This window comes from Eubalaena glacialis, chromosome 4 (genome assembly GCF_028564815.1).
Source record: "Eubalaena glacialis isolate mEubGla1 chromosome 4, mEubGla1.1.hap2.+ XY, whole genome shotgun sequence".
Classification (NCBI taxonomy): Eukaryota; Metazoa; Chordata; class Mammalia; order Artiodactyla; family Balaenidae; genus Eubalaena; species Eubalaena glacialis.
The window spans coordinates 112,867,779-112,927,081 of record NC_083719.1 but is presented as its reverse complement, the minus strand read 5'-3'; the positions used below and the strand labels follow the sequence as shown (position 1 = coordinate 112,927,081).

Genomic DNA, 59,303 nt, shown 5'->3' with positions numbered 1-59,303 from the left:
TTTGCCTCTGTAATACTGTCTTATTTCAATCCATAACAACTCAAACATAATTGGCAGCAAAGGAAAAAAGGTATCCAATCATATGTAGATATATTTTGATTTGAAAAATACAGTATTTCAGAGTTGCATGTTTGCTGTGTTCCTTTATTTGCTATAGTTTGTTGAGATCACAGTGAGAACATATAATCATCACATTAGTCCACAAACCTAATAGGAAAGGAAAGTATTACACATTTTCAGGTGTTCTGCATTATTGTAACTTTCCTTAGAAATTACTAAGTATCTTCATTCGTTCATTTATTCACTTGCTGTTGTATATGCAAGAGGAATTCATAATATGATAATGCAGATTCTGTTCTGTCTTCTACCATGTTTTGAAGGAAGTTTGCTTTCATTGGACTCTCATCCCTTAGGGATAAAAGACAAATATTCACATACGTTAGACAAAATGTAATAGTAACATAAACAGTGGATTTGTCACAAAGCTTTTGACACACATTTTGTTAATAACTGGATATAAAGCATAACTTAGTACTATTTATTAAAAAAATTTTTTTTTCCTATATTCTTCTAAAGAGTTTGCGGGAATTCCCTGGCGGCCCAGTGGGTAGGACTTTGCACTTTCACTGCCGGGGCCCGGGTTCCAACCCTGGTCGGGGAACTAACATCCTGTAAGCTGCTCGGTGTGGCCAAATCAATCAATCAATCAATCAATCAATCAATCAAGAGTTTGCTTAAGCAAAAGGTCACACATATTTGAGTCACAAGGACTCAAAACAGATCCTTGCAAGGCCAAATTGTTTCACTATCAGTAAATGACAAATTCAACTTACCTTATTACATAAAGTATTGGGTAAAATGGTCTCTGTTCTCTAAGCCAAGAGATGAAAGCTATTGTTCTGGCAGATTCTGGTGTATCAAGTTCTGGAAGGTCTGTCTATTAAACAAAAACCAGCAACATCCAACTTATTCTAATCATCTACAGTGTTTTTCAAACTTCATCTTGTATATGAATCACCTGGGGATCTTGCTGAACCGCAGACATTGATTTAGGAGGTCTGGGGAGGAGCCTGAGATTCTGTATACCACAGTTTTCTAGTAAGGGGTTGGAAACTTCTTAAAGGGACAGATAATAAATATTTTAGGTTTGCAGGTCATTTGGTCTCTGTTGCAATTCTCAACTCTGCCACTGTTCCACTGAAGTAGCCACAGACTATACATTATAACATCTAGAATTAACTGATCCATTCAGGCAGTTATTACAAATATAACCATTTCTTATCTCCTTATTACCTAAAATGCCTAGTCATCCAGACCAGCCATTAAGCTTATCCTAGATAGAATCCTGACATATATGTCTTTTAAATATATAAATCTCCTAATGACTTTTATAAATGAAGTTAAACCCATAAATATGAAAAGATGCTGACAAAACATATTCCAAAGCTGGTGACAAACTGAGAGTTGAAACTGAAAAATGTGATGTGAAATAAGACCATGTTATAATTAATTCTAACTTTAAAATTCACAGCTATCCAAATGGTACATAGTTTCACACAGGCTTTCTCATGTGTTATTTCAAATACTCCTCCATAAGCAATAGCATTCTTATTTTACAAACGAGGCTTGACCAGGTTTGACAAACCTGGTCAAGTCAAGGTTAGTGACTTGACCAAGGTCACAGAGCTAGTGACAGAGAGTCCACTATTACACTGTCCAATAATCAATATAAATCCAACTGACACTGGTCACAAGTCATTTGCTTGTGTGGAAATTAGCTTAGTTCTTACTCCAAAGCAGTGGTTAAAAGGACCCTGCCAAAGAACAATGAAATCACTTGCAAAAGCACAAAACACAGAAACAAAAGAGCCCTAACACTAATGCCAACAGCAGCAAACTTTTTTGGCCATTAACTAAATTCCTTACTTTCTCCCTAAAATAGTACACACACATAAGAATAAGTCAGTCAAAGATGCAAAATAACCTAAAGAATGCCTTTAAAATATAGCTATGATTTCAAAATAGGATGTTCATGTTTTGCCACATTTGAAATGCCTTTAAGCCTACTACAATCACTATAATTACATAATCTTACCATAGTCTGTGGAATTAATGCATAGTTTTCAACTCCTAGAACTTGACTGAGAAAATTCTGTCCACAATTTCTTCCAACCCAAAGCATTAGTACCTAGGGACGGGAAGAAAACTATTTTGAGATGTAGTTTAACAGTGAGCTGTTGACTTACCTTTAACCACTGACTATGTTTCAAAAGATCAGAAAGATGAGTATGTTTACTGAGATTGTACAGCCTTCAACTGAAGTAATGATAACTACTATTTACCATGATGAGACATTTTATGCTTGGCATGAAAGGAGACTATGGAGGGAGAAGTGGCTAATACAAAAATATACAGATTAAATAGCATATAATCTGTTAAGGAAGAGAAATATTAAGCGGAATGAAGGTAACAGTATGCAGAGAGAAGAATCCAGCGCAGTCAAGACTACTCACAGAGCCTGCATCCATGAGGAACGCTCCATCCCTGCTCAGCTTCTCCACTGACAGCTGAAGAATAGGTGGCTGAGGTATAGTGCGATCATTGATGTTGACTGCGCCCTAAAGAATTAAGCAAAAGATTAAAGCTTTTAATCATGTACCACAATGTTCATTGCAGCAGTATTTACAATAGCCAGGACATGGAAGCAACCTAAGTGTCCATCAACAGATGAATGGATAAAGATGTGGCACATATATACAACGGAATATTACTCAGCCATAAAAAGAAACAAAATTGAGTTATTTGTAGTGAGGTGGAGGGACATAGAGTCTGTCATACAGAGTGAAGTAAGTCAGAAAGAGAAAAACAAATACCGTATGCTAACACATATATATGGAATCTAAAAAAAAAAAAAGGTTCTGAAGAACCTAGGGACAGGATAGGAATAAAGACGCAGACGTAGAGAATGGACTTGAGGACACGGGGAGGGGGAAGGGTAAGCTGGGACGAAGTGAGAGAGTGGCATTGACATATATACACTACCAAATGTAAAACAGATAGCTAGTGGGAAGCAGCCGCATAGCACAGGGAGATCAGCTCAGTGCTTTGTGACCACCTAGAGGGGTGGGATAGGGAGGGTGGGAGTGAGATGCAAGAGGGAGGGGATATGGGGATATATGTATACATATAGCTGATTCACTTTGTTATACAGCAGAAACTAACACAACATTGTAAAGCAATTATACTCCAATAAAGATGTTAAAAATAAATACATAAATAAATAAAGTAAAAAAAAGATTAAAGCTTTTAGATACAGGTAATAGGGAGCCACAATTGAACAAACAAAAATTGTAATGAGTGTTACCTCTGAGACTTTGGAACTTATTTAGGTAAATCACAATTATTCATATTTAAATATAAAGAAGAGGAAGAAATACGTATCACTTATCTAAACAAAGTCACCATGAATCCCAATAAAGCCAAAATAATTTCTGATCTTAATTATTATTTTAAAAACTAATACAATAAATGCAATCAATATTCACGTATCCTGAATGGATAAATGACATTAGTGAGATCCAAATAAAGTCTGGAATTTAGTTAATAATAACAGATGATTGCATGGCTTAGATCAATGTACACATCCTGAGGGAAGAGTAAGTCTAATGCAAATGAGTTTTTAATAGTTCTCTCCAATTTAATATTTATTAAGGCCAGAAATGGAAGGTTTTCATTTATAATTGAGTATAGTACTGCCATCTTAAAACACACACACACAAACACACACCTTTAAATATTTATAACGATTCATTTTTGACCAAAAGTTGATTTAAGTACTAAAACTTGGTACTTAATTAACCTTATCTAAAGGAGAAAGTAAATAAAATACTGACCTGTCAAGGGGTACTACCTTGATAAGGCTTTAGCTCTACCAGGAACTATTAATCACAGCACCTTAAGACCTCTGGCCTTAGGGTGTGTGGGCAGCAAGAGAGACTATAACTTAAATACAGCCATTCAGAAATTAATGTGAACTAAGAAAAGAGAGCCTTGTCCTTCTCTGGTGATAAAGATGGGAAGCTGTCAGTGGCTCTGTTTTCTAGTCTTGTAGAAAAGGCTAATCTGAAAGAACAAGGCAATGCAAGAGAGTCTATGAATCTGAGCTAGACCTGAGTTTAGTTATACCCTAGCCTTTCGTGTGGTTTGTGTTTGAGTGACACATCAGTCCCCTTTCCTTCCTAAGCTTACTTGCAAAAAAGAGAGTCCTGATAAATACACCACCGAAAGTCCTAGTAGTGCTTGTCTTTGAATGTATATGAGTGATTTATTTTTCTTCTTTCTAGTGGTTTCCGTATTATACACATCTAATATATTGCATTTGTATTTTTATGTTAATTTGCCTTTTTTTTAATGTGAGAAAAAGATAGGTCCAGTTAGTTGAACTTGTCAAACACAGGATTAATCTTGAGTTATTATTTTTGTAATACAAACTAATAATGTCATCAACAGTTTTCATTTGCTAAAAAGTTACCTCAAATTTCACAGGCAATTTCTCCTTTATTATGCAAGGTATCCTAAAATCTTTAAACTCCGAAAAGGTTTTAACCAAAATATTACTTCCAACATATATATCCTAATTTGATCACAATGTAGGAAGAAAGGTTATGATTTAACATTTTCATGCTTGTAGCTTTAACTCAGGTTAATTTCCTATCAAGGGAAAATAATGTTACAACTTAGATAAATATTTTCTCTTTAATTCAGGAACACCATTACACTAAACATTGACCTGAGGTATTTAAGTTAAGTGTAATTTTACTCTAGGGATACTCCTTTCAGATCAATTTGCTTAAATAAATAAATCATAGGTTGCTCTGGTCAATCTGACAATCTCTTCATTTACTTAGATCTGCTCTAAAGATTTGTCTTAAATAAACAGTAAAGTTTATTATTTTAATAACTTAAATAAAGGTACTATTTTCAGGAGCTTCCCCAAACCAAAATTTCTTTATATAGGAATAAAATGAAAAGCTTTAACAAAGAAAACACCTTTCTTCATTTCTGCAGTGGATTCAATAAAATTAGGCTTATAAACCTTCAAGTAAAAGCAACTAAAAAATGAATCAATCTTACCTCATCTGAGAGATTGTCAACTCTATACAAACTGGGATGAGTTGTGAGCATAAGGTAAACCAAAGGCTGATTTTTCACTTGACACATAGCAAAAATGCGTTCATCTAGACATGCATTTGTCCCAGTCTGAAATGATTTCTATAACAAAAAAATACACCCCCATTAAAAAAAAGGTATTTAACAAATATATAAAAAATTTTGCAAATACCAGTTGTTAAAAGAATATCTTCAGACAGAATTAACAAATTTACCGTTAATTATTCTTTCAAAAATATATCTTGGGACTTCACTGGTGGCACAGTGGTTAAGAATCCGCCTGCCAATGCAGGGTACACGGGTTCAATCCCTGGTCCGGGAAGATCCCACATGCCGCAGAGCAACTAAGCCCACAGCTACTGAGCCTGCACTCTAGAGCCCGCAAGCCACAACTACTGAAGCCCGCACGCCTAGAGCCTGTGCTCCACAACGAGAAGCCACCACATGAGAAGCACGTGCACCGCAACGAAGAGTAGCCCCTGCTCACCACAACTAGAGAAAGCCCGCGTGCAGCAACGAAGACTCAACGCAGCCAAAAAAAAAAAAAAATACATATATATATATATATATATATATATATCTTAATAAGTCACACACATCTATTAAACTGTGGCTATATCCTCACCTGAAAGTCTTGACAAATTATCTAACCATGGCAAAGTCATTTAATCTCTCCAGCATTTGTTTCCTAATCAATGAAATCGATCTAAACACTCTATCTACCATATAGCAATAGTGATGTAAAAATCTAAATAACATCACAAGAAGGATAAAGTTATATTGCAGATGACAAAATAAAGACACGTATGAAATATAAAGGACCAAAGATCTAAGTTTCTGTAAAAGCTGGGTGATGATTAATGGTGGTTAACTATCCTTGTTTCTCCCACAGTTAGAGAAATTAAATAATGTAACAAAGCTCACAAATCAATCAGGAAAATTAATAATTTGAAGACAACTGCTTAGCAGAATACAGATAATAAGTAATTGTGAGTTTCAACTGGAATATTAGCTCCATGAAGAATAATGAAGTTCTGAGGTAAGGTTTTAGCCATTTCTATTGATGGAAAGGAATAGAAAGAGGCAGAGAGATGACAGCAATGAAAGTATGCCTTAAAACAAATGCACTGGGACTTCCCTGGTGGTCCAGTGACTAAGACTCTGTGCTCCCTATGCAGGGGGCCTGGGTTCAATCCCTGGTCAGGGAACTAGATCCTGCATTCCACAACTAAGGATCCCGCATGCCGCAACGAAGATCTTGCATGCCGCAATGAAGACCCAGTGCAGCCAAATAAATAAATAAATATTTTTTATAAAACAAATAAAAAAAACCAAATGCACTGACTATAAATAAGCAAGAAGAGAAAAGGTTCTTAAAGAAAGAGTACTATGGGAAATGAAAGAAGTTCCATTTATTCATTGAAAAAATATCTACTGAGGGCCTACTATGTACTAAGAACTGTTCTAGATGCAGGGACAAAGTGGTAGACAAACAAGTTAAAAATCCTTGTCCTTGTGGACAAAAATCCTAGTAAGGGAGAAGTAAATAATAAACAAGCAAAATATGTGGTATTTCAGTGAAGTGCTATGGAGAAAAACAAAGGAGGAAAGAGAGATAAAGAATGTCAGGGTGAGATGGGATGAGAGTACTGCATATTAAATGGGGAGATGAGAGGAGGCAGGCCTCAGTGAAGGACAGCATTTAATGAAAGACCTGAAGAGGGAAGAGCTCAGATTCTTAAATGTTAAAATTTAAGTATTTATGTAACCTCTGTGCATTTACATTATATCAGAAGTGGAAATACATAATTTGAGTTAAAGAAACTAGAAGTAGATTCAAAAGCTATTTCTATCAATGTGTAACAGGTTGCCCTTCTTGCCTGGAAGAGACAACATACACTTGACAGGCCAATGCTGGAGTTCAGAAAGTATACAAATTGACAAGAGCAGTCCTTAATTCATCCTGGAATCTGGGATGGTTCCCCAGGTGATCTGTTAACATGAGCTTTTTAATAAACTTTTATAAGGGAAAGTTATACTAAGTCTACAAGTTTAGACATTTTTTTATTAACTGAAGTATAGTTAATTTACAATGTGTTAGTTTCAAGTGTGCAGCAAAGTGATTCCGTTTCCTCTTTTTCAGATTCTTTTCCAGTATAGGTTACTTTTTTATATATATAAATTTATTTTTGGCTGCATTGGGTCTTCGTTGCTGTGCGCAGGCTTTCTCTAGTTGCGGTGAGTGGGGGCTACTCTTCGTTGTGGTGCACGGGCTTCTCATTGCGGTGGCTTCTCTTGTTGTGGAGCACGGGCTCTAGGCGCAGGCTCAGTAGTTGTGGTGCACAGGCTTAGTTGCTCCGCGGCATGTGGGATCTTCCTGAACCAGGGCTGGAACCCATGTCCCCTGCATTGGCAGGCAGATTCTTAACCACTGCGCCACCAGGGAAGCCCCGTATAGGTTATTATAAGATATTAAGTATAGTTCCCTGTGCTATACGGTAGGTCCTTGTTATTTACCTATCTTATATATAGTAGTGTGTATGTTAATCCCCAACTCCTAATTATCTCCCCCGCAATCCCCGCTATCCCCTTCGGTAACCATGTTTGTTTTCTAAGGACATTATATTTTGGACATTGGAAAAATAAGCCTCCTCCACCAGGCTAGAGTTTCCTTTTTTTCTCTTTTCAGGAGCCAGGGGTATGGGCAAAAGGTAGGCAGGGGAGACAAATAAATAATAATATAAAAAATAAAAAAATAAATAATAAATATTTTTTTTTAAAGTCCTCTATAAATAAATATATGCACAAAGAGCTACCGGGTCACAGAAGGAAAGGCAACTGCCAGAGAGACAACATTTGAGCTCAAAGACAAGGATAGGAAAGCATAATGCAGATCATGGAAATAGGTACACATGTATGAGAAGGCATTTGTAAGATTAAGGAATGAAATGTGGGACTTCCCTGGTGGCGCAGTGGTTAAAGAACCTGCCGGCCAATGCAGGGGACACAGGTTTGAGCCCTGGTCCAGGAAGATCCCACATGCTGCAGAGCAACTAAGCCTGTGTGCCACAACTACTGAGCCCGTGCGCCCAGAGCCTGTGCTCAACAAGAGAAGCCACTGCAATGAGAAGCCCGTGCACCGCAATGAAGAGTAGCCCCCGCTCGCTGCAACTAGAGAAAGCCTGTGCGCAGCAACGAAGACCCAACGCAGCCTAAATAAATAAATAGTAATTGCATTACAAAAAAAAAGAAATGAAATATGGCTGAAATATTGTAGGGAGCAGGAAAGCATCATAAGAAGAGTCTCGTGTGTGACTTGTTGCTCTAGCAGTAAAATATACAGTTCCTGTTTTGAAAAACTGGAAAACTGATCATTTGCATCTTTGATAACATCAGTGAATACTTCATCAGTGAGCTTCTCTTACAAAGAAAGCACATACTTTAAATCAGTATTTTGTAAATTTTTTTGGTTACAAATCCTTTAAGATACAATAGGAGTTAAGGTCCCTGTCCTCAGAAAACTTAACTGATGTAAAGTTATATATACAATGTTTAGTGGTTCACAGGACAAAAACTTTGGCTGTTGACATTTTCACTGTGTTAGTTTCTGATTCTGATTCTTTTACCTGTTTAAGGAGCGCCAACACAAACAGTGGGAAAAGCCGCAAAGAAAAAGGAACCATAAGTCCATGCTGCTGGTTACTTAGGACTGAAGAACGATAAGCTGAAAGAGAGTCTATGACAGCATTCACTAGGGCGTCCCGAGCATCACTCAGACTGGCAGTCACAGACCTGTCAACAGCTAACAGAGGTTGAGGTAGGGACAAAAGAGAAAAAAGATAGAAGTTTAGCTACCCCACTGTTAAGGAAAGAAAAGTTTTTTTTAATTATACAAATTCTCTCTCAAGTTATTACATACACAAGGAACCAAACATAGCAGTTAAAAGCACATACTTTGCAAAATCAAACCAACCTGTGTTGAAATGTTGTTCTGCTATTTCCTAGCAGTATGAATATTTGGCAAGTAATTTAACCTTCATGAGCCTCAGTATCCTTACCTGTAAAATGGGAAAACTGTATTTCGCCAAATCTAAGATGTTATTAATTGTAACCCACCACTTTATTTTATGTATCATTGAGAAAGAAAAAACTCTGCAATTAAACACACATGCTTTCTTAACACAGAGAATTTTTATTTCATATTTATTGAAAGAACTCTTGGCTATTTAGATGATCTTCATCATCTGTCATGCCACTATTTTATGCTTTTCTTTATACTCAAAAAATTTCTTCAATACTAAAAACACTATAATTGTTTTGAAGACTTCTCAAACTACTACTAAACTCAATTCATGTGCTATCAAAAATACACTCAATGAAGTGATGTTATTAACTGCTATGACCAAATTTGTACATAAGCAAGAAAGAATGAAGACTACTGTTACCTGATCAACAGTAACTCTAAGACTCTATCAACTGAAGACATCCTGATTTTAAAGATTTTGACAAAATGTGAAAAAAAGTGCCTATTGGGATCAACCAAATTTAATAACAGAACTAATATTTGTTGTGAAGATTTTTTTAAAATCCACAAATACTGCCTGATATATAGTTGTTGCTGAAAATAATAATAATCACACTGTTACCAAAACATACCAGTTCAACGAAATATAAAGGCAATGACCCTCAAATTTCTTAGGTCACAGTTTTTAACTTTTGACAACACATGAGACTAAAGTGAGGTTAGATTCTTTACCATGTTCCATTAAAGAAAAATTTTCCCAATAGGAAATTCAAGAAAATAGGTAATTATTCCTATTACAGGCAGATTTGAGTTTGAAGCAAATGGACCCACTGGTAGTCATCCCTGAAGGAGAAAGGGAGCAAGAAACAAAATGATGTTAAGCTCTATGTATTTGAAAAAAGGATCCAAAAAAAAAAAAAAATCCAAGAAAGCAACTCTATCTGAGATGGAAGACATTAAGGAAAACATGGTTATTTAAGTCCATAGCAGGCAGATTGTGAGGCAGAAAACAGTTTAGTGGTTGCCTAAGGCCAGTGAGGGAAGAAGAAGGGAGTGAGCAGTAAGTGTTAATGGACATGAGGTTCTTTTGGGGGTGACGGAAATGTTCTAAAACTGGACTGAGGTGATGGCCACACAAATCTGTATATATTTACTCAAAACAATGGAATTGTATACTTAAATGGGTTAAGTGATTGTTATATCACTTGTATCTCAATAAACTGAAACTACATTTCAATAAAGCTGTTTAAATTAAAAAAAAAAAAAAAAAGATCTGGTTATCTGCAGCAGATCCATTTACTTAGCAGGCATACACCGGATCCAAAATATTGAAATCGTAAAGCTAATTATTTAAAGGAAAACAAAACTATATGGATATTTCAAATGTTACTACTTGCAATATATTTGCAATAGGTGATAACAATTCTTACCCATATTGGCCAATAACCCTGAAATTGCTTGAACATCAGCTCCAAGAAAGACTTCATTTAGAGTTGAAACTACTGGCAAACACAAAGTATGAACACGAATTCTTCTTTCACCTATGGACAAAACACACAAATGATAGTGAGGGACAGCACTATAAAAAAAGTTTGTATTAAAGTTACTCGGAAAAATCAGTTCTTTTCAATTTGGAACCAAACAGGGTTATATATAGTAAGCAGGGACAGTATCAAAACTTTAATTCGTGAAAACTCTAAAGCATTATTTCTTTTATTTTTTTTACTACAAAATTATTTTTCTTCAAGGTATTACTGAAAAGACCACAGGGATCATATCCAAATGATGGTAACATGCTAGCTTCTTAAAAATTTCTTTTCTGAATTTTTTGGTTACTTTATCCTTTTTCGTAAAAACAATTTTGGGAAAATACACATACTGTAAAACAACACTACTCCAAGATGTGTTCTAGAGTTTGTTTTGATATTTAAAGTCCAGAGAAATTTTATGTTTCTTTTTAATCACAGGAAAAAAATTTAAAAGAAATAGACTAAAGCCGCTCAGCACAGCCAAATTATAAACAAACAGACAAACAAATAAAGCTTTCATTAAAAAAAAAAAAAGGAAGAAATCAACTAAAAGTCACAATACTTCCTCTTTGGTAACTACCCACAACAATAAAAATCAATAAATACAAGAAACAAAAATGAAAATCTTTTGAGAGCCATAAAATATCAAATATCATGTCAATCTTTAAAAAATTTCTAATGAGCAAGACCTTGAACAACAAAGAAAAAGAACAAGTAAAAAAACTAGAGAGGATACCCACACTACAACCTGCAGGGACACATGAAGACTAATGAAATTGTATCTAGGAGGAGCTCATACAAATTATTTTTAAAGAGAAGAAGTGATATCTACAAAAAAGGGTAACATTGTTTAGTGCTTCCAGTCTAGATAAAAACATTGATAACTAAAAGAAATAAGATACAATATTTAGCCTATCATATTGGCAACAACAACTATTACACACATAGATACAGACACACACAGATACACGCACACAAAATCAGAGGCTGAAATGAAAAGGGCACTGGATGGGACTACAAATTGGTAAAATATTTCTGAAAAGCAATCTGGCAATACCAAGATTTTTCTAAACAGTTGATCTCTATACTTTCTATTTCCAATCCTAGAAATCCATCTTAGGGAAATTTTCAGAAATGACAAAGATTTGTGGACATGGATAGATATTATAATCACATTTTCCATAAAAACAAAACATTAGAAATAAACTAAATTTCAAATAGTAAATATATAAAAAGATATCCAATGTTAGTTATTTGGGAAACATGAAATAAAACTAAAAGTGATATCATTATACTTTAGTAAAATGGCAAAACAGACAAACAAAACAAACAGAAAACCTCAAACCAAACACAACAAACAAAAACTAAACACTGATAACAGCAAATGCTGGTGAGGATGCAGAGCAGCTGGAACTCTCATACACTGCTGGTGAGAATGCAAAATGGTACAGCCACTTAGGAAACAGTTTGGCAACTTCCTAAAAAGTTAAACATAAGCTCACCATACAACCTAGCCATCTGTCGAAAACACTGAAAAAGTATTAACCGAAGTGAAATCACAATTTATGCTCACACAAAAATCCACATGCAAATGTTTATAGGGGCTGTATTTGAAACTGCCAAAAACTGGAAACAACCCAAATGTACCTCAACTGGAAAGTGAATAAACAAACTGGGTACAATGGAATACTACTTAGGAATAAAAAATAACAACTACTGCTGGATGTAACAATATGGATGAATCTCAAATGCACTATGCTAAGTGAAAGAGCCAGATACAAAAGGCTACCTACTGTATGATTCTATTCACAAGACAGTCTTACAAAGGCAAAACTACAGGGTCAGAAAACAGATCAACGGTTGCTAGGGGCTGGGGATGGGAGAGAAATGACTACAAAAACACGAGGAGATTTGAGGGGTAATGGAACAGATTGTGATACCTAAATTGTGGTGGTGGTGGTCACACACACATTTGTCAAAACTTGTGGAACTATATATTAAAATGGTAGATTTTACCATAGGTCAATTATATATTAGTTTTTTTTTAATGTTAAGAAAAATCAATGAGCAGAAAAAGGATTGGGATGTTCTTCTGTCAAATAAAAAATGATACCTAGAGATAGAAATCCATCTTACTTTTACATTTATGGTATGCAGTATTACAATCATAGTACAAAAACTGGACCTCTCTCATACTAAAGGTTTTCATTAAAATATCTGTATTATACACTTTTTATAGATTTTGGTGGGGCTGTGAAGGTCAGTAGACATAGCACAGAAACACTTCCAAAACCTTTTTTAAGGAGACAAAACAGAATAGGGTGAGAGCTGTGAATCTTTAAAATAATAAAAATAAATTTAACCAGCCTTCACATCATCTTTAGGACAAAACACATTATAAATTAATTAGTACTAAACAAATTATACCCTTAAAAATTGTTTATCTTTCATTTGAGCTCCTTCAAAACTTAACTCAAACGTCACCCTCTGTGAGATCTTTCCTGGCAACCCTATCTTAAAAAACCATCCCCTCAGCACTTCTTAAACCCTTCACCTGTTTTCTGTTTCTCCTTAACTGATATTACTATGTAACATACTACTATTTTACTTATGTATCCTCTTTATTGTTTGTCTCCCCTACTAGAATAAGCACTATGAGAAAAAGGTTTTTAATTCAGTTTTATTGACTGTTGTATTACCAGAACATATTTCAGACACTAACTAGACTCTCAAGGAGTTTATCACAAGCCATAGACTACATGGCCAAATCAAAAATCTTACCTTTGCTATATCATTATGCTTATAGTTAACAATACGGTATTTTAGACTTAAATTTTGTTAAGAGGATAGATCTCATGTTATGTGTTTTTGCCACAGTAAAACAAACAAAAAAACTTACCTTTGCTGGATGTATACAAGAGTGCTGACTGAAAGGAAACCAACTGAGTGTCAGTAAGACTCTCTTCCACCGACATCTGTACTGCATACCCAGCATCTGGGTTTACATTGGGTAAAGACAGTAAGTCTGTGGACCGAACAAAGAAGTTCCCATGGAAAGTATGAATGGAGAGACCTAGAAAAGAAAAATATATCAAAATGATTTATATATACCTACATATAGATAGTTACATTTTATCCTTGTCACTTATCAGAATAGCACAGAGTAAATTAAAAAGTTTAGATGTGATATTGTGGTTTATAAGAAATATATACTTGGTCTTCACCAGTTTCTGGCACAGAGCTCCTAAAACCCTTAGAATTCCCTAAGTGCTGAGAGTCATAAAGGTATCTTTTGCTATGTTAACAAAGTGGCTTTTGGAAAGCACTTAGGTAACCTAAGGATGGGGGTTGGTTGTCAGAGGATTCAACCATATGATAAGAGGGTTAGATCTTCCAGTTCAACCCCACCACCACTACCTCCAGGGAGGGAGAGGCGCTAGAGGTTGAATCAATCACCAAATGTCAGTGATTTATCAGTCATGACTATGTAATAAAGCCTCCATAAAAACCCAAAAGGATGGGGTCCTTTAGAGAGCTCTGGGATTGTGAATACATGGAGATTTGGGGAGAGTGAAGCTCTCAAAGAGAGCAAGGAATCTCCAGAAGCTCCATGCCCTTTCCCTTTCCCTATATCTTGCTCTATGCATCTTTTCTATTTTGCTGTTCTTGAGTTATATCCTTTTAAAATAAACCAGTAATCTAGTAATTAAAATGTTTCTCTGAGTTCTATAAGCCACTCTAGCCAATAATTTCAACCAAAGGAGGGATTCGTTGGAACATCCAATCTATAGCCAGTTGGTCAGAAGCACAGGTAACAAACTGGACTTGCAACTGGCTTCTGAAATGGGGTGGTGGCGGGGGAAGGATGGGAGACGGTCTTGTGAGACTGAACCCGTAACCTGTGGGATCTGATGCTAGCTCTACATAGACGATGTCAGAACTGAGTTAACTGCTTGGTAGTGTGGAGAAAAACAACCCACACATTGTAACTGGAAGCAGAATCATATAAGTCGTTAGTGAGAGTGGGGAAGGAATAAAAGATCTCTTCTTAAATGAATTCAAATTTTCAAAAAACTTTTTTCGATAATAATTTGGCAATATCTACCAAAATTCTAAATGGGTACTTACTTCGACTCCAGTAATTCCATAACTAAGAATTTATCCTAGAATATCTTCGTAAAATATCCTCATAACAGTGTTTCTACTAACAAATCTCACAACTGGTATTTGCTCACACTGACAACTCAAAAAAAAAAAAAAAAAGAATTTATTCTATAGATACAATTAAGTGCCAAATTTATATGTGCAAAAAAAAATTAAGCATAACAAAAAAAATCAGAAATATCTTCAATGACAACCAGTAGGAAAATAACTAAATTGTGATGTTTACATTCTACTGAATACTGGGTAGAAGTTAAAAAGCATGAGACAGATCTACATAAACTAATATTATTAGATCTTCAAGACTTGCTGAAAACATGTACAATGTTATTTATGCTACTACACTGTACTATATATTTTCCATGGAGAGGTACATATGTATGTAAATGTACAGAAAAACTTAGCATTACCGCAATGTGGTTATAGTGACTACATAAGGACGGAGTGAAAGTGAAATAACACACACAAGCTTATGCAAGAGGACTTTAGCTTTATCAATAATGTTTTCATTTTTTACAATAACAGGTATATATTTTGCTTGTGAAATAAAAACCAACTTTACAACAGTAATCAGGAAAAAAAGGAGGATGTAGTTCTGTACATACGAAAACAAAGTATGTACAGAAAAAGAAGCCAGATGTGATCCTCGCTGCTTTTATTTGAAGGCAAAAATATATTCCCATGCTTATATATGCATGGGAAAACTTTTTCAAGGGCATATGAGAAACTTTGAGGTAGACTATACTGGCTTAAGTTTAATTTCTCATTTTATATCTTTTTGTACTGTACCTTTTTTTTTTTTGTAGCTTTACCAAGAGCATATTATTTCATGTAATATGAATTTAATGTAATTTATCATTAAAAGAGAGAGAAACCTAAGCAAATTAACCACAAAGATTTAGTAAATTAAGCACTCTAGAAAGAGGGCATAGGTTGGTTTCTATGTCCAAGCTCTTTATGCAAAGTTAGGTACATATAAAATAGCTTTTGTCCTGCCAAATAGAAAAAGTCTTAAAAGCACTTTTAGGATGTACATTCCCCTTAATTTAGAGCCAATATCTGCAGAAATAATCATTTCTGAGGTCCATCAATCTTGAATGAATGGGATACAACAAATGGACCCTTTAAAACATAAATACTAAAAAACTATTAGAATTAACAAGCAAGTTCAACAAGGTTGCTGGATACAAAATCAGTATACAAAGAATTAATTATATTTATAGGAGAAAGAAATTTTAAAAATAATTCTATTTACAATATAATGGAAAAAAATATTTAGGAATAAATTTAACAAAAGAAATGTAAAACTTACATTCTGAAAACTGCAAAATATTGTTGAAAAAATTAAAGAAGAGACATACCATGTTTTTGGATGGGAAGACTTATTATTGTTAAGATGCCAATATTCCCCAAATTTACCTATTAAATATAATTCCTATCCAATACCAGCTGGCTTCTTTGCAGAAATTGACAAGATGAAATTAAAATTAATACGGAAATGGAAGGGACGCAGAATATCATAACAATCTTGGTAAGGATGAGAAAAGTTGGGAGGACTCATACTTCCTAATTTCAAACTTATTACAAAGTCACAACAGTCAAGAAAGTTTGGTACTGGCATAAGATAGACATAGATTAAAAGAATAAAATTCAGAATCCAGAAACAAACCCTCACACTTATGATCAACTAATTTTCAACAAGCGGCCATGGACACCAAGACAATTCAACAGGGAGAGAATAGTCTTTTTAACAAAAGGTGCTGGGACAAATGCATATCCAGATGCAAAAGAATGAAGTCAAACACCTTCCTCATCAAATACAAAAATTAACTAAAAATAAATCGAAGACTTAAATATAAGAATTATAACTATAAAAGTCTTAGAAGACAACATATGTATAAATATTCATGACCTTGGATTAAGCAGTGGTTTAATGCTACAATAAGATACCAAAAACACAAACAGAAGAAGTTGATAAATGGGACATCACCAAAATTAAAAACAATTGTGCCTTAAAGGGTACCATTAAGAAAGTGAAAAAGGCAACCCACAAAATGGAGAAAGAATTTTGCAAATCATATATTTGATAGAGGCCTTGTATCTAAAAATATATAAAGAACACTTAAAACTCAATAATAGGGCTTCCCTGGTGGCGCAGTGGTTGAGAATCTGCCTGCCAATGCAGGGGAAACGGGTTCGAGCCCTGGTCTGGGAAGATCCCACATGCCGCAGAGCAACTGGGCCCGTGAGCCACAACTACTGAGCCTGCGCGTCTGGAGCCTGTGCTCCGCAACAAGAGAGGCCGCGACAGTGAGAGGCCTGCGCACCGTGATGAAGAGTGGCCCCCGCTCGCCGCGACTAGAGAAAGCCCTCGCACAGAAACGAAGACCCAACATAGACAAAAATAAATTAATTAATTAATTAGTTTAATAAATAAATAAATAAATTTATTTTAAAAAAAAACTCAATAATAAAAAGACAAACAAACCAAGTTTTTAAATGGAAAAAGGATCTGAACAGACATTTCTCCAAAGAAGATAAATAAAACCAATAAGCACAAGAAAAGATGTTCAACCTCATTCATGAATAGGGTAATACAAATCAAAACCTCAACAAGATACCACATCACACCCACTAAGATGGCTAAAAAAAAAAAAACAGGACAATAACAAGTATTGAAAAGGATGTGAAGAAATCAGTACTTTCACTGTTAGTGGGAATGTAAAATGGTGCAACTTCTAGAAAACAGTCTGGCTGTTCCTCAAAAAGCTAAACATAGTTACCATATGACTCAAGTATATATCTTAGGTATAGACCTGAAAGAAATGAAAACAGGTCCAAAACCCTCTACACAAATGTTCATAGCAAGGGACATCCCTGGCGGTCCAGTGGTTAGGGCTCCGCGCTTCCACTGCAGGGGGTGTGGGTTCGACCCCTGCTTGGGGAACTAAGCTCCCACATGCTACACAGCGTGGCCAAAATTTAAAAAAAAAAGGTCATAGCAATACTATTCATAATATCCAAAAAGTGTAAACAACCCAAATATTCATCAACTGATAAAAGGATAAACAAAATGAGGTATCTATACAATGGAATACTATGAGAAATAAAAACAAACGAAATATTTTTTTAAGGGGGGGGGTAATGAAATACTGATATATGCTACAACATGGATGAACCTTGAAAACATTAAAGTGTAAGAAGCCAGTTACAGAGGACCTCATATTTTATGACTCCATTAATATGAAATACCCAGAACAGGCGAGTCCAGAGACAGAAAGCAGACTGGCAGTCGCCTAGGTAGGGGAATGAAAAGTGACTCCTAATCAGTACAGGGTAGCTTTTGGGAATGATGAAAGTGTTCTAAAATTGATCGTGGTAATATCGTGGTGAATATTTAAAACCACTGAATTGTACATTTCAAATGGGTAAATTGTATGATATGTAAATTTTATCTCAATAAAGCTTCTATTAAAAAAAAGGAAACAGAATGCTATTGTGGAAACTGATCGGTTATGGGTGACACCAATATCTGTGCGCTGTTTGGAGACGTGGCAACCTCTTAAGTGTTTATCTGATACTTCATTTGACACGTCATCTGATCAACAGATTTTAACATCTATCCAGTGGACAGGTTTGTGGATCCTTATCTTTTGATACCTATTTTTTGCTACATATTTCACATAATCTTTCCACTGTAAAAAATTATTGCTTCACACCCTTTTACAGAGCAGTAATATTTTAAAATCTGAATAAAGGAGTAGAAACAGGTTGATAATGTGGAGAAATGAAATATCAAGAATTATAATTTCCCACTTTCATAAGAAAATAGTTGTCACATTTAGCAACCACAAAACATTTATCCTGAAAAACATATTGAACATACGCATTCTGAAACTGTGAGACTATTTCCAAAGCAACAGTGTGGCAAGGTATTAGTAGCAGGTGCAGAATGAGAAGAACACAAACTAAAAGATACCCTACTTCTGGAGATGGATGGTGGTGATGGCTGCACAACAATGAGAATGTACTTAATGCCACTCAAATGTATACTTAAAAATGGTAAAATGGTAAAATTTTTTTTTAATTTTTAATTTTTTGGCTGCACTGTGCAGCATGTGGGATCTTAGTTCCTCGACCACGGATTGAACCTGCGCCCCCTGCATCGGAAGCATGGAGTCTTAACCACTGGACCACCAGGGAAGTCCCGTAAAATGGTAAATTTTATGTTATGTCTGTTTTACCACAATTTTTAAAAATAGTTGTAAAAAAAAAAGATCTTCCACTACTACTGTTCAATAAGTGGAATAAAAATCCATCAGTAATATGTTTTATTTTCTTTGGGGATGAGATATTTTTTCACTGAGATACAATTCACATACAAAAAACCCCACACTTTTCAAGTGTACAATTCAGTGGTTTTTAGTATATTCAAAATAGTCCCTAGGGCTTCCCAGGTGGCGCAGTGGTTAAGAATCCGACAGCCAACGCAGGGGACGCAGGTTTGAGCCCTGGTCCGGGAAGATCCCACATGCCGTGGAGCAACTAAGCCCATGTGCCACAGCTACTGAGCCTGTGCTCTAGAGCCTGCAAGCCACAACTACTGAAGCCCGCACACCTAGAGCCCGCGCTCCGCAACAAGAGCAGCCACCGCAATGAGAAGCCCACTCGCTGCAACTAGAGAAAGCCCGCTTGCAGCAACGAAGACCCAACACAGCCAAAATAAATAAATTATAAATAAATAAAATAATAAATTTTAAAAAATAGCAATTCCTATAAAAAAAAAATAGTGCTTAGTTTTTCAATATGTATCTTCTCTATTCTTAATTGCATAGTCCATCAAAGTAAGTACAATACCTTAGAAGAACGAATCTTATGAGACAAGACTAGGTAAAAATATGTGTATATTTATTCATATCAAAAGCAACATTTACGCCTTTGTAAGTGTAAAAAAAAAAAGTGCCCCCACCTTTGGTACACCGAATCCTCATGACTGCCTCGAAGCCAATCTTCCGAGTGAGGTATCTCTGTAGTTCCTTCTGTAATTTCTGCACTTGCACTGGGTTGTGCTGATGGTGGTAAGAGGGATAATAATAGACACTACCTGCTGAATACCGAGAAATACAACCTGGAAGAGAAGGCATACTCCTTTTAAATTCTGCTATTAACTACTATTACTACACCAGAGTAACTACAAGCATTTGAATCAATCTTTCCTTAGTCTCCTAAGATATTGGCAAAAAAGAATTATTTCATCCCTTTAAATAGTAATATAGAAATTTCTCTATTATAAATATTCAGAGTAGACTATAAAGTTTATTATAAACTAAACTAACTTCGCAAGGGAATAAGAATTCTTTCACTTTGTCCTCTCTTTAACATATCATCGTAAAAATACCATTTTGACATTCACATGAGAAAAATAATCACTAGGAAGAACTTACCCAGAGAAGCCAAATCAGAATACTGTCCACTGAGAAGGAATAAGTCAACAGCTACCTGCTGACCAGAACAATCCAAGGCTAATTTCTTATAGAAGTCAGTTGATGGTGTCAAGTGAATTTCCTATTCATAATTACGAAGAGAAAAAATTTTAAATCATTAAATTGTCATAAAATTTATACACCTATCCATATATACCAAGGGTTAACAATTATCCTTGGGCATTCTACAAAATCCTTTTGTGATATTTCCTCTTTTTTCAGTATGAAACATGTCCTGCTTAAGAATTTACTATTTTGTTTTACTTTTAAAAAGAAATACATCTATTATACCAATTTTGATAATCTATTAAATGATTATTATTCTGGAAGCTTCTAAATTCATATGTAATACTTTTCATCTATCATAAGAGATGGGTACTATCGATATTTTCATTTTATAACTATAAGGAAAAAGAGGGGCAAAGAAATTATGCAACTATCCAAGCTCACACATCTAAAAAGCAGTGAGACTTAGGCAGACTTATTCCAAGACTGACACCCTAATCACTACAGTGTATGGCCACACTATCATAATCTTTTGAGAAATACACATCTCAGACTAAGTTTACACACACAAGGTGCTCAAAAGCAATCCATGGCAGTCAATATACCAAACCATGACTACTTTTTATTCATCATCCAGGTTCTACTTTGTCCCTGGCAAGCATATTCTCTTAGTCTGCCTGACTTTCTCATCAAAGGCAGGTGGCATTGTTATGGCCTGCTAAAGATCTATACATAAGGTATGGGTGAATCAGATAGAAAATAATGTAATAAAATAGAAATGTCTACATAAAAGAGGAGAAACGCTTTATCCATTTCCTTATATTCCCTCTTTTTCACAACTGAAAAATAAATTTGAAATAAGCTCTGTACTCAAAGGGACAAAGCACCAGCATAAATCTTATCATGCACTTGATGACTTTCTAACCTTAGCAGACGACCTTTGGTTGGGTTCCTCTCGTGGTTTCAGGGCTCCCACTCCAAGAGTTGGGAGTTGTGTTTGAAAAACAGACATTCGACCACCAGTTGGGGACATCAGCTTAAAGGCAGCCTGAAGGGCTGGACCCAAGGCACTCTGGGTCTCCAGGGTCTTGGTGAACATTTGCGGCAAAGTTTTCAGTAAATCTTGGACGAGCTTGTGAAATAAAGCAAGAAAACTCAAGAGTGTTACAATAAAAAAATTTTTTTTCACATTAAGTCACTGACTCATACAATAGACAAGACATTGAGTCATGATGATGGTCAGAGAATCTACAGACAGTACAGTAAACAATGAAGTTGGTCAAATGACAAGAAAGCCATTTTAAGTCAACATTATAAATTGGCAAGCAAGACAAATCAAAATTGGGGCCTTACAGTTCTTGCACATGCAGTAGTCCAGCAAGACTATAAGTCCAAATGTATCCAAAAGAACCATCACAGTTTAGAGATTTTACATATTTAAATGCCATGAAATATGGCCTTCTCAATCACCTCTATACACTTTATTCTTTTCAGTTCCAAAGTGCGTTTAACTCTTCCCTATTGCAAAATCTAAGATAGCCAGTAAATTTGCCAACTAGTAATATTACTACAAAAGAAAAACAAAACAAAAAACAACTACCTATTCATGTTAGGTTGTACAAATAAAGAGAGTTAATGGGAAAAAAATACTTCACACTATGGCGAAGTCACCGTTGCCAACAGCTGAGACCATAGACTTGCTAGTTAAAATGTTACCCCTACGGCATATATGCATGTACAGGGTAGACAACATCCCCCCTTCAGACACATTCTGTTCACCTCTCACTGTATTATGTCATGGCAATTTCCAGGCAGGTAATAAGAGTTTCTTCTGAACTGACCCCAATGACACTCTGTGAATCAGAAAAGCAAAGGGCACTGAAAGCAGCCTAAAGTGCTTCTATGTAGTGACCAGAAGCTTATCTCAGCAACCCTCCCAATTTCCCAAATGGCTGGCAAGGCAGGTTTCCTTCAGGTTTCTCTCATTTATGGAATAGGCTTATCTTCTACCCTACTACAAATGGATACATTAAACTTAAAAGCAATCAGTTCAAGGGCAAAATCAAAAGCTGTTCATCTGATGAATTTTAACTAACTGCAAATATAAAATGCTATACATCTTAGAAATGTCACAGAGAGAAGCAAAATTCTACTTAAAGTTCATTTTAAAAATATATTCCTTCAACATTTCAATTAAACATGTCAGATAGGAAAGTGTCCCTTACCTCTTTACTTTCATTTAAATTTACTAATAAGTTCTCTGGCATAGGTATAAAAACATCTGAAAGAACAAATAAATATTTTTCTTAAACAAAACTTAATTGTTAAAGATGTTCCAAATACATAACAGTGATATAATTAACCACCCCCATACTTAGAGAAGAGCCACCTCCTCCATTTGTACAGCAATGTCTACGTATGTTCAGAGTCACCAAAAGAGCATTGATTTAGGCTTTTACTGCAGCTTATCTATTACCATGTAAAAGGTAAATAGCCTCCCAAATAGAAAATACTGACCCACAAGCACTCAGTAAGGGTTTGTACAAGTACTCTGCTTCTTAGGTTAAAGACAATTTAGAATGCTGCTTTAGAATTCTTGCTTAGCCCCAGAAGCCAGCCAAAGAAACACTTTGGCATTAAAAAAAAAAGTTGACTAAGATGACACACAAGAATTCCGTGTCTTGACATGGAAGTAATACAGCCCACCAACAGCTCTGTCATTCATAAAGCACATACTTTCTCATAAAGAAGGCCCCCATTCTACTTATGGGACTACAAAGTCAAGTGAATCAGGAGGTATGCTAAATGGCCACATCAGAAGAGCTTCTCAGGATTCAAATTTGTTCTTTCTTAGGAATTAAATATCCTTTCTTAGAAGGAAGCAAACTGTGAAGGAAATGTGGGTGGTGATGCAGGATTATGAGGGGTCTCACTTTCTACATTTTTGTACTGTTTATTTTTTATTAAAAAATTACAAAAATAAGGCTCATCATAATGCTCATGAAAAATAACACCAACAAATAATTTGAAAAATTAAATATTTACTTTAACTATCATATAAAAAATGTACTATTGTTTAGATTTCTTCCTTTTTCTTTAAAATTAAACAGATTTTAATAAAAGTTTTACGATATAATTCACATACCATAAAATTTACCCTTGCAGAAGATACAATTCAGTGATTTTTTAATATATGCACAGAGTTGTACAGCTAACACCACTATCTAGTTCTAGATCCTTTTCATCATCCCAAAAGGGAACCCCACACCAATTACCAGTCATTCCTCAATTCCCCGTCAACTCCCACAGCTCTAGGCAGCCACTTTGTCTCTGGATTGGCCTATTCTCGACATTTCATATTAATGGAGTCACACTATGAGGTCCTTTGTGACTGGCTTCTTACACTTAGCTTCATGTGTTCAAGGTTCATCCATGTTGTAGCATTTATCAGTACTTTATTCTTTTTTATTGCTGAGTAACAAAACATTACATTGTATGTATATTCTACATTTTGTTTATGTTGGGTTGTTTCCACTTCTTGGCTGAGTTGCTACCAACATTCATGTACACATTTTTGTGTGGACACGTTCTGTATTGTTTTATTTTTAATAATTCATATTTAGCAATTTTTAAAAATTGAAATGTAGTTGCTTTTACAGTATAGACATGTTTTTAATTTTCTTGAGCATATACCTATTAAGTAAAATTGCTGGTTATATGGTAACTCTATGTTTAACTTCCAGAGGAACTGACAAAATGATTTCCCTAATGGCGGCACCATTTTCCATTCCTACTACTAGTTAATGAGGGTTCCGATTTCTCCACATCCTTGCAAATACTTGTTACTGTCCTTTAAAAAAATTTTTGCTATGTGACATCCAGCAAGGGATATTCCATTTATCAGCTCATGTATAAAATTGAGAGGCTGGACCATATCAGTAAATTCACAACTTGGCCCATCATCAGAATCACCTGGTCAGTGATTTTATCTTATGCCAAATAAGTACCTGGGTAAATAGATAAGGGAAATGAATGACTGACTTGGCTGCTCTGTTGTGAGACCTGGAACAACCAAGACAGAAGGGGGTTCTATTCAACTACTTCATTTTAAAGTTGTATAGTCAATTCCCCTAATTCATAGATTTTATAGTTGCAAACTTGCCTACTTATTAAAATTTATTTGTAACCCCAAAACCAATACTCATGAACCTTCCCAGCTATTCAGATATGCTCAGAGCAGCAAAAAATTTTGGTTTTGAGAATTTTTTTTAACTGGTGTGATGTGGCATTTCACTGTGGTTTTCATCTGCATTTCCCTGATAACTCATGATATGGAGCATCTTTTCAAGGGATTATAAGCCAACTGCATATACAGAATACTGAGTATGGTGTATTGAATAGAGACATGTCTATTCAAATCCTTTGCCCACTTTTTAATTAGGTTGTCTTTTTAATAAGTTGTAGAAGTATTTTACATAATCTAGATATATATTTTGATCAGATACGTAACTTGCAAATATTTTCTCTCACTCTCATTCTTCACTTTCATGATGGCATCCTTTGAAACACAAAAGGTTTTAATCTTTTTTAATTTTTAAAAATTTTAATTTTTTTTAGTTTATTGAAGTATAGTTGATTTACAATGTTGTGCTAATTTCTGCTGTACAGCAAAGTGATTCAGTTATACATATACATATTCTTTTCCATATTCTTTTCCATTATGGTTTATCACAGGATATTGAATATAGTTCCCTGTGCTATACTGCAGGACCTTGCTGTTTATCCAAAAGTTTTTAATTGTTAGGAAGCCCAACTTATCTGTTTTTTCTTTTGGTGTTTGTGCTTTTGATGTTATATCTAAGAAATCACTGCCTAATTCAAGGTCACGAAGACTTACTTTTATGTTTTCTTTTAACAGTTTTATAGTTTTAGTCTCATACTCAGATCTATGATCCATTTGGAGTTAATTTTTTAAACTGTGGTAAAATATACATAATATACAAAATGTATCAGCTTAATCTTTTTTTTTTTTTTAGAAGATACTTTAAAATATTTTTTTATTTTTTTATTTTTTATTTATCTATGGCTGTATTGGGTCTTCGTTTCTGTGCAAGGGCTTTCTCCAGTTGTGGCAAGTGGGGGCCACTCTTCATCGCGGTGCGCGGGCCTCTCATTATCGCGGCCTCTCTTGTTGTGGAGCACAGACTCCAGACGTGCAGGCTCAGTAATTGTGGCTCACGGGCCTAGTTGCTCCGCGGCATGTGGGATCTTCCCAGACCAGGGCTCGAACCCGTTTCCCCTGCATTGGCAGGCAGATTCTCAACCCCTGCGCCACCAGGGAAGCTCCACCTTAATCATTTTTAAGTGTACAATTCAGTAGTATTAAGTACATTCACAGTGTTGTGTAACCATCATCATTATGTGTTTTCAGAACCTTTTCATCATCCTAAACAGTACCCATTAAATAATTTCTCCCTTCCCCCAAGCTCCTGGTAATCTATAATCTACTTTCTAACCTATATCTCTATGAATTCACCCATTCCCGGTACCTCATATACGCGGAACCATATAATCTTTGTCCTTTTGCATCTGGTTTATTTCACTTAGTATTGATATAATGTTTTCAAGGTTCATTCATGTTGTAGCATGCATCAGAATTTCATTCTTAGGGATGAATAATATTCCATTATATGTATATACCACATTATTTAACCAATCATCTCTTGATGGATACTTAGGTTGTTTCCAACTTTTGGCTATTGTGAATAATGTTGCTATGAACATTGGTGTATGAGTATTTGTTTGAGTTTCTGCCTTCAACTCTTTTAGGTATATACTGGGAAGCAGAATTGGTAGATCATAATGGTAATTCTATGTCTAACTTTTTGAGGAACTGCCAAATTGTTTTCCATAATACTGCACCATTCTACATTCCCACCAGCAATATACGACAGTTCCAATGTTCCCACATCCTTGCCAGCCCTTGTTATTTTCCATTTTTAAAAAAATAATAACCATTCTAATGGATGTGAAGTGGTATCTCATTGTGTTTTGATTTGCATTTCTCTAGTGACTAATGATGTTGAGCATTTTTTCATGTGTTTATTGGCCATTTGTACATCTTTGGAGAATTGTCTATTCAAGTCCTTCGTCCATTTTTGAATTGTGTTTTTTTGTTGTTGTTGCTGAGTTGAGAAGCTCTTTATATTAATCCTTCATCATATGTGTGATTTGCATATGCATATATTTTCTCCCATTCTGTGACTTCTTTTTACTCTCTTGACAGTTTTCTTTCATGTACAAAAGTATTTTAACAGTGATAACATCCAATTTATTTATTTTTTCTTTTGTTGCTTCTGCTTTTAGTGTCATATCCAAGAAATCACTGCCAAACCCAATGTCATTAAGATTTTCCCCTATGTTTCCTTCTAAGAGTTTTACAGTTTTAGTTCTTAAGTTTAGGTCTTTGATCCACTGAGTTAATTTTTTTTATATGGTTTATGGTAAGGGTCTAACTTCATTCTTTTGCATGTTTGGTTTTCCCAGAACCATTTGTTGAAAAGACTGTCTTTTCCCCATTGAATGGTCTTGGCGTCCTTATCAAAAATCAACTGAACATATATGTGAGGGCTTATTTCTGGGCTCTCTAGTCTGTTCAATTAATCTAGGTCTATCCTCAAATACTTCTTGAATGAGCTTTAACATTAACTTGTCTTTTGTTGACTTGTTCAGAACTCACTTTACCTCCATAATTCTGTTTCCTCTTATATAAAATGAGAGATTTGACTGAGGGACTCTTACAATTCTAAAAATCTTATGATTTTATACTCAAGGTTTTCCTCAGTATAGTAGAATCATACCATATGCTGCTAGTTTGTTGAACAGTCATGAAATATTTCTAAAACTAAAAACTCCTCAGGCAGTTCAATAATTTTAAGTATATAATATATACCTTCAATATCTGAAACTATTAGCATCTGAGGTTGAGATAGACCTTCTTGAAGGCTGTAGAAGTGGATTGTACTATCAAATGTTATGAAGCCAATTTTTGTCCTAGTGTTGCCAGGAAGCCTAAAAACAAATTCAGAAGAGTATTTTATAGTTTTCCCATATACATATATACCTAAAATATCTGCAAAGAGTTAAATACAAATATCTACTTCTGTGTTATGAAAACTGCCCCAACATAAATGTTTTTAACCCGTGCAATGTTTAATCACCATGAAAACATACACTACTCAAAAGAAAACACTATATATAAGTCAAACAATCAACAAAACCCAGCAATAATACAGCAATCCAAAACTCATTACACCTATATAAAGTTATATCAATCACTTAGGAAATGATATATAAAAAATACTGGAAAGTATATACAAAAGTTTGAGGATGATTTTAATTTATAAAATATACTTCAAAAAAATTACCATACACCAACTGTAAAATGTAATATAAATTTATGAACTGCATATCTTTAAAACAAAAATTGCCCAAACCTCTTTTTATATTGTTTAATGCATTCATTTAAGAAGATCAACAAAAAGATTTGTTTTTGAAGAACTTAAATATGTAGACCATAGTTTCATAAGGGGAAAGACAAACTAGTTTTCATTTTTGTTGTTCATGCTTGGGTGAGTCAGTGAACTCTCTCATCAACAGACAATCCCCATACATAACCTACAACATTAAAAATACAAATACTGATAAGAACAAGAATGCTTTTCGCCAAGGTGAGGGAGTTAGTCCACTTCTGATGAGATTTGGTCCTACACATTCTTCCTTACACACAAGAGCACAATAGTATTTCATTACACTGAAAGGTCACACTAGCTTTTACGTGTTACACTAAGTATCTAAGAACCACTTAAAGTACAGTTATTTTAAGAGGCTTAAGAGATATGACCAGCAAATGCAATGTGTAGATACTGTTTAGATTCTTATTTCAACAAACCCACAGTAAAAAGACATTCTGGAGACAACCAGGAACAAAAATTGAACTGGGTATTATATCACATTATGGAATTATTGCTAATTTTGTTTGATGTGATTCTCATATTTTAGTTAGGGTTAAAAATAATTCCAAGTATTTCTAGGTAAATCATATACTGACTGAGATTTGTATTAAAATACTCTAGGGAAAAAAGGGGGAAGGGCAGGGTTAGATGAGGCAAGAACAGCTGAATGCTAAAAATATTGAAGTTGAAGGATGGGTACCTGGAACTTCATTACATTCTTTCTATTTACTACATATTTGAAATTTTTCCATAATAAAAAGTTAAAATAAATAAATCTTTCTCAGAGAAAGTGAGGCCTAAAGTTATCTACTGATTTAAGTGGACTTTTAGAACATAATTACATAACTTTTAAAATATAGTTTGAAACTACTTATTCATTTTACAAACACCATTAGTTTATAATTTAACCTGAATTAAGATACTTACAAATCCAGATTGTCTAACAAACTCTGGCAAACTGAATTCAAGTATCCAGTTTCAACTGCATTGTGAGACACATCAAATACAAAAAGGTACACTGGAGGTTGAGGTGGTCGTAACTGAAGGAGAAAAAGGATCTCATTAAATACAATTAACGGAATTAAATTTAAACTTACCATTTGTCGTGTCTATATATAGCAAAACAATAAAATAAGCATTATTTACAGATTAAGTGGAGACCACAATAAATAATAATACATTAAGAAAATAATATAGAAAGAAGTTTTTTTCAGATGCATACTGAGAAAAAGGACAATGAGGATATGATTATCATAGGTCAGAAGAGTATCTTTTCTAGGACAGGAAGAGGAAGAAATGTGATCAGAAAGGCATTTATGAGTATCGGCAATGTTCAATTTCTTGACCTGTGTGGTGCAACAGTGGTGCTATGATTATTTGGTAACCTATATATTTATGTTTCATAGGCTTTTCCATATGTACATTATATTTCACAATTTAGGGAAATGTACAACACTGAAAATGACAAATCAAGTTAGCCTGAGCTGGTTATTTAACCAACACATTTCAGCCAAGTTCCAGAAAAATGTACAAGTATATTTTAAACTTCCAAGTTCAAAGATTTGTTTTCAATTCAATAAAAAGCCGGGGGGGGGGGGTGGGGAGGCAGGTACAAATTGGGAGATTGGGATTGACATATATACACTACTGTGCATAAAATAGATAACTAATGAGCACCTACTGTTTAGCACAGGGAACCCTACTCAGTGATCTGTGGTGACCTAAATGGGAAGGAAATCTAAAAAAGAGGGGATATACGTATACGTATAACTGATTCACTTTGCTGTACAGCAGAAACTAACACAACATTGTAAAGCAACTATATTCCAATAAAAATTAATTAAAAAAAAAAAAAGCTCAAGGTCATGAAAGACAAGGAAAAGCTAAGGAACTGCCACAGATGGGAGGAGACTAAAGGAAAAGAAACTAAATGCAATGTGGATTGAATCCTGGGACAGGGAAAGGACGTTAAGTGGAAAAACTAGTGAAATCCAAGTAAAGTCCGTAGTTTCATTCATAGTGTTGTGCTAGTGTTAATTTAAGCTTGATGATTGTCCTAGAGCTATGTAAAATGTTTACATTAGGGGTAGCTGGGTGAACTCTTTGTGCTATTTTTGCCACCCTTCTATAAGTCTAAAATTATCTCAAAATAAAAAGTATTTTGTTTTCAATAAAAATAATAGTAAAATAAAAAGCACCAAATAACCACAATCAGAACTCCACGTGTAATATACTAACTTTTATATTTTTTTGCACATATCACTTGCAAAATCCATAGAATCTGTTGCCCAAGAGGTAAGTCAGGAAGGAAGAAAACCTCTTGCTATAGGCAAATTTTCAAATTTAAAGGAAGCCATTTTTACAAAACCTGGGAGTTAAAGAAACCCAGGAAGGCCAATTCAAAACAACAAATGCTTCTGATTTTTTGGTTTTAATTCAACAGAGGGACAGCTACACTACAGAAAGCGATCACCAGCCATTTAAGTGTCACAAAAATGTTTTCTACACTGAAATTTCTATGTGATGAAAAGAGACTGAATCTTCGTAATATCTATACTAAAATGGCCCCAATTGACCAGATAGAGACTATCCCACAAAAATATACTAAAATAAAATATTAAAAGTTGGTATTAAATCTTATCTTCATATTCCCTTTCCTTAGAGGCAATTTTTACATGGGGAAAGAGAAATCAAGTCAAAAGTCCTAAATTTTTATGAGACCTCTAGCACCTGCTAAAGAAGATCTGGAAAGTCACCTAACTAAATTTGTTTCACATCCGTAAAACAGGATTAACAGCTTAATTAAGAGTTATTTGTGATGACCAAAAATATATAAGTGCTTTATAAAATGCATAGTGCTAGTTAAACATTAGGCATAATTACTATCTTTTCAAATGCAAGACCTCAGATATTCACACAAGTGTATAAAAGTAGTTGCAAAGAGGATGTGCATCACATCATTATTTTTAACAGAAAAAAACTGGAAGTGACCTAAAAGTAAGTATGATCCCAATATTATATTGCAAGTTTCTGGATGGATGCCCAAGAAACGTAAGTGGAACTTTACATACACTTTTACTTTTCAAACTTACCCTTATATACAAATTAACTACTTTTATAATGAACAAGGATAACTTTTATAAATTAAAAATATAAAATTTTGGTTAAAGGACTTTATATTTTATTTAAAACCAGGTATAATGAAATATTTGTGCTATATAAAAAATGAAAGTTTACCATGTATTCTGAAGGAGCCATAAACTCAATAGTAGCATTTTGAACTTCAGGTCTTCTGTGAGGTTCTCCGTAGACTCTGGTCAAAGGGTTGTACATGAATTCTTCAGGAACTATGTGAGTTAACAATATATAATGTTAAAACTGAAAGGATTAAGTTTAATATAGCTTGCATTTGGCTGTTTTCTTAATTTAGGAATTTATAAATAATTCAATATAGACTAAATATTAAAGGCTAAATACACTTTGTTTTTGAGTCCCATTCAATTCCCCTCCACACTGAATGGCACTAAGTATGTTTTGCTTTTACAACCACAAGCACTATGATTTTTCTTTCCCTATCTTCTAATACCCTTTTTTCTCTTAATTCTTGGAAAGCTGCTTTCCTAAAGTAGTTTGAAAGGATGATAAAAATTCATTAAATGCCAATTATTTTCTTAAATGCAAGACTAAACTTTGTCTTAAATTTCACAGTGGTACATGGATAATAACATTTGACATATGAAATGTACAGACTCTGGTTGCCCCTAGGAAGCTACGGTAAAATACTTCAAAGGTTAAAGCCTAAGGGTATGGTGAGTTTCAATAGTTATAAGACCTCTATGGAATATCAGTTGCCTACTGCCTATAAAACACTAGTGCTCAAAGAGTATTTTCTAAATTAACACATTTTTGACCAGAGACATATTATGGCCACAGGCGTTAGCTTCTGCAAAAATCTCCCCGTCAATAATGTGTTAATTATCATTGCATCTGTCTTCCCAGTAACTGTTTAAAAATTAAAATTCCTATATATGCTAAAGGGTAAGCCATAGTTCATGAAATGGTCTGGGCTGCACACAAAAGTGACTTCAATCCTTATTATAATTTAATTTCATATATTGAAGCATATATACATAAGATTTTAAAGGTGTACTAAACACTATAAATACATATATTTTCTGCATTGTTACAGAGTAAAAAGAATGCTCTTTTTCTACCCTCACTTCTTCTACTCTAAAAACACAAACAATAAAAATGGTTTTAAAAAATCAAGTTCCTCTATTTCCCAATGCTTAATGAAATTTCCTTCTAAACAGAGACCAAATTTTCAATGTGGGTAACGGCATGCCCTTTTTTTCTTCTCTAATCCTAACAGAATGTTGTTGGTTAGATGATATTCCTCAAATATATATTGTGAAACAGTTACTGAAGAAGATCTCCTCCTCATCAGTTACTAAAAAAACTACATTCAACTAACCTTCTAGCACTGCCCACCTCCCTTCATACAGCAGTGAATGAAGCTAATGGCAGCTACTCTGCGGACTTATTTTCTTTCACCCTAGAGAAAAGGCATGGGACAATTTCTAAATAAAAATATTTCTTAAATTACAGGCTTAAATAATACCATGAAATATGCCATTTATTATATACCCAATAGAATAGATGTAAAAAAGTGGTATCAAAGTAGTATTATCACATTTTTTGCTTAAGAAGTATATAATTATTTATATGTAAGTATAAATGCCTAGAAAAAAGTTAAAAGAAGTTATATCTGAGTGAAAGGATTACGGGTAAATAAGACCAGGTTTTGTTTTGTTTTTTAACTTCACATTTGTGTTATCTGACTTCCCTACAATGCATGTAGAAATGTTTAAACGTTTAAAAAAAAAAAAACATACCATCATTGACTCGGTAACATAAGTTACATTTCCATCTCCTTTGATCAAGAAAGCTGACAAAAGGGTTGATGTATGTCCTGCATGAACGGCATCTCACAATTGTACTAGAGGTAACCACAGGCAATTGCTGAAAAAAAAGGACTAATTTATTAAAGGCAATGATGATCATGTCTAAAGGTCAAGCAATTAATCCATACCTTCCAAATAATTGTTGGGATATTATAAGTTTAGAGAAAAAACTAAGGTAAAAAAATGTGTCCAAGCTGCCAAACAAAAAATTATGTAATGAAATGTATTGGTTTTTAAACCCTAGTGATTTTCCCCAGGACCATTCTCATTAAATTTTGCCTTTTAAAAGGTATTTATTTTCTCATTAAAAGTTTACATTGCAAAACCAACATAGTAAATTTACAACATATCTGTGAGATGAATGGTGAAGGAAGGATCAATATTCTAAAAAAATGACTAATTAAATCATTAGGAAGTTTCTTCATGTTATATTAACAGGCTACTAAGTTCTCATAAAAGAATTGTCACAAAGTAAGGTATGGTTAAATTATATTTAAATATTTTATTGGACTTTGCAATTATGCTCCTATTTAAAGTTTATCCTACGTTTTAAAAGATCTAAAGTTAAAGTTAAAAATCAGTAAAGGCAATACAATCCTATTACCAAAAGGAGGTTTGTTATGGGAAAGTCACTTCACTTATGGACTGATTCTCTCAAACCGTATGTGGTCACATGTCAAGGTCCCAGAGCCTTAGGACAAAAGTAGAAGGGCGTCTTTTCTTTTCTCCTTCTTCTTTTTGGAAACAGCTTCTTAAAGCAACAGATTTTACTCCAAGAATGGAAGAACTGGGAGAATGGGTAAAGTATTTTAATGGGTAAACAATTTACAACTTGTTAAAATAGTATGGTTCATTTATTTATTTTCTTCAGTACCTCTATTCTATTCAGTACCTCCTGAATTTTTCAACAATATGTTCATTTTATCTCTTTGTGAAAGTGTTTGATAATAATATTTTTGGTTGAAATACAAATAATCGGCCAATGGTCAAATTCCTAAAGATAGCTCAAACAAATTCTTGCACTATTATAAAAAATTCCTTACCACCAAGACAATTTTCCACAAGACATTTACTTTCGCTAGTAAAACATACCACTAGGTCTTTAAAAGGATGAAGCAGCAGTCCCAAAGGAAGTTTGGCTTTATTCAGTAAGGCCTGAGTCTGAGGAATGCTAGTCAGTGTGCATCGAAATAACCTATATCAACGTAAAAATCATGTGTCAGTTGTTACTATGACTATTTTTGGACAAAAATAAAAAGACTTATTAAAAGGTACACATTTTAACATTGGATCAGATTACAAATGAAGTATTTCAATAGGCCCTCACAAATTTTATCCTTGTTAAATATTTAAATCCTATTCAGAAAGAAAGGGTAGACGGTTATAATTCCATTTTATATAACTAAAATATATTTTCTTCTCAGCTTGTGCAAAGACAGTCTAGACTATCAAAGAACTTATTTTTCTTTATATAAATCTAGATTGCACTGGAATTTCAAGGTGATGACCCAAATTTGCATATGCAAAGTTAAGTGTATTACTGGGACTTCTCTGGTGGTCCAGTGGTAAAGAGTCTGCCTTACAATGCAGGGGACACGGGTTCAATCCCTGGTCAGGGAACTAAGATCCAACACGCCTCAGGGCAACTAAGCCTGCGTGCCACAACTACTGAGCTCATGCACGCCTGAACTAGAGCCTGCGTGCCACAACTACAGAGCCCATGCACCCTGGAGCCTGCGTGCCACTAGAGAAGAGAAAACCCACTCGCCACAACTAGAGAAGCCCGTGCACCACAAGGAAGAGCCCACGCACTGAAATGAAGGATCCTGCATGCCTCAAGGAAGATTCTGAGTACTGCAACTAAGACCCGATGCAGCCAAAAATAAATTAAATAAATAAATAATAAATCTTAAAAAAAAAAAAAGTTAAGTGTATTACTGAAAAGCTCAGTTTTGCTGAAGGTTTTAAAAAGACTATTTAAAAATAACAAAATTGGGCTTCCCTGGTGGCGCAGTGGTTAAGAATCCGCCTGGGGCTTCCCTGGTGGCGCAGTGGTTGAGAGTCTGCCTGCCAATGCAGGGGACACGGGTTCGAGCCCTGGTCTGGGAAGATCCCACGTGCCGCAGAGCAACTAGGCCCGCAAGCCACAATTACTGAGCCTGCGCGTCTGGAGCCTGTGCTCTGCAACAAGAGAGGCCGCGATAGTGAGAGGCCCGCGCACCGCGATGAAGAGTGGCCCCCGCTTGCCGCAACTAGAGAAAGCCCTCGCACAGAAACGAAGACCCAATACAGCCATAAATAAATAAATAAATACTTAAAAAAAAAAAAAAAGTAAAAGTCTATTAATTAAAAAAAAAAAAAAAAAAAAAGAATCCGCCTGCCAATGCAGGGGACATGGGTTTGAGCCCTCGTCTGGGAAGATCCCACATGCCGTGGAGCAACTAAGCCCCTGTGCTACAACTACTGAGCCTGTGCTCTAGAGCCGCGAGCCACAACTACTGAGCCCCCATGCCACAACTACTGAGCCCGTGTGCCACAACTACTGAAGCCCGCGCACCTAGAGCCTGTGCTCTGCGACAAGAGAAGCCACTGCAGTGAGAAGCCCGTACACCACAACGAAGAGTAGCCCCCGCTCACCACAACTAGAGAAAGCCCACGTGCAGCAAAGAAGATCCAACGCAGCCAAAAATAAAAATTAATTAATTAATTAATTTAAAAAAAAAAATTCAGGGACTTCCCTGGTGGTCCAGTGGTTAAGAATCCGCCTTCCAATGCAGGGGACGATGGTTTGATCCCTGGTTGGGCAACTAAGATCCCACATACTGCAGGGCAACCAAGCCCATGCGCTCTGGAGCCCACACACCATAACCAGAGAGCCCACGCACTCTGGAGCCCGAGCGCTGCAACTACTGAGCCCACACGCTCTGGAGCCTGTGCACAACAACTAGAGAAGAGCCCACACACCACAACAAAGATCCCACATGCTGCAACTAAGACCCAATGCAGCCAAATAAATAATAAATTTTTAAAATAAATAAAAAATAAAAATAACAAAATTCAATTTATCAGAAAGTCTTCATATACACTTAAACTCACAATCAATTTTAAGAGAGAAAAGAATATTATAATTATGTTGGTTATGAAAAACAATTTAAAATGAGAGCAAATAAAGGATTATATAGAATCAAGTCTCTGTCCTTTGGACTTTGAAAATATAATGTAATCACCATAATGATAATGAATATCATAGTCCCATTAGAGCTGATAAGAGTAGCTATCAGATCAGGGGTTACAACTCTATTTCTTGACTTAGAACATTTCAAATATCAAGTAAGCAACTAACAAAGTGCTGTTTTCTGCATGCAGAACTACTTTCATAAATTAGTACATTTGTATAGCTTGTTCGTAACACATAAAGCTCAAAAAAAATCTGGAAGAATTTTAGAACAAGTAAAATGTCATATTTAATAAGAAGCACTGTTTGAAGCCTTACTCTGGGTTACAGTTGAGTTTCTGGATATCTTCATGCAAATTTGGAACGGGAGGCTGCAAAGGTGTCAATGGAAGCATGTTTCTTTCTTGAAGTAGATTGATAACCCTTAGCCCCTCTGGATGTAGACTTAATCCACTCATGCTTGCAGGTAAATGATTAGCACCTAAGGGAGTCTAAAGATACATAATTTCAAAGTAAGTAGCCTTTATAATGTCTTCAGTTGAAAAGAGAAGAGTATAAGGACTTGGTTACTTAATTTCTCTCTCAATAACAACACTGTAATCTAGATTTCCTGGTCAATTTTTTGGTTCTGGAGATATGTAACCTGACAAAGGCCTTATGAAATATTCATTACCATTCTAACTGGTTAAAAATGTTCATTATACCTTCCTAAAATTTTTCCATGTGAATACAGTTTAAACTGAAGTGGAATACAGGTAAAAACACAAAAACAAAAAGTATACCTGAGTAAATGCCTGTGGACCACTTGGATAATTCAAGGAAGAGGGTGGCATTCCTGTTGTACTAGGTGGTATTGTGTTCTGATAACCAGGTGGTAAGGAGGGATATGAATATCCAACACTTCGGCTCATTGTAGGATTCTTATTAGTAAGCTGTGGTGTTGCTAGAAACAAGGTAACTTTTAAGTTCTATTTTACACTCCAGAGTACTTTAAATCAACACACAGATCCATTAAATTATAGAAATTATAACTCCAAAATCCTTTGGGTAATTTAATACTTTCAGTCATCAATTTTGTAAAATAAAACAAATAAACACTAGTAACAAAGTAAGAGCGATGATTAAAATCTAGCTAAAGTGGACTATAGCTGTAAACACACAAAAATAAGTTTAGTATAATTAATTTACTCTCATATCTCATATCATGTACTAAGCTTTGTATTCAGACTAAAATTTAAGTCAAAACAACTTTAATTAAAACATACTAAATGTTCAACTGGATAAGTAAATTTAAATAGATTTAACTGACAAAAATACTCTTCGGTCATAACATAATAATAATAAAGCCCATAATCCCAATCCTAAAGGGGAAAAAAAACCTAACAAAAAATCTAAACGCATGGAGATAAAAAATGCTAACAGTAGGTATCATTGTGTGACATAATTATGAAGTTTTCTTCTTTGTTTCCTACGAGGAACACATATTAAAAAAAACAAAAAAACTTTCATAGCATCTCACCCAAGAAGCCACCGCCTTCAATTTCATCATAACTATTGTGAACCACCATAGATCCATTATTGGTATTTGGTATAATACCTAAGGAGGAAGTTTATTAACAATATTTAAATTAGAACCATTATTATAATTTTTGCAAGATTTGAGCTAATGTCTAAAATTTATGATAACTTTCCAAATGACAAATAGTTTAAAACCACAGCCCAGGAAATGTGAAATGTTGAAGTAAAATTTTCAAACAATGTAAGATTTTAAATATACAAAATATATAAAAGTTTCAAATAACTTTATAAGCTTCCAAAAAGAATGGTACTTTGTGTAGTTTATAAAATTATATACTATCTGAAAGATTTTACCAGTTGTGAGAGCAGCATTAAAAACTTCTAAGGAGCGGTACGCACTAAAATAAGTCACCAAAATCAATACTATTTAAGGATGAAATAAATTTATGAGGATAAAAACCTTTTTTTAAAAATATGTAAGTAAGTCAGAAAGAAAAACAAATATCGTATATTAACGCATATATGTGGAACCTAGAAAAATGGTACAGATGAACCGGTTTGCAGGGCAGAAATTGAGACACACATGTAGAGAACAAACGTATGGACACCAAGGGGGGAAAGTGGCGGGGGTGGGGTGGGGTGGGGGTGGTGGGATGAATTGGGAGATTGGGACTGACATGTATACACTGATGTGTATAAAATGGATGACTAATCAGAACCTGCTGTATAAAAAAATAAATAAAACAAAATTCAAAAAAAATAGAATACAAGAAAATAAATTAAAAAAATAAAAATATGGAACAGAGTAGAATCCAGAGTTAACTTTAAGGTGATATATATTAATTAGAACAATTGCTTTGGTCTAGCAAACAACCACTAAAATGAATAATAAAAATTTATCATTAGGTACCTCTGCTATTTATTAGCTCTAATTTGGGTACAGAAGAAACTAAAATCAATGAATAGCATCAACCTCTAGCACCTAAGTATAAAGGTGCTAACTTTTAACAGTTTTAACACCAAATAGATAAGTTTAATAGTTTCAATAAAGTTAGTAACTCCTTTCCAATTCTCAAGACCACCAGGTCTTTAGCCATGACTTGATACAGAAAACCTTAGTAAAACTGTTTTGTAGAAACAAACAAAAACATTGAGCATATTTTTAGTTGGTTAAAAGTTTAAATACTTATTGTAGCTTGATATTCAAAATTACCACATGGCAACCAGTAGGTCATGGCTTTATCATTTTGTTACTCATTGTTAACACCATTCTTTTCAAATTATACACAGGTCAGTTTTTTCCCTACTAACAATACTAAAAAAAGGAAATGGTAGAAGAAAATACAAAAATGATAATATTGATTATATTGAGTAGTAGGATACGGGCAGTGGTTTTCTCCCCTCCTCTTCTGTTTTCCTATTTCCAATCTTGTTGCAATGGTTATATTACGGCTAAAATCAAATTTCTTACTTTATAAAATATTTTGTTTAAATTAATAAACTTATATGTTAAAGTTACCTCTGAAGACAATGCTTTAAAACTATAAAACATCAAAATGTTTGTATATTTGACTTTTTATTTAGGCTCATAAATATTTGTTACATTTACAGTAAGGGTGGCAAGCAAAATACTGCTTCCATAAAAAAGGGCCAATGTATTAAAAGGATAGTTCTAACATCATGTCCAGAAAAGCAAAAGTTCCTCTCTCGCCTCCCTCTCCCAAAAGACATGTAACTTTATAGCCATGATTTTTAAAATCTGCACAGCAACAAAAAAAGTCAACAGTGATCCCAAAAGCTATTCCACAGCCCAGAATAGGGCAGTGGAATACCGAGAAACTTTTTAAAACTCTAAATTCCTGAGGGGCATCCCTAACCAAAAAAACTAGATTTTCTGTTAGAATATGACTTGAATGCACGGAATTCAGATAATATTCATCTTTCCACCCTGAGTCAAAACTTTAGGACGTGACTTGGTTTTTGTCTTGCTTACCTTCTTGGTTGCTAGCTGAATTAAAGGTGGGCTGGGGCACAGCTCTATGTGTTGATTTCTGAGGCGTAAGGGCCCTCACTGGAGGTGGTCCTCCAGTTGGAGGGGGCCCAAGAGGAGCTCCTGGTTGAAAAGTGGTAGGCAGAGGTGGATTCACTAAGGGGGGTGCAGATCCTATGGAAACAGTGGTTTTTCACATGTCACTTAAGAACTTAAGAAAAAAGCCAAAACGGCCTTTTACCGAATCTAAGTAACTTCCAAATCTATATTTCAACTACAAACCAAAAATTACTAGAAATAAGTTAACTTCCCAGATGAATGACTTTCTAATTTATATGCATACTTTACGCATTTCCAAGTCTCTCCTACCATAATTCTTACCTGTCAATTATTAAAGCAGTATAAAGTCAGCATCAAATCACTTATAGAGTAGATACAAGGCCCTGTTTATTGATTAATTTTTCATTAACTGGTCACAGTTTCAACAGGCCACATCAAATATTCCAGTAGAAATTAACACTAATAAAACTTTATGGGGCTTCCCTGGTGGCGCAGTGGTTGAGAATCTGCCTGCCAATGCAGGGGACACGGGTTCGAGCCCTGGTCTGGGAAGATCCCACATGCCACGGAGCAGCTGGGCCCGTGAGCCACAATTACTGAGCCTGCGAGTCTGGAGCCTGTGCTCCGCAACAAGAGAGGCCGCGATAGTGAGAGGCCCGCGCAACGCGATGAAGAGTGGTCCCCGCTTGCCACAACTAGAGAAAGCCCTCGCACAGAAACGAAGACCCAACACAGCAATCAATCAATCAATAAATCAATCAATAAATAAGAACGTGAATTTCTTAAAAAAAAAAAAAAGAAAAAAAATTTTATGAATACCTATCAATATAGTCCATTCACTATCATCAATTAGGTTTAGAGTTAGCTTTCTAAAACTACAAACTATTGTGGTTATCCTAAATTCTCCAAGTTTTATTTCATTTTGCTTCATTTTTATTGGAGGTATATCCTGTTAAAATAGATAATAAATGTGTACACTGTTCAGTGTTTACCTAATAATAATTAAAAGTAGTTTACTTTCAATAATTGCTTAAATACTATATTAAGAACACTTCCTAGGCTTAAAAATCAGGAAATGATCCAAAGTTTACGTATAAACCTTATGAAACACTGATATCCAAGAGGTTTAAAAGTACCCATCAAACTAAACTAAGAAATGACATGGTATTTGTCCTTGTATCTACCAGTATCTCACTGCCTCAATTTCACCAATTTTCTATTAGGACAGTAAGTTCTGACTACTGTAAAAACATTGTCAGTTACTCTTGGGGAAATTCTTCTGTGTGACATGGAAAGTTCCAAAACCCACAACCACCTGTTCATTCAAATCAATAATACTGCTTCCACCTTCTCATTTGCCAAAGAGGAGGAACAAAGTCTACAAAGTAGATAAAATACTACTGATAATACTACTGATAAAATACATGTGATTTAATTTTTCATTACAAGACTTTTAATCCTCTGAATTTGTAAGTGAAATAGGTAATAAATTTTACATATAATATATTCTACCTGTATTTTGTAAAACCCTGTATTTTGTAAAATCAAAGGAATAAAGATACCCAAATATGAAAAATTTCAATGTTTCTTCAATACTGTTCAATTCTCCAGGGCCAAATCGAAAAATGATCTCCCAACAAGACTAATCAGTGCCCTGTTGTCAAAAGTGAAGACAAAGATTACTGCCATGTAACTCCCTTATCAAAGAAGCACCCATACATATCTATGGCAATAGAGACAAGTCAAAGGAACAAAAGGGCAAGGTACATTTGCAACTCAGCATGAATAAGAATGTTTGATACATCTGGCCACAAAGATGTAACAACCTAATGTTTAACAGAATACAAGTGAGCTGATAGAGATTTTTCACAGCTTTAAGAGGAATATTGTTGAATCCAGAATAGGCTACATTTCATAAAATAGACATTATTTTTTCAAGTTGAATGACTCTTATTTAGAACACTAATAGTTAGAGTTTCAGAATCTGCCTTCTGAGATCCCTAAAACTAATTACATGCTAAAAGGCATCCCATTAGAAAAAAAAGTCAGAGAATTTTAATATGCAAATTAGAAATTTGTATAACTTAGATACAGGGGGGGTTTTAAAGATTTTTTTGATGTGGACCATTTTTAAAGTCCTTATTGAGTCTGTTACAATATTGCTTCTGTTTTATGGGTTTATTTGGTTTTTTGGCTGCAAGGAATGTGGGATCTTAGCTCCCTGACCAGGGATAGAACTGGCACCCCCTGCTTTGGAAGGCAAAGTCCCAACCACTGGACCACCAAGGAAATCCCTAGATACAGTTCTGAGATCAGATAATCAGGCATCTACTAACAATGATGAAAAAACAGAGGTAAAAACTGGGGAATTTTTTTAGAGTTCTCATTAAGAAAAGAGAAGGGCAGTCATACATTTCTTTTAGGTTCATTTTATTAGTTTATGTATCTTTCTTTCCCCTTCTTTTATATAGAAACCTTCGTAAGTTTTGGCACTTCCTTATGTCTCTTTCACCACATCTGTGCTGTAATCAAGGTGCTCTACCTGAAGGCTTCTGTTACAGCCAAAAAAATATTTCAGATTATTGATCACATGCTTTTTAATGAGAGGCTACAGCTACTTTTAAATAGTACCTTTTCCCAACCTATTTTCTTGTGGCTTTGGGAAAATTATTCAAGTCTCACATTTCTTATCTGTAAAACATACTGCTGTAAAGATTAAATAAGATAACACACATTAAAGTTTGGTAAAGTGCTGGAAAATAACAAACATTCAATAAATGATACCTATATAAATGTTACCTAAAAATGTTACCTAAAATGTGACCTAAAATTCTATATAATAAATGTTACCTTAATAAAGAAGTGAATGTTCATTAACTTCAAGTGATTGATGCTCACTCATGGTGTCAAATGAATAAGAATAAAAGTAATCAGAAGGATTTTCGGTCTAACAATTATGGATCAGAAGATCTCTCCAAAGAAACTAAGTTTCTAGAAGCAGCCTTAATCTTTACAAGTCCAAAATGCATTCACCAGGGCCAGTGGCTAGTCAAGAGGCTAAGAAAAATAGTTTCAGCAGTTAACAAACTACAAAACTGATGAAGTGCATGTAGTATCTAGATGCAGAAATACATATGAATATAAAAAGGTAATGACTGATATTACTATTTCACTTGGAAACTTTTACTAGTTCATTTCCTTGAGGATGTCTGCTGAGCAGAATCAACCTGCAGATCCCAATACAGAATCTGAAATGCTTTTCAAAGTAACACTATTAATGTTGATAAGTGTATAAGACAAATTTTAATACAAAAAAAGGGAATAGTGAAGTGGTTAAATGAACCTACTTTTGAACCATATATGACCAAGCACTGAGGTTAAAAAATAAAATGATCAAAGTCAGTCCAAGCGTATATAGCTTTCTTCCCAAATTGATGTACAGATTCAGCACAACCCCTATCAAAATCACAGCTGTCTTTTTATTGCAAAAATTGACAAGCTAATCCTAAAATTCTTATGGAAATGCAAGGGACCTAGGACACCCAAAACAATCTTGAAAAAAGACCCAAAAAGGTGGAGGAGTCAATCTTTCCAAATTCAAACCTTACTACAAAGCTACACTAATCAAGATGTTTGGTACTAGTATAAAAATAGACATATAGATCTATGGAATAGAATTCAGAGTACAGAAATAAACCCTACATTTATGATCAACTGATTTTCAACAAGGCTGTCAAGATCATTCAATAGGAGGAAGAATAGTCTTTCCATCAAATAGTCCTGGGACAACTGTAATATCCACATGCACAAGAATGAAGCTGAATCCCTACCTACTAACACCATACACAAAAATTAACTCAAAATTGATCAAACACCTAAATGTAGGAACTAAAGTTATAAAACTCCTAAAAAAAAACCAGAGATAAATCTCTGTGCACTGCTTTCTGACCACGGATGTGCTCAATAATACTCCTCACTCCAAAAGTACTGTCTGTTTTCACCTGCCCTTCCAGGATTCTCTGGTTTCTGGAGCCAAAAATTGTCTATGCCATAACAATTAGACAAGCCAAGCCTTAGATCAAGTCCAAAGAGAGACTACAGGGATTAAGCTTCCCTAGAATACAAGATGGAAACCCATTAATAAAAGTAATGGCCAGTACTTAAGTAAGTGGTTCTGCATGCATACCTGAGACCCTGAAATATCATGGGTGACTCAAAGAAATTCAGAGGATACCTTCAAAGGAAAGAAGCAAAGCAGAAACAATCATGATTTTAAGTTGACCCAAAGATTACAGAAGTAATCTATTTAAAGATTAACAATGATCAAAAATATCAATAGCCTTCCATATGATTTTAAGGTTGAAATAATAATTTAAAAACATTTAAACAAGCAAAATTTTCCCATCTCTACATTTTAAGCAGTCCTATAGGAACTCTACCTGATTTTATGAAGTTGTTTTGAAGTGAAGTATCTCCAGAAGAAACATATTGAGGACTTGTCAAATTTGTATTCCCAGACATGGTCGGTTGGGATGACGCACGAGGACAATGGTTTGTCTGTGACGAATAGTTATATTGCCAATTCAAAGGTGGTGGTATGTTGGCTCCAGGAAGAAAGCTACCAGAAGGCATTGGTGTAGCAGCTGGGTTCTGAGAAGTAGGTAGTGGCATTTGGGGAACAGGACCACTACGAAGTGAAGGTGTCACTGGATTAGAAGCCACAGATGGTCTATAAACAGTCTGTCCAGGTCCCTGATAATTACTTAGTGGAGGAACAGTCTGGGAACCACCAGAGTTAGACTGTCCAGGGACTGGATTCAAAGTCTTTGCTGGTATTAGATGAGGGTAGGATCCTGGAAGCTGAGAATTATATCCTTGGCTCACTGATACTTGTGAAGACATCAGTGCATTTTGGACAGGACCTTCCAATAAGAGGAGGAAAAATTAGTTTTACAAACAAATAAAGCAATACTTTAAAAAATACAGTAAAACATATGGTGCTCTTACAACTCAACAATGAAAAGACAAATAACCTAATTAAAAATGACCACAGGGCTTCCCTGGTGGCGCAGTGGTTGAGAATCTGCCTGCCAATGCAGGGGACACGGGTTCAAGCCCTAGTCTGGGAAGATCCCACATGCCGCGGAGCAACTGGGCCCGTGAGCCATAATTACTGAGCCTGCGCGTCTGGAGCCTGTGCTCCGCAACAAGAGAGGCCGCGATAGTGAGAGGCCTGCGCACCGCGATGAAGAGTGGCCCCCGCTCGCCGCAACTGGAGAAAGCCCTCGCACAGAAACGAAGACCCAACACAGCCAAAAATAAATATAAATAAATAAATAAATTTATTTAAAAAAAAAAAAAAGACCACAGAACAGATGAATGGATAAAGAAGATGTGGCACATATATACAATGGAATATTACTCAGCCATAAAAAGAAACGAAATTGAGTTATTTGTAGTGAGGTGGATGGACCTACAGTCTGTCATACAGAGTGAAGTAAGCCAGAAAGAGAAAAACAAATACCGTATGCTAACACATATATATGGAATCTAAAAAAAAAAAAAAAAGGTTCTGATGAACCTAGGGGCAGGACAGGAATAAAGACGCAGACGTAGAGAATGGACTTGAGGACACGTGATGGGGAAGGGTAAGCTGGGACGAAGTGAGAGAGTGGCATGGACATATATACATTACCAAATGTAAAATAGCTAGCTAGTGGGAAGCAGCCACATAACACAGGGAGATCAGCTCGGTGCTTTGTGACCACCTAGAGGGGTGGGATAGGAAGGGTGGGAGGGAGACGCAAGAGGGAGGAGATATGGGGATATATGTATATGTAGAGCTGATTCAGTTTGTTATAAAGCAGAAACTAACACACCATTGCGTAGCAATTATACGCCAATAAAGATGTTAAAAAAAAAAAAGAGCAAAGGCTTTAAATAGCATTCAAATATATTTCCAAAGAGGTAAACAAATGGCCAGTAAGCACATGCAAAAATGTTCAACATTATTAGTCATTTAGAGAACTGCAAATCAAAACCACAATGAGGGACTTCCCTGGTGGCACAGTGGTTAAGAATCTGCCTGCCAATGCAGGGGACACGGGTTCGATCCCTGGTCCAGGAAGATCCAACATGCCACAGAGCAACTAAGCCTGTGCACAACTACTGAGCCTGTGCTCTAGAGCCCACGAACCACAACTACTGAAGCCCACGTGCTGCAACTACTGAAGCCCGCACACCTAGAGCCCGTGCTCCACAACAAGAGAAGCCATTGCAACGAGAAGCCTGCACACCACAATGAAGAGTAGCTCCCACTCACCACAACTAGAGAAAGCCCGCGCGCAGCAACAAAAACCCAACGCAACCAAGAAAAAATAAAAGAAAAAAAAACCACAGTGATATACCACTCACACCAACTAGGATGGTTAAAAATAAAAAGCTGGAAAGTAACAAATGTTGACAAGGATGTGGAGAAATTGGAATGCTCATACATTGCCAGTGGAAATGTAAAACGGTGCAACTACGTTGGAAAATAGTTTGGCAGTTCTTCAAATGTTAAACATAGTTCTACAATCCAGCAATTCCACTCCTCGTCTGCATAAAACCTTGTACACAAATGTTCATAACATCATTATTTGTAGTATCCAAAAAGGAGAAACAACCCAAATGTCCATCAACTAATGAACAGATAAACAAAAGAGGCATAACCATACAATGGAATATTATTTGGTCATAAACAGGAATGAAGTACTGATGACATGCTATAATACAGATGAACCTTGAAAACTTTATTTTTTTTTAAAGACTATTGAGATTATTAGTGTTTTGGGGTTTTTTTTTAACATTTTACATTTATTTGTTTATTTATTGCATCAGGTCTTAGTTGTTGCTCGCGGAATCCTTCGTTGCAGCACGTGGGCTCTTCATTGCAGTGCACGGGCTTCTCTCTAGTTGTGGCACACGGGCTCCAGAACGTGTGGGCTCTGTAGTTGCAGCACACGGGCTCTCTAGCTGTGGTGTGTGGGCTCAGTAGTTGTGGCTCGCAGGCTTAGCTGCCTCGCGGCATGTGGGATCTTAGTTTCCCAACCAGGGATCTAACCAGCATCCCCTGCATTGCAAGACGGATTCTTAACCACTGGACCACCAGGGAAGTCCCAACTTTATACTAACTGAAAGGCATTAGTCACAAAAGATCATACACTGTATAAATCACTTATATAAAATGTCCAGAACAGGAAAACCCACAAACACAGAGGTAGATTTGTGGTTACAACAGCTGGAAGGAGGGAATGGGTAGTAACTGCTAATGGGTATGGGGTTTCTTTTTTTGGGGTGATAAAGATATTTTAAAACTGATTGTAGTGATGGTTCCAATTTTCAGTGAATACACTAAAAATCATCGACCTGTACATTTTAAAGCTGTTATTAAAAAATTAATCTCTAGAATCACTTCTCAGGAATATGCTGTCATTTTTGCCCATAAAACTAAACAATGAAAAGAAATAAGATGAATATTTTTAAAAAGATGGCACGCATACAAACCTAATTTCTTTGGACTGTTTACATTCAAAAGGTATAAAAAGAAAATACATATCTTCCAATCATACCCCCTCAATCCATGCAACCAATGTACAAATATCATCAGCCTAATTTGAATCATTTCATAAATTACACAATACTTACACAAACATACATAAGCATATGCATATAGAGAGAGAGGTAGGATTGGGAGGCCTACAAAAGCATACACACATAAGTAACATGTAGCTGGGGAGAGAGAGTCTATATGCATTGCTCTGCAAAAAAAAAAAACCAAAAAAAAACAGGTATCCTTCCAGGACAAAAGAAATAGATCCATATGTGTTAGTTGCAGCAATGTTTATAATAATGAAAAATTGGAAACAAATTAAATATCCATCAGCAGGAGATTGAATAAATAACTTGTAGATTAGTCACACAATGGGCTAATTATCAATAAAATGAATAAACCAGATGTACATCTACCAACTGAAATAAATTACAAAAAGAACACTAAGAGAAAAAAGGGAAGTTATAGAGAGGTAAGTATGATAACTTTCTTATAAACCTTTTTATTATGAAAATTTTCATACACAAAAATATAAGACTATGCAGTCTCCCATACAAAAAAAGTAAAATGTCAATAGGAATTACATTTGATTTATATACTCATTTTGGATTGTTTGACATTTTATGATAGAAAATCTTTCAGGAATTCCCTGGCGGTCCAGTGGTTAGGACTCCGCACTTTCACTGCCGAGGGCCAGGGTTCAATCCCTGGTCAGGGAACTAAGATCCCACAAGCCATGCAGCACAGCAGGAAAGAAACAAAAACAAAAACAAAAACAACTTCCTTTCTATCATAAACATGGTATATATCTCTCCATTTATTCAAAACTTGTTTTATATCTTCCAATTATATTTCATGCTTTTTTCGTAAAGATGTCTTATACCTTATTTAAATTAAATTTAGGGGCTTCCCTGGTGGAGCAGTGGTTAAGAATCCGCCTGCCAATGCAGGGGACACGGGTTCGAGCCCTGGTCCAGGAAGATCCCACATGCCGCGGAGCAACTAAGCCCGTGCGCCACAACTACTGAGCCTGTGCTCTAGAGACCGTGAGCCACAACTGCTGAGCCCGTGGGCCGCAACTACTGAAGCCCACGCGCCTAGAGCCCGTGCTCCGTAACAAGAGAAGCCACTGCATTGAGTAGCAGGCACACCGCAATGAAAAGTAGGCCCTGCTAACCGCAACTAGAGAAACCCTGCGCGCAGCAATGAAGACCCAATGCAGCCAAAAAATAAAATTAATTAATTAAAAAAAAATGGAAAATATCAATGAGTTACAAACTATCTTTTTAGTAATGAAAAAGAACATAGTTAAGAATGGAAAATATTGCAGGACATTACATGTAATAAGGCAAGTATTGTGAGGTTTCATTACAAATACATACATATATGAATATATATACTGGGTCACTAAAATATTTCTTATTGTAGATTATAGTCAAAGTCTGAAAGCCCGTGACCAACTAATACATTTGCATCCTCCTTTATTCCTCTATGATTTATTTCCTACACATTCTATTACCTTTTAAAACATGGATCATATCAACTTCCTACTCAAAACTTTCAAAGTCTTTATCTTAGCTTATAATATCCTCTATGTCCCTGACCTCCTTTCTGGTCTCATTTCCGACTTTCTTTTTTTAAAATATTGAACATTCATTTTATTTTAATGAAACAGTGCCAGGATAATACCTATGTTCTTTCTGATCTGGAAGTAAGTATCCTGTAGTCTTCTGATTCTATTTGTTTTTTAATTGTTCTTTAAGCAAATTTTAATATAAAGTTCAATTTTTCTTTAAGATTAGGTTTAACATAGACTATGTCAACTCAGACAATAAGCCAATATCTTGAACCACAGATTCATTAGTTCTATCTTTGTTGTATTAATTACGCATGGTTCTTCTCTTATTAGGCTGTTTCCATCCTAATTTGACTTTGTTATTAGTGAATAATATCTGTTCATCTGTATAGGCCAAGGGGTCTTTTTATCTGATATCTCTAACTTTGGAAAGATGTCTATGCAGGCTGTATTTAAGCCGACTTGGAGCAGACTTGCAGTTCCAAATAAACACATACTTTTACAATTCTACCTTATAACAGTTTATCATACAATCCAAAATGGCTTAATGAATAATTTCCACTAGAGACTCAAAGCCCTGTCCATATAATGGAACACCAATTCTTTGAGTTTAGTAACTGCTTATGGTAAGGTCACTATGTGAACTGACATCAATTACTGTTTTTGTTTGTTTGTTTGTTAATTATTTACTTATTTATTTTTGGCTGTGTTGGGTCTTCGTTTCTGTGCGAGGGCTTTCTCTAGTTGCGGCAAGTGGGGGCCACTCTTCATCGCGATGCGCGGGCCTCTCACTATCGTAGCCTCTCTTGTTGCGGAGCACAGGCTCCAGACACGCAGGCTCAGTAGTTGTGGCTCACGGGCCTAGTTGCTCCGCGGCATGTGGGATCTTCCCAGACCAGGGCTCAAACCCGTGTCCCCTGCATTAGCAGGCAGATTCTCAACCACTGTGCCACCAGGGGAAGCCCCAATTACTCCGTTTTAATGGTCAAAGGCCGTTACTAGCAAGCTATTCAAAGAACTTCCTACTCTTCCTCTCTGCTCAGCTCCAGCCACATCCACCTTCTTAACGTTCCTTCAACAAGCTTAAAAATGCTTCTATTGTAGGGTTCTTCACTTTTTACTCTGCCAAGAACACTCTACTACTAGCTTTGTACATGCAGATCTGGATTATGTAAACTGTCAATACGTGATTTGATGTATATTCCTTTGTCTCAAAAAGGTATATAACTGTACTTTGACCTCTAACAGATGGAATATTCCTCAGAGCTCTCTAAAAGACTGTCTTCCGGGTTATAATCCGCAGGTTGGTTGGAATAAAATTTTCATTTCTTTCTTAGATCTTAGACTATTAATTAATTTTATTGTCAACACTATATTTAGGCTAATCATTCATTTTACTACAAATGGTTAGGAACACTCCATTCATTGACTAATTGAAAAGACAGATTTTACTAAATATCTACTGAGGACACAAGGTGAGTAAGGTCCACTCCATCCCTGCCCTCAAGTAGCTATAGTCCAAACAGGAAGACATATAACCAGGCAGGGACAAAACAGAGTGAAATCTTAAGAGATGATAGGAGTTAGCCCCAGGAAAAGGATTGTCAAGGGTGTTCCCAGAAAAAGGAACAACATGTGCAAGAAAAAGGAACAACATGTGCAATCGCCTGTGGTCAAGAAAGGGCAGTCTGAAAAATCAGTATGGCACCACAGAGTCAAGTGACTGAGTCAAATGTCTGAAGTGAGGCAGGAGGTTAGGACATAAAAGAACCTCTTGGGGATTGGAGGAGAGATCAGAGATTGGAAGAGATTGGAGTCTATAGCAGTAATCCAGGTAAGAAATAATTGACTAATAAACAGCAGCAGTGGGAATACAGAGGTGTTTGAATCAATGAAAACATTTGTAAAAAGTTAACTTATAAGCATATTTTGGGTCATCTGGATAAAAACCAACATCTCACAGCCTAGTATTGCCACAAGATTTCATGGCCCACTCTCGTATTTTATTTGTTGTTTTATCACAGGCCAATATGCTAGAGGCCTTCAAGCCAAGTGCACCCAAGTGAAAGCCAAATATCATCAAAATGAACAAAATAAGCAAAAGTCTTACAGTATATCAATGAAGAAAATGAAAAGAATATGCAGTCATAAGACCACACAGTAGAAAGACAAATACAAAAGAACCTGCTTTGTAGTAGTCATTATCATAGATCCATTTTGAGTGACTTATAATGTGAAATTTTTATTTTTATATGTATCAACTTGCAATAGTTCATTAGAAATGTAGTAGTAAATAAGTAATGAAGTTTTTACTAAATGGATTTTAATTATATTATTTTGAAGTCATTAATAAATTATGTAGCCCATCAAAATAATAGATCAGAGACATTAAAGGGGTCCAGAATATACCACCATGGCATAAAAATTATTTTGAGTACAGGGCATGAGTTTCGGGAATCACTTACCTGCCCAAAAGCAGAGCTTCCCAAAAGAACTCAAAAGAATTAAGCTGTCATAAATCTCCTCCCCAGGAGCAACCAGAGAAGACCGCCTCATTACCTGAGATGAGAAGTCTCCACACCACACCTAAGCATACACTGTCACAAAATGATCAAGTCTCCCATCTATTCTACTAAGGACCAATTTATCTTTCCTAAAAATTGTTTTCCCATAAGTACCCTTCTCTCTCTCCCCTTCCCCTATTAAGATGGTATATAGTATATATAACTAAGATCCCACAAGCCACGCAGTGTGGCCAAAAGAAAAAAAAAAAAAAACTGATAGAGGAAATTGAACCAATGGAATTTGATGTGGAATTGAATATGGGGACTGAATATACAAATTGATGTGGAATTGAAGTGGGGAAGGAACCAAGGATGATTCCCAGGATTCTGACCTGCGCAAGTCAGTAGATGGCAGTGCCATTCACTGGGACAGAAGGAGGAGAAAAGAACTGGGGAAGGCAGGGAATAGCAAAGGGAAGAGGGAATGAAGAATTATTTTCAACATACTTTAGGTGTCACCAAGAGATTCAAGTGGAAATGTCCAATAGAAAGACATCTATCTAGATGGGTTTCAGCTTATGATATAACTTTGGAACTCACCGGCATATGTACAATATTTGCTATCATGAGAATTAATAATATCATGCAGGGAGTATGTACAGAGTAAGAAAAGAGCCAGCCACAGAAACTATGTGAAATAATAAATGTTTACTGTGTTTATTGTTTTTTTGTTTTTTGTTTTTTTTAAGAAAAGAAGAAAAAGAAGGGAACCAGGTCAGAAAGCTCTGAGGAACACCAACATTTTAGGAAAAAGAGAGCAATTAAAAGATAGGCATGAGGACTTCCCTGGTGGCGCAGTGGTTGAGAATCTGCCTGCCAATGCAGGGGACACGGGTTCGAGCCCTGGTCTGGGAAGATCCCACATGCCGCAGAGCAACTAGGCCCGTGTGCCACAGTTACTGAGCCTGCGCGTCTGGAGCCTGTGCTCCGCAACAAGAGAGGCCGCGATAGTGAGAGGCCCGCGCACCGCGATGAAGAGTGGCCCCCACTTGCCGCAACTAGAGAAAGCCCTCGCACAGAAACGAAGACCCAACACAGCCATAAATAAATAAATAAATAAATAAAAATTTAAAAAAAAAAGATAGTAATGAAAAATATTTTTCGTACTTAATAACCAAGAAGTCATTTGTGGTCTTATTAAGGGCAGTTTTGGTGGATGTATAGAAGTAGAAGCCAAATTAGAAACAGTAGAAAAGAAACAAATGAGAGATTAAAATAGATGCAGGTGATTGCTTCTCAATCACCCAAACAGCAGCTTCAAAAACAAAGAGATACTAGGTTCTACCTTTGTAAATTTCTATTCTATAGGACTCAATGGAATCCCAGAATCTACATTAGTAAAATTTTCATGTACTGGTGATTCTCACATACTTCAAAATGAACTTTGTGAACTTTAGAAACCAATGACATATAAAAATGATTGACATATTATTATTCATGAAATCTAGAATGTAAAAATTAAAAGATACTTCTGATACACTATCTCAATGAATACAAAATAAAGGTTAACTTTACAAATTTCTTCAAGAAAGCCTACTGAACAGTCACAAGAACACAATGAATAAACTACCCTTTCACATAAATTTAATAGTCAGGTAAGGGGAAAAAGATCCCGCACATCAAAATACACTCTGATCACTTAAAGAGTTGACCAATTGAAACTATAAGTGCAACAAATGGATGCTACTGCATGAAAACAGCTTGTGGGTCAGTCACTAGACATACGTACGGGCTTTAAGAAAGCAATCAAAGAGGAAGAGCAAATGCTAAGAATCAAAGTGGGGGTATGGGCAATTTCAGGGTCTACAAGACATTTATGAAATGTGATACTGAAACAGCAAAGAAATGGACTCAATACTAACAAAAGTGAGGGTCAGGTCACATATTAATTACAATCCAAAGGAAACTAAGCTAGGTGGCAATTTCAAAAAATATCAGCAAATGTTTACTCTAATTATATGTATCCACCTACATAAAGAAACCAAAGAGAAGGTTCTGATCCTTGATTCAGCCATAACTACCAGGTAAGTTGAATAACAGTGGTTAAATAAGACTGCCTAGTTTAAATCTAGGTTCCACAACGTATTAGCTGTGTGACCTTGAACCAGTTGCTTGACCACTCATCTCAGTTCCCTGGTCAGTAAACCTAACAGTTCTCTTATCATAGGGCTGTCGTGAGGATTATGTGAAATGATGCATATAATGCAACCTAGCACAGTGACTGGGCATACAGTAAGTAAACAGTAAATGTTAGTGCTTACTGTTACTATTTTATGTCTTTCAGGAGTTCCCAGTCTAACAGCAGAGACTAACCAGAAGCTCAATGCAGTAAGTTCTATTAGAGGTATGCAAGGAGTCTTATGAGAGTCCAAAGTTACTGTGCCCACTGAAAACATTAAGGGGAACTCAGCCACAACAATCAGTGTTATAGACCACATGCCAATCTTATTCTCAACATGCTTTGATCACGACTAAAGACTTCCTATATTAAAAATACAACATCATAAATATGGTTTTCCTCATAGTGAAACTAAAAGAGATTTACATTTCTGTCATGCCTAAAATAGAGATATGAGCACAAGTCTAGCATTTAAACTGATGACCAAGCCCCCCATATTCTACTGTGTTTTAGCTGATACTATTGTACAAAAATCCACAGAAAATTTCACCAGAAAAAAAAAGAAGTTGAAAATGAGCTCAAATCTTATCATGAACAAGTTAATACGTGTTTAGTGAACTAAACTGCAAAATACCCAATTCTAAGATATTCATTCGATAAAACTGGTAATTCCTTAAATGTGCTAGAAACCGTGTGAGTCTACTGGAGAGAGGATGATGTGCAAAAACAGATATTCTTGTCCTCATAGGACTTACAGTCTAGAGGGAAAACTAATATTATTTTATAACAGGGTAATCTGGGTGGGAGAGAGGGTGTAGAATATCCTCCTCACTCAATCTGTAAGGGGAAAAGTTGAATATTACATAATACTACAAAAAATACTATTAATAAAACTATAGTTTCTAACTGCCTTGGCAAATTGACTCAAATAGTCAATAAGGAAGCTAATTAGAAGTGGGAGGCATGGGACTTCCCTGGTGGCGCTGTGGTTAAGACTCTGTGCTCCTAATGCAGGGGGCCCAGGTTCAATCCCTGGCCAGGGAACTACACCCCACGTGCATGCCGCAACTAGGAGTTTGCATGTCACAACTAAGGAGCCCTTGAGCTGCAACTAAGGAGCTAGCCTGCCACAACTAAGACCCTGTGCAAATAAATTAATTTTTTTAAAAAGTGGGAGTCATGGGCTTCCCTGGTGGCGCAGTGGTTGAGAGTCTGCCTGCCAATGCAGGGGACACGGGTTCGAGCCCTGGTCTGGGAAGATCCCACATGCCGCGGAGCGACTGGGCCCGTGAGCCACAACTGCTGAGCCTGCGCGTCTGGAGCCTGTGCTCCGCAACGAGAGGCCGCGATAGTGAGAGGCCTGCGCACCGCGATGAAGAGTGGCCCCCGCTTGCCGCAACTGGAGAAAGCCCTCGCACAGAAACGAAGACCCAACACAGCCATGAATAAATAAACAAATAAATAAATTTATTAAAAAAAAAAAAAAAGTGGGAGTCATGATTTGCCTTTAGCCCTTATTACATGGTAATCAGATGAAGATCTACCAGTTTAAGTAGTCTTGCAATTTCACCATCAATTTCTGCAAAGGAAATAAGTGTACACAAATCTACACAGAGACTTAGAAAAACCTGTCTAGACAACCTTTGGATTGTAGTGCAATATAATAATCAACCACATAAAGAAATGTCCAGATGTGAGGCATTCTGTAATATAATGACACTATACAATATGAAAGCAAGTTACAGAAAAATGAAAAAGGTGACTCCTCAGTCACCTTTTAGATTATAATCTAAAAACAAAAGATCCAACTAAACTGTAATATGTAATTAAAGCAAGCTACATCAAACCTGAAGCGTAAGAGAATTCAATAGAATATTTAAGCAGCAGTAAGTGCCTAGAAAGAATTAACCAAAAAAATTAGATTCCAGCACTGAACTTTTTTTCACCTTCTAGAGAAATATCCTCCCCTCCAATTCTCCACCACATCCTTACTCTCTTTATTATTAGTGGGATGAACAATAAAGGAACCCAATACAGGACATTAGCCATTTTACTGAGAATACTTTTTCAAAAAACTTTAGAAATGGGGCTTATAAAAAGAATGTTAAAATTATATCTTAACAAGGGTATATACCATATGACCCAGCTATTCCACTTCCGGGCATTTATCTGAAGAACACAAAAACACTAATTCAGACAGATATATGTACCCCTGTGTTCCCTGAAGCATTATTTACAACAGCCAAGATATGGAAACAACCTAAGTGTCCATCAATGGATGAATGGATAAAGAAGATGTGATAAATATACACACACAATGGAATATTACTCATCCATAAAAAGAATGAAATCCTGCCATTTACAAGAACGTGGATGGAACTTGAAGGTACTATGCTAAGTGAAATAAGCAGACAAAGACAAATACCATAAAATTTCACTCATATTTGGAATCTAAAAAAACAAAGCAAGTGAACAGACAAAATAAAACAAAAACTCATCAATACAGAGATCAGATTAGTGGTTACCAGAGGGGAAGGGGGTTGGGGAGATGGATGAAATGGGTGAAAGGGTCAACTGTGTATGGTGATGGATGGTAACTAGACTTGTGGTGGTGATCACTTTGTAGTGTATACAGATGTCAAATTATAATGCTATACACTTGCTATAAACTTATTTTTTAAAAAGTGGGGGCTAGGGACTTCCCTGGTGGTCCAGTGGTAAAGAATCCACCTTACAATGCAGGGGACTCAGGTTCGATCCCTAGTCAGGGAACTAAGATCCCACATGTCGCGGGGCAACAAAGCCTGCGTGCCACAACTACTGTGCTCACGCGCCTCAACTAGAGCCCGTGTGCCGCAAACTACAGAGCCCACGCGCTCTGGAACCCACACGCCACAACTAGAGCCCACACGCCGTGGAGCCTGCGTGCCACAACTAGAGAAGAGAAAATCTGCATGCCACAACTAGAGAGAAGCCCGAGCACCACAACGAAGAGCCCGCACACAGCAAAGAAAGATCCCGCGTGCCTCAACAAAGATCCAACACAGCCAAAAATAAATTAATTAAATAAATAAATAATAAATCTTTTCCAAAAAAAAAGTCAGGGGTACATATTTGCAATCCTATGATTTCCTTCCCTATCTGACTCCAGAATTGGCTCTGAGCAACCTGTGTACAGGGACTCTTTTCTTACTCTCTTTTACATTCCTAAGGACAGAACTCAAGTGTGCAACAAATGTCTGTTGGACTGGATCAAATCAACATAGTGACAACATCTCCAATACAGTACATACAGTGGCTAAATTGCTTTAACATTTCAAAATTATCAAAAATATACTTACATATAAGTTTACATGCATATTTACAGGATTTGCCATTTAAAGCTCATGTAAAACTGCAATTTATAGATTATAAGAAAAAGCCACAGTCATATGACATCTTGCTTAAGAGTTTTGACCTTAAAGTGAAATGTCTTAAAATAATTTCATCCTCGGTGAAAATGTAACTAAAGAGCCTGAAATAAAATGTAGTTTACATAATGTTACCATAAATTTGAAAAAGAACAATTGATTCAACTTAACACCATTTCAGTGCTTACCCCCACTTATTCTTGCTTCTGCCTACATACCTGCCTACATATAGACATTTTTAAAAGTCTTTTAGAGCCTTCTTTGTAAAGAAAACAGTAGTCTCTAAAAACAATGTAAATTAGCTATTTTAGTCATTGATTATTTTCTCGAACTTCACAGCAATCTTAGATTCCAATGGGCAACTTAAGCATTGCATTTACTATTATTCTACCAGTTTTGTTTCCAAGAACCAAAGATTTATAAGTAAATTGGTAACTTGGCAAACTGTTGGCAGAAAACCTGTCTTTATTATAACGATTATAATAAACTTAGCAAATCACAACATACGACAATTTAAAGAATCCTAGAAGGGGTATAAAATTAGAAGACACCCTCACACCAAATGACAAATTATAGTGCCACATGTACACTCTGGTCAGAGGTCCAGAGACTTGTGTCCAACCTCTTTCCAAGTGATGTAAAGACCTCTGGAAATCAAACAGGAGATCCTCCCCTTCTAAAGCTGAAAAACTGAACGAGGGGGCCTAAGTACAATTCGGGGAAGGTTCAGGGAGAGATGAAGCAGGCCCTAAGGAGGTCTCGCCAAAGCACAATCATCCATTGGTCTCCGCAAATTCACACTGAGTACGACCCTCAAGTCACTGCAGGCCCGACGGGACCGAAATGAATCAGACCCCAAACCCTGCTCTCTAGAAGACATGGGTGAAGGGGCGAGGAGGGGAAAGGCACATAAGCAGACACTATGAGCCTTGTATGCCAGTTTTGAAGTACGGACCGAATCTGTATTCTTCACCCATGTATACCCAGGGCGTTACATACAGCAAGTGCTCAGCGACTGTGTGCTGAACGAAAGAATAAATAAATAAATATGAAAAACAAAGACGAGCCGCGGTGTCCGTGGCTCAGCCTCCCACCTCCAGCCGTTCCTGACCCGGGCAGGGAAGTCACCCCCCCCTCCGACGGCGGCAGCAACCAAAGGTCAGCTCGAGCCGGGGCCCAAACTTTGCCGTCCCCAGCGCCCCCGCCGTCCCCACCTCCCACCCCCGGGCGGCACTTACCGTTGGTGTAGGGAGACCCCGAGGCCCAGGCGGCCCCGTTCTGGGCCTGGAGGCCGATGGGGGCGCCGCCAGAGGCCGGTATCCCGGGCTGGGACATGACGACGATGTTTATCGGGGTTGGAAGGGGCTGGTGGGCGTCTGCGGCAGCGCCAATCCGAGAGTTGAAAGACGACTGCTGGAAGCGAAGGGAAGGGGCTAACGACTTAGGACTGAAGGCGGGATAGAGAGAGGGCGGCGCAGGAAGCCCTAGGCATGGCGCCGCATTCTCCCTAGCCCGCCGGCGGTGACTGCCTGGTCTGGGGGCTGAAGCTTGGAAGTCGGGCCGGTGGGGCCGAGAACGCCGGGCTGGTAGGCAGCAACCAAGCGGAGAGAGACGGAGGGAGGCCCCGGCCGGAACTGCCTGTCAGCCCCCGGCCGCGCAGGCGCAATCAGGACACGTGGCACTTCCGGCTCCGGCCTCGCAGCTGCCGCCGGTATCGGTGAGCTCTTCTCTCACCGCAGGGCTGCCCTGAAGCCACCTGACAGCTCCGGGTGTCCCGGCCCGAAGGACGGAGCTCGGCCTCTCCTGCCACGTCACTCTCACCGTCGGCCGGAAGTGGCGTGTGTCACCGATACGGAAATCCCCGCCGTGATGAACGTCATCTAGCCGGCACGGCCGGGATCTGAGTGCAGTCAGGGTTTCAGTGGAAGCTTTCGTGGGGTGGGAATGACAGTTCCTCTCCTCGAGTTTTTGTGAAGATTACCTGAGAGGACAGACGTCATCGTCCTCTGCTGAGACTATGCCGAGTAGCTGAGCCGATTAATGTTCGTCGCAGTATTTCATTTCACATTTCATCATCATATTCCAGGTGTAAATTGTAAGGGATTTTTTAAAAAGGAGTGGTTAATTATGTACATGTGTTCAGAGTAATCAAATCGAAGAGGAGGCCTTTGCTTTTTGACCGGAGGATTCAGAAGTAATTTTCATTTTGAAACTCGCTGATTCATATAGCATAGTCACGCCAAAGTTCATTAACAACATATTTAAATGGCAGTTTTATTTCCTCTTCTAAGAGTTTGCAGTAAGGTACAACATTCAAACTTCCTTTCTAGTCAAGGAGACTTTTTTTTTTCCTTGCAAGTAGATTTTTTTTTTTTACTTTTGAGGCCAAAGGGAGGTAGAAACTGGAGTGATTAGACAACATAATTAATGATCTCAGTAGTCATCTTAGC

General features: G+C 36.3%; 1 protein-coding gene across 5 annotated transcripts; it reads right to left on the bottom strand.

Moving 5' to 3' along the window:
- Positions 1-264: 264 nt before the first annotated feature.
- Positions 265-58,669, bottom strand: SEC24A (SEC24 homolog A, COPII coat complex component). Of its 5 annotated transcripts, none has more exons than XM_061188185.1 (23): positions 58,092-58,669; positions 44,033-44,515; positions 39,537-39,707; positions 37,545-37,622; positions 36,808-36,968; positions 36,344-36,516; positions 33,943-34,045; positions 32,782-32,908; positions 31,124-31,233; positions 28,814-28,926; positions 27,325-27,443; positions 22,598-22,653; positions 21,298-21,504; positions 20,328-20,448; positions 19,853-20,011; positions 13,622-13,795; positions 10,624-10,734; positions 8,796-8,971; positions 5,134-5,271; positions 2,514-2,618; positions 2,096-2,188; positions 834-937; positions 265-408 (listed from the first exon to the last, which is right to left on the bottom strand). In XM_061188185.1, exons 1-23 carry the CDS (start codon positions 58,186-58,188, stop codon positions 294-296), a joined length of 3,294 nt encoding a protein of 1,097 aa, XP_061044168.1. In that variant the 5' UTR covers positions 58,189-58,669; the 3' UTR covers positions 265-293. The 5 variants fall into 5 exon arrangements, with proteins under 5 accessions (XP_061044168.1, XP_061044169.1, XP_061044170.1 ...); XM_061188186.1 differs by having other exon boundaries at positions 31,124-31,224; XM_061188187.1 differs by lacking the exon at positions 37,545-37,622.
- Positions 58,670-59,303: the final 634 nt, after the last annotated feature.

Bases quoted from the DNA above. Each gene is read 5' to 3' on its own strand.
- SEC24A (XM_061188185.1), bottom strand. From the start codon at position 58,188: ATGTCCCAGCCCGGGATACCGGCCTCTGGCGGCGCCCCCATCGGCCTC. The intron at 44,516-58,091 runs GTAAGTGCCGCC...TCTTATTGGAAG, and splicing joins GGGGTCTCCCTACACCAACG to GTCCTGTCCAAAATGCACTG. The intron at 36,969-37,544 runs GTGAGATGCTAT...CCTTGTTTCTAG, and splicing joins TGAAGGCGGTGGCTTCTTGG to CAACACCACAGCTTACTAAT.